At 45.8% G+C, this 58,312-nt stretch overlaps 2 pseudogenes; both read right to left on the reverse strand.

Annotated features, from left to right (window-relative positions):
• Window positions 1-2,126: 2,126 nt before the first annotated feature.
• On the reverse strand, window positions 2,127-29,026 carry LOC119310470 (annotated as a pseudogene).
• LOC119313361 lies at window positions 27,832-27,970 on the reverse strand (annotated as a pseudogene).
• Window positions 29,027-58,312: the final 29,286 nt, after the last annotated feature.

A 58,312-nucleotide genomic window follows, 5' to 3' on the forward strand; every position in this document is an offset into this window, starting at 1 on the left:
CCTCTTGCGGAAACAAAACCGTGCCTCTCGCGAAAGCACAACCGTGCCTCTTGCGGAAGCAAAACCGTGCCTCTCGCGAAAGAAAAAGAAATAGAAAACGCGTTTTTTTTCTTTCCAAAAGAGGCACGCCCATGCCTCTCGCGGAAGCACAACCGTGCCTCTCACGAAAGAAAAAAAACAGAAAATACGTTTTTTTTCGTTTTCAAGAGGCACGCCCATGCCTCTCGCGAAAGCACAACCGTGCCTCTTACGAAAACAAAACCGTGACTCTCGCGAAAAAAATGTGTTTTTTTCGCAAAAAAATTATTTTTTTTTCGAAAAAAAAATTTGGTCGAAAAGTTTGGGAAGACAGCTAGAAAACGAAAACGTAAAAAAAAACCCGGGAAAAAACCGTTTAAAAAGCCGAAAACGCGTGCGAAAAAATAAAAAAAAAACAAAATCCGGAGGGAGCGCCCAAAGCGCGACACATGGCAAATGGCTGAAAGCGTGCCAAGTAACGCTGATCGTTACGAGGCTGCCAAAGGAGTGCTCGTTAATTAATTGCTCCCGGTGCTAGCGGCCGATTCGTATGCCAAAAAATTGGCATGCCGATGGTTGGCAGGACCATGCTGGCTAGATCCAAGCGTACCCTAGGATACTACTATTCCTTATGCCTGCATCTTTACCGCTAGAACACCATGCCAAGATAGCTAAAACTAAAAGATATACTAATCTACCTACTACACACCAAAAGTCATCCTAGGTCTCTCTGTGTTGGATCAATTAACAATCATGTGACTTTTTTTGTGTCGGATCAATTAACAATCATGTGACTTTTTTTATACTAGTGGACCGGCCCAACAAGGTCATACACGGTTTGTTTTCTTTTCCTAAAAAATAAAATCTTTTTTTTGTTTTATTTAGTTTATCCTGGATTTTTTTGCGAAATAGTTATTCTTGATCTTAATTAATTGACAATTTCATTTTTTTATCATTTACTTTTCTTCAATGGCAATACATTAATTTTTCTAGAGGCCATGGACATTTCAGTGCACATGAACATTTATTATGAAAGTTATGGACGTTTAACTTTTCAGATACATGAAATCCTCAAGTAATATTAGTAAAAAAAAATTGCGTATTGAAAGATTTTGCTTTTTAATTTTATGTAACATTTATCAAGACAATTTTAGGTAACATTTCTCAAGACAAATGTAACCTTTTTTTTGCGGTGTGAAGTTTCACTTAATACATTTTTTAAGACAAGTTGCACTTAATACATAATATGGTTTACAAAGAAAACTGATTTTTTTCTCCAACTATAAAAAACTATTTGTGTATATAGTTTGAATTAAGATTTTATTTACTCCCTCCGTGTAAAAAATGCTCTGTACAGATATCACCGTCCTTAAAGGGGCTGAATCGTTTTCCTCCTGTCCCTGGCGCTGGAACCCTAGCCGCCGCCAGGAGACCAATCTTCCAGCACCGTCCTCCGGCGGCTCCCCTCCGCCGGCGACCTCGGTCATCAGTGGTGAGGGGGGCCGCCGGATCCACGCGTGTGGATCATTTTTACTTTCTCGTAGTTTAGATTTTTAGGCTGTTCATCGTATTTGTTTTGGCGGCAACGATGACAACGCTGAATAAAGATTCTTCGGATCCTTTCTTGACAAGGCCATCGGTCCTATGGTTGGGGATGGATTTGGAAACCAGTCTGTTCAAGCAAGGATGGCGTGGCGGCGGCGGCATCCTCGTGGTGGACATGTGTCCTCGGGCTCCGCCGTTGCGACGACGTTTGCTCCACCGTCGACGCGAAGCTTGGGAGGTAGTCCTGGAGTGGATCCAGATTGTGGTCTGCATCGACGACATCTGAAAGACGGAACATGTGCTGGGTTCGTGGTTCATGGATGACAGGTATGGTTTTCTTGTGCGACGTCTTAGTCACGGTGGGGTGCCAGATCTGGAGTTCGATGGCGTGGCCGGGGTGTTGCCCCGGTCTGATTCGTTCAACGGTAAGGGCTTCACTTTTGGTGAGCCACCTTGGAGGTCCGCAAAGCTGCATATCAGCGATGGAGCTGCATCGAGCTCGGGTGAGGAGGTGATCCATCATTCTTTTCTTCGGTGGCTGCTGTCATGGTGCCGGAGACCTGCTACAATCCAGAGAAGCCACATAACACAATCCAGAGACCTGCTACAAACCCCGTGACAATACCGAGGTATAATGACAATGCATCGCCCATGCCCTCATGCTCATCTTCAAGAGCCAGTGCAGTGGTTTCAGTTCGTGAACAGTTCCTTGAGACGGGTGGGCCACATAGACCTGGGTTACCAATGTAGATGGATGGCTGGTCGTCCAGAGTTCTTAACTGATTTCCAAATGGTATGGTTCATGTCAGATTGTTATATGACAGGTTCAAGTGTGCCAGTACTGTTAGATCCGCAAGACTTGTAGGGATTTCACGAGAGAGCTTATTATACGAGAGATCCAAAGATTCCACTGCCCATAGCTCACCAATCGTTTGAGGGATTATGCCGCTGAGATGATTCCAAGACAAGTTCAAGTTTTTCAATGCATCGAGCATGCCGATTTCATGAGGAATCTGCCCTGTTAAATTGTTGCAAGAGAAATCATGTTTACCATGTACATGATTCCTGTCGTGTATTCAAGCTGCTGGCCTTTTGTGACCACCCATAGACTATCGGTATAAGCATGCGGGTTCTTGTAGATGGAGACGGCCACAACAAAGTTGACAGTTTTGAAAAGTGCGCCTTGCTGATTGGGAGTATGAGCCATAGCTATGAGATTCCCAAGTGATAGTGGTATCTTTCCTAAGATGTTGTTGTTTGCAATGTCTAAATATTGAAGCCCCTTTATCTTGGTGAGTTCAACAGGGATGCCACCAGTGAGCATGCTTGACCGCAGCCTCAGAAATGCTAAGGATGGTATCTTTGACCAAATCCATGTTGGTAAACGCCCAGTAAATTTATTGCATGCGAGATCAAGGAATTTTAGCTCTTTAAACCTCCGAAGAAAGGTTGGCAATTCTCATGAAAGATTGTTGTTGTTCAAGTTAAGCATAGTAATGAAGGAAATATGCCCTAGAGGCAATAATAAGTTATTATTTATTTCCTTATTTCATGATAAATGTTTATTATTCATGCTAGAATTGTATTAACCGAAAACATAATACATGTGTGAATACATAGACAAACATAGATCACTAGTATGCCTCTACTTGACTAGCTCGTTAATCAAAGATGGTTAAGTTTTCTAACCATAGACATGAGTTGTCATTTGATTAACGGGATCACATCATTAGGAGAATGATGTGATTGACTTGACCCATTTCATTAACTTAGCACTTGATTGTTTAGTATGTTGCTATTGCTTTCTCCATGACTTATACATGTTCCTATGGCTATGAGATTATGCAACTCCCGTTTACCGGAGGAACACTTTGTGTACTACCAAACGTCACAACGTAACTGGGTGATTATAAAGGTGCTCTACAGGTGTCTCCGAAGGTACTTATTGAGTTGGCGTATTTTGAGATTAGGATTTGTCACTCCAATTGTCGGAGAGGTATCTCTGGGCCCTCTCGGTAATGCACATCACTATAAGCCTTGCAAGCAATGTTGCGGGATGATGCATTACATAACGAGTAAAGAGACTTGTCGATAACGAGATTGAACTAGGTATTGAGATACCGACGATCGAATCTCGGGCAAGTAACATACCGATGACAAAGGGAACAATGTATGTTGTTATGCGTTTTGACCGATAAAGATCTTCATAGAATATGTGGGAGCCAATATGAGCATCCAGGTTCCGCTATTGGTTATTGACCGGAGATGTGTCTCGATCATGTCTACATAGTTCTCGAACCTGTAGGGTCCACACGCTTAACGTTCGGTGACGATTTATATTATGAGTTATGTGTTTAGATATACCAAAGGTAGTTTGGAGTCCCGGATGATATCGGGGACATGACGAGGAGTCTCGAAATGGTCGAGACGTAAATATCGATATATTGGACGACTATATTCGGACATCGGAAAGGTTCCGAGTGATTCAGGTATTTATCAGAGTACCGGAGAGTTACGGGAATTCGCCGGGGAGTATATGGGCCTTATTGGGCTTTAGGGGAAAAAGAGAGGGGAGGTTGCGCGCCCCCCAAGGTCTAGTCCGAATTGGACTAGGGGGAGGGGCTGCGCCTCCTCCTTCCTTCTCTTCTCTTTTCCCTTTTCTTGACTCCTACTACTACTACTACTTGGAAGGGGGGGCGGGGGAGGGGGATCCTACTCCCGGTGGAAGTAGGACTCCTCTAGGGCGCGCCATAGGAGGGCCGGCCCTCCCCCCTCCTCCACTCCTTTATATACGGGGGCAGGGGGCACCTCTAGGCACACAAGTTGATCTGTTGATCTCTCCCAGCCGTGTACGGTGCCCCCCTCCACCATATTCCACCTCGGTCATATCGTAGTCGTGCTTAGGCGAAGCCCTGCGTTGGTAGCAACATCATCACCGTCATCATGCCGTCGTGCTGACGAAACTCTCCCGTGAAGCTCTGCTGGACCAGAGTTCGCGGGACGTCATCGAGCTGAACATGTGCTGAACTTGAAGGTGCCGTACGTTCGGTACTTGGATCGGTCGGATCGTGAAGACGTACAACTACATCAACCGCGTTGTGCTAACGCTTCCGCTTACGGTCTACGAGGGTATGTGGACAACAGTCCCCCCTCTCGTTGCTATTCATCATCATGATCTTCCGTGTGCGCAAGATTTTTTTTGAAATTACTACGTTCCCCAACAAGTAATACTTGAAAATTTGGGTGTAGGAGGGCAATTGGGCATTGTCCCATTTAGTAGGTTCTGGTCTAGAAATTTCATTCCTGCAACTCAAACATGGAGCATGGAATGGTCCCAGAAAAGGATTTTTTGAAAAGCATGAGTATTTGTAGCTTTGGAGTGCCAATATGCAATGGCACTGTGCCCAACAGATTGTTCCCTGACAGGTCCAAGTAGACTAGGTTCTTTGGTAGTGTTGGAATTGGTCTAGCAAGCTGATTAAAACTAATATCCAAAACAATTTATTTGGTTCCACGAAACCGAAAAAATGCGGGAAGCCAGCCGAAAATCCGATTTCTAGACAAATGCAACTGTTCAGCATGGTACATAGAGATCCAGAACTCATCAGGTATGGAATCATGTATACAGGTGTTTGAAATATCAAGATAGGTGATCGTTGGTTGGCTAATCCATGCAGGAAACTGGGGGCCTAGGATGCAAGAACTAAAACTCGCTGAAGTTAATTTCAATAAAGTGTTCCTTTTTCTGTCAACCACTATAGTTAACGGATCGTTGGAGATCCATAGAACTTTTATACTGGTCATGTTTATGAAATGGTCTGCAGTAATTGTATGTAGGTTGTTTGAGTCTAACCATAATTCCTCCAAATTTGTGAGTTCATGTATACCAACGGGTATCTCTTCGGGTAGTTTATTATTATCGAGTTGAAGTATGAGCAAGCTGCTAAATTGCTCTAGCCGATATGGAAGGCTCCCTCTCAGATTGTTACAGTCCATACAACTCTTGTAACTCATTTGTTGGCAATCTATGAAATAGGTCTTCTGTGTCCCCACTAATGAAGTTCTCTGATAATTGGAGCAGTTGTAGTTTCTTTAGTTTCTTGAAGGTCGATGGCACCATGCCGGAGAAGTTGTTTGTGCTAAGGCTCAATGATTGTATAGAGGTCAAGTTTCCCACTTCGCCAGGTATAGAACCCTGGATTCCACAGTTACTCAGATCAAGGCCTGTGAGCATAGGTAGATCCCAAACCAAGTAGTTGGCTCCAAAGGATGAGTTAAATGAGTTGGACTCGAGGTCGAGTGTATCTAGTGATGTGAGGTTGGAGTGCAACGGCAGTGGCATAATGTTTTGGAGCCCACAAGCAGCTAGTTCAAAGGGTTATCAGGGAGGGGAGCATGTTGACAACATGAGTCCAGTCAACGTTAGCGCTGAGGTCCACCTCAGACATGTCGAGATATTGTAGCTTCTGCAGGCGTGACAACCATCTGAGATCAGGTGAGCAAAAACCACGTAACTGAATTGAGAGGTCAAGGCTGACCAGATTGGATAGGTTCCCGAGGTGGGGAAGGATTCGCCCACCGAAAGATGAGCTGGTGAGGGCGAGATGTTTATGGCTCCTAAGACCCCCGATGAACTCCGGGATGGGACTACCACTGAAATTGTTGTACGAGAGGTCCAGGTGCTTGAGATGTCGTAGAGTGAGTAAGGAGGAGCTTATCTGACCTCCGATGGCTCCGGGCATGATTTCATCATACAAGTCGGTATCACTGTTGACATGGAGGCCGACAACGTAACCGATCCGGTAGCTGCACTCGACACCCGTCCACCAGCAGCAGTCCTCCTCGACTCGCCATGACGAAAGGTAGTTGTATGAGGAAGCGTAGAACCCTTTTGTTGGGAACGTAGTAATTTCAAAAAAAATTCCTACGCACACGCAAGATCATGGTGATGGCATAGCAACGAGAGGGGAGAGTGTTGTCCACATACCCTCGTAGACCGTAAGCGGAAGTGTTATGACAACGTGGTTGATGTAGTCGTACGTCTTCACGATCCGACCGATCCAAGTACCGAACGTACGGCACCTCCAAGTTCAGCACACGTTCAGCTCGAAGACGATCCCCGGACTCCGATCCAGCAAAGTGTCGGGGATGAGTTCCGTTAGCACGACGGCGTGGTGACGATGATGATGCTCTACCGACACAGGGCTTCGCCTAAACTCTGCGACGATATGACTGAGGTGGAATATGGTGGAGGGGGGCACCGCACACGGCTAAGGAACGATCCGTAGATCAACTTGTGTGTCTAGGGTGCCCCCTGCCCCCGTATATAAAGGAGCAAGGGGGTGCGGCCGGCCCTAGGAGGAGGTGCGCCGGAGGAGTCCTACTCCCACCGGGAGTAGGACTCCCCCCCTTCCCTAGTTGGACTAGGACTTAGGGGGAAGGAGGAGAGGGGGGAAAGGAAAGGGGGGGCGCCGCCCCCCTTCCTTGTCCTATTCGGACTTGGGGGGGGGAGGGGCGCGCGGCTGCCCCTTGTCCCCTTCTCCTCTTCCTCCACTAGGCCCACTAAGGCCCATTAGGTCACCGGGGGGTTTCGGTAACCTCCCGGTACTCCGGTAAAATGCCAATTTCACCCGGAACACTTCCGATGTGCAAACATAGGCTTCCAATCTATCAATCTTTATGTCTCGACCATATTGAGACTCCTCGTCATGTCCGTGATCACATCCGGGACTCCGAACAATCTTCAGTACATCAAAACTTATAAACTCATAATAAAACTATCATCGTAACTTTAAGCGTGCGGATCCTACGGGTTCGAGAACTATGTAGACATGACCTAGAACTATTCTCGGTCAATAACCAATAGCGGAACCTGGATGCTCATATTGGCTCCTACATATTCTACGAAGATCTTTATCGGTCAAACCGCATAACAACATACGTTGTTCCCTTTGTCATCGGTATGTTACTTGCCCGAGATTCGATCGTCGGTATCCAATACCTAGTTCAATCTCGTTACCGGCAAGTCTCTTTACTCGTTATGTAATGCATCATTCCGTAACTAACTCATTAGCTACATTGCTTGCAAGGCTTATAGTGATGTGCATTACCGAGAGGGCCCAGAGATACCTCTCCGACAATCGGAGTGACAAAACCTAATCTCGAAATATGCCAACCCAACATGTACCTTTGGAGACACCTATAGTACTCCTTTATAATCACCCAGTTACGTTGTGACGTTTGGTAGCACCCAAAGTGTTCCTCCAGTAAACGGGAGTTGCATAATCTCATAGTTACAGGAACATGTATAAGTCATGAAGAAAGCAATAGCAACATACTAAACGATCAATTGCTAGGCTAACGGAATGGGTCATGTCAATCAAATCATTCTCCTAATGATGTGATCCTATTAATCAAATGACAACACTTGTCTATGGTTAGGAAACATAACCATCTTTGATTAATGAGCTAGTCAAGTAGAGGCATACTAGTGACTATATGTTTGTCTATGTATTCACACATGTATCATGTTTCCGGTTAATACAATTCTAGCATGAATAATAAAAATTTATCATGATATAAGGAAATAAATAATAACTTTATTATTGCCTCTAGGGCATATTTCCTTCAGTCTCCCACTTGCACTAGAGTCAATAATCTAGTTCACATCGCCATGTGATTTAACACCAATATTCACATATGTATGTGATTAATACCCATAGTTCACATCATCATGTGATCAACACCCAAAGGGTTTGTTCACATCGCTATGTGATTAACACCCAAAGAGTACTAAGGTATGATCATGTTTTGCTTGTGAGAGAAGTTTAGTCAACGGGTCTGTCATATTCAGAGCCGTATGTATTTTGCAAATATTCTATGTCCACAATGCTCTGCACGGAGCTACTCTAGCTAATTGCTCCCACTTTCAATATGTATCCAGATTGAGACTTAGAGTCATCTGGATTGGTGTAAAAGCTTGCATCGTTGTAACTTTTTACGACGGGCTCTTTTATCACCTCCATAATCGAGAAACATCTCCTTAGTCCTCACTAAGGATATTCTTGACCGCTGTCCAGTGATCTACTCTTAGATCAAAATTGTATTCCTTTGTCAAACTCAGAGCAAGGTATACAATAGGTCTGGTTCACAGCATAGCATACTTTATAGAACCTATGACTGAGGCATAGGGAATGACTTTTCATTCTCTTTCTTATTTTCTGCCATGATCGGGTCTTGAGTCTTACTCAACTTCATAGCTTTGCATCAAAGGCAAGAACTCCTTCTTTGATTGTTCTATTTTGAACTATTTCAAAAATTTATCAAGGTATGTACTCATTGAAAAAAATCTTATCAAGCGTCTTGATCTATCTATATAGATCTTGATGCTCAATGTGTAAGCAGCTTCACCGAGGTCTTTCATTTAAAAACTTTTATTCAAGTATCCCTTTATGCTATCCAGAAATTCTATATCATTTCTGATCAACTATATGTCATCTACATATAGTATCAGAAATGCTATAGAGCTCCCACTCACTTTCTTGTAAATACAGGCTTCACCGCAAGTCTGTATAATACTATATGCTTTGATCAACTTATCAAAGCGTATATTCCAACTCTGAGATGCTTGCACCAGTCCATACATGGATCGCTGGAGCTTGCACATTTTGTTAGTACCTTTAGGATTGACAAAACCTTCTAGTTGCATCATATACAACTCTTCGTTAAGAAAACCATTAAGGAATGCAGTTTTGACATTCATTTGCCAGATTTCATAAAATGTGGCAATTGCTAACATGATTCGGACAGACTTAAGCATCGCTACAGTTGAGAAAATCTCATTGTAGTCAACACCTTGAACTTGTCGAAAACCCTTTTGCGACAAGTCAAGCTTTGTAGACAGTTACATTACCATCAGCGTCAGTCTTCTTCTTAAAGATCCATTTATTCTCAATGGCTTGCCGATCATCGGTCAAGTCAACCAAAGTCCATACTTTGTTTTCATACATGGATCCCATCTCAGATTTCATGGCCTCTAGCCATTTTGCAGAATCTTGGCTCATCATCGCTTCCTCATAGTTCGTAGGTTCATCATGGTCAAGAAACATGACTTCCAGAATATGATTACTGTACCACTCTGGTGCGGATCTTACTCTGGTAGACCTACGAGGTTCAGTATAAACTTGTTCTGAAGTTTCATGATCAATATCATTAGCTTCCTCACTAATTGGTGTAGGTGTCACAGAAACCAATTTCTGTGATGAACTACTTTCCAATAAGGGAGCAGGTATAGTTACCTCATCAAGTTCTACTTTCCTCCCATTCACTTCTTTCGAGAGAAACTCCTTCTCTAGAAAGGATCCATTCTTAGCAATGAATGTCTTGCCTTCGGATCTGTGATAGAAGGTGTACCCAACTGTCTCCTTTGGGTATCCTATGAAGACACATTTCTCCGATTTAGGTTCGAGCTTATCTGGTTGAAGTTTCTTCACATAAGCATCGCAGCCCCAAACTTTAAGAAATGACAACTTTGGTTTCTTGCCAAACCACAGTTCATAAGGCGTCGTCTCAACGGATTTTGATGGTGCCCTATTCAACGTGAATGCGGCCGTCTCTAAAGCATAACCCCAGAACGATAGCGGTAAATCAGTAAGAGACATCATAGATCGCACCATATCTAGTAAAGTACGATTACGATGTTCGGACACACCATTTCTTTGTGGTGTTCCAGGTGGCGTGAGTTGCGAAACTATTCCGCATTGTTTCAAATGTAAACCAAACTCGTAACTCAAATATTCTCCTCCACGATCATATCGTAGAAACTTTATTTTCTTGTTACGACGATTTTCCACTTCACTCTGAAATTACTTGAACTTTTCAAATGTTTCAGACTTGTGTTTCATTAAGTAGATATACCCATATCTGCTTAAATCATCTGTGAAGGTGGGAAAATAACGATATCCGCCACGAGCTTCAACATTCATCGGACCACATACATCTGTATGTATGATTTCCAACAAATCTGTTGCTCTCTCCATTGTACCGGAGAACGGTGTTTTAGTCATCTTGCCCATGAGGCACGGTTCGCAAGTACCAAGTGATTCATAATCAAGTGATTCCAAAAGTCCATCAGTATGGAGTTTCTTCATGCGCTTTACACCGATATGACCTAAACGGCAGTGCCACAAATAAGTTGCACTATCATTATCAACTCTGCATCTTTTGGCTTCGACATTATGAATATGTGTATCACTACTATCGAGTTTCAATAAAAATAGACCACTCTTCAAGGGTGCATGACCATAAAAGATATTATTCATATAAATAGAACAACCATTATTCTCTGATTTAAATGAATAACCGTCTCGCATCAAAGAAGATCCAGATATAATGTTCATGCTCAACGCTGGCACCTAATAACAATTATTCAGTTCTAAAACTAATCCCGAAGGTAGATGTAGAGGTAGCGTGCCGACCGCGATCACATCGATTTTGGAACCGTTTCCCACGCGCATCATCACCTCGTCCTTGGCCAGTGCTCGCTTATTCCGTAGTCCCTGTTTCGAGTTGCAAATATTAGCAACAGAACCAGTATCAAATACCCAGGTGCTACTGCGAGCTCTAGTAAGGTACACATCAATAACATGTATATCACATATACCTTTGTTCACCTTGCCATCCTTCTTATCCGCCAAATACTTGGGGCAGTTCCGCATCCAGTGTCCAGTCTGCTTGCAGTAGAAGCACTCAGTTTCAGGCTTAGGTCCAAACTTGGGTTTCTTCTCTTGAGCAGCAACTTGCTTGCTGTTCTTCTTGAAGTTCCCCTTCTTCTTCCCTTTGCCCTTTTTCTTGAAACTAGTGGTCTTGTTGACCATCAACACTTGATGCTCCTTCTTGATTTCTACCTCCGCAGCTTTTAGCATTGCGAAGAGCTTGGGAATTGTCTTGTTCATCCCTTGCATATTATAGTTCATCACGAAGCTCTTGTAGCTTGGTGGTAGTGATTGGAGAATTCTGTCAATGACGCTATCATCCGGAGATTAACTCCCAGTTGAATTAAGTGATTATTATACCCAGACATTTTGAGTATATGCTCACTGACAGAACTATTCTCCTCCATCTTGCAGCTGTAGAACTTATTGGAGACTTCATATCTCTCAATCCGGGCATTTGCTTGAAATATTAACTTCAACTCCTGGAACATCTCATATGCTCCATGACGTTCAAAACGTCGTTGAAGACCCGGTTCTAAGCCGTAAAGCATGGCACATTGAACTATCGAGTAGTCATCAGCTTTGCTCTGCCAGACGTTCTTAACGTCGTCAGTTGCATCAGCAGCAGGCCTGGCACCCAGCGGTGCTTCCAGGACGTAATTCTTCTGTGCAGCAATGAGGATAATCCTCAGGTTACGGACCCAGTCCGTGTAATTGCTACCATCATCTTTCAGCTTTGCTTTCTCAAGGAACGCATTAAAATTCAACGGAACAACAACACGAGCCATCTATCTACAACAAACATAGACAAGCAAAATACTATCAGGTACTAAGTTCATGATAAATTTAAGTTCAATTAATCATATTACTTTAGAACTCCCACTTAGACAGACATCTCTCGAGTCATCTAAGTGATCACGTGATCCAAATCAACTAAACAAGAACCGATCATCACGTGAGATGGAGTAGTTTTCAATGGTGAACATCACTATGTTGATCATATCTACTATATGATTCACGCTCGACCTTTCGGTCTCCGTGTTCCGAGGCCATATCTGCATATGCTAGGCTCGTCAAGTTTAACCTAAGTATTCTGCGTGTGCAAAACTGGCTTGCACCCGTTGTAGATGGACATAGAGCTTATCACACCCGATCATCACGTGGTGTCTGGGCACGACGAACTTTGGCAATGGTGCATACTCAGGGAGAACACTTCTTGATAATTTTTAGTGAGAGATCATCTTAAAATGCTACCGTCAATCAAAGAAAGATAAGATGCATAAAGGATAAACATCACATGGAATCAATATAAGTGATATGATATGGCCATCATCATCTTGTGCTTGTGATCTCCATCTCCGAAGCACCGTCGTGATCACCATCGTCACCGGCGCGACACCTTGATCTCCATCGTAGCATCGTTGTCGTTTATGCCATCTATTGCTTCTATGACTATCGCTACCGCTTAGTGATAAAGTAAAGCAATTACAGGGCATTTGCATTTCATACGATAAAGCGACAACCATATGGCTCCTGCCAGTTGCCGATAACTTCGGTTACAAAACATGATCATCTCATACAATAAAATATAGCATCACGTCTTGACCATATCACATCACAACATGCCCTGCAAAAACAAGTTACACGTCCTCTACTTTGTTGTTGCATGTTTTACGTGGCTGCTACGGGCTTAGCAAGAACCGTTCTTACCTACGCATCAAAACCACAACGATAGTTCGTCAAGTTAGTGCTGTTTTAACCTTCGCAAGGACCGGGCGTAGCCACACTCGATTCAGCTAAAGTGAGAGAGACAGACACCCGCCAGCCACCTTTAAGCACGAGTGCTTGTAACAGTGAAACCAGTCTCGCGTAAGCGTACGCGTAATGTCGGTCCGGGCCGCTTCATCTCACAATACCGCCGAACCAAAGTATGACATGCTGGTAAGCAGTATGACTTGTACCGCCCACAACTCACTTGTGTTCTACTCGTGCATATGACATCTACGCATAAACCTGGCTCGGATACCACTGTTGGGGAACGTAGTAATTTCAAAAAAAAAATCCTACGCACACGCAAGATCATGGTGATGGCATAGCAACAAGAGGGGAGAGTGTTGTCCACGTACCCTCGTAGACCGTAAGCGGAAGCGTTATGACAACGCGGTTGATGTAGTCGTACGTCTTCACAATCCGACTGATCCAAGTATCGAACGTACGGCACCTCCGAGTTCAGCACACGTTCAGCTCGATGACGATCCCCGGACTCCGATCCAGCAAAGTGTCGGGGATGAGTTCCGTCCGCACGACGGCGTGGTGACGATGATGATGCTCTACCGACGCAGGGCTTCCCCTAAACTCTGCGACGATATGACTAAGGTGGAATATGGTGGAGGGGGGCACCGCACACAGCTAAGGAACGATCCGTAGATCAACTTGTGTGTCTAGGGTGCCCCCATGCCCCCGTATATAAAGGAGCAAGGGGGGTGCGACCGACCCTAGGAGGAGGCGCGCCGGAGGAGTCCTACTCCCACTGGGAGTAGGACTCCACCCTTCCCTAGTTGGACTAGGACTTGGGGGGAAGGAGGAGAGGGGGGAAAGGAAAGGGGGGGCACCGCCCCCCTTCCTTGTCCTATTCGGACTTGGGGGGAGGGGCGCGCGGCTGCCCCTTGTCTGTTGGGGAACGTTGCAGAAAATTAAAAATTTTCCTACAGTTTCACCAAGATCCATCTATGAGTTCATCTAAGCAACGAGTCAAGGGAGTGAGTTTGCATCTACATACCACTTGTAGATCGCGTACGGAAGCGTTAGAGGGAGCGGTGATGATGGAGTCGTACTTGCCGTGATTCAGATCACCGGAGATCCTAGCGCTGACAGACGGCACCTCCGCGTTCAACACACGTATGGAGAGTGTGACGTCTCCTCCTTCTTGATCCAGCAAGGGGGAAGGAGAGGTTGATGATGATGGCTCCAGCAGCAGCACAACGGCGTGGTGGTGGTGGAACAGCAGCACTCCGGCAGGGCTTCGCCAAGCACGTGACGGAGGAGGAAGAGGTGTAGCAGGGGGAGGGGGCGCCAGGACTTCAGGGTGCGGCTTCCCCTCTCCCCCCTCCCTTTATATAGGCCCCCAGGGGGGGCGCCGGCCCTGGGAGATTCAATCTCCCAAGGGGGCGGCGGCCAAGGGGGGAGGAGTGCCCCCCAAGGCATGTGGTGCGCCCCCCCCCCCACCCTAGGGTTTCAACCCTAGGCACAGGGGGTGGGCCTAGGGGGGCACACCAGCCCACTATGGGCTGGCTCCCCTCCCACTTCAGCCCATGGGGCCCTCCGGGATGGGTGGCCCCACCTGGTGGACCCCGGGACCCTTCCGGTGGTCCCGGTACAATACCGGGTGACCCCAAAACTTTCCCGATGGCCGAAATACCACTTCCTATATATAATTCTTTACCTCCGGACCATTCCGAAACTCCTCGTGACGTCCGGGATCTCATCCGGGACTCCGAACAACATTCGGTATACTGCATACTCATATTCATACAACCCTAGCGTCACCGAATCTTAAGTGTGTAGATCCTACGGGTTCGGGAGACACGTAGTCATGACCGAGACGGCTCTCGGGCAATAACCAACAGCAGGATCTGGATACCCATGTTGGCTCCCACATGCTCCTCGATGATCTCATCGGATGAACCACGATGTCGAGGATTAGAACAACCCCGTATACAATTCCCTTTGTCATTCGGTACGTTACATGCCCGAGACTCGATCGTCGGTATCCCAATACCTCGTTCAGTCTCGTTATCGGCAAGTCACTTTACTCGTACCGTAATGCATGATCCCGTGACCAAACACTTGGTCACTTTGAGCTCATTGTGATGATGCATTACCGAGTGGGCCCAGAGATACCTCTCCGTCATACGGAGTGACAAATCCCAGTCTCGATCCGTGTCAACCCAACAGACACTTTCGGAGATACCTGTAGTGCACCTTTATAGTCACCCAGTTATGTTGTGACGTTTGGTACACCCAAAGCACTCTTACGGTATCCGGGAGTTACACGATCTCATGGTCTAAGGAAGAGATACTTGACATTGGAAAAGCTCTAGCAAAATGAACTATACGATCTTGTGCTATGCTTAGGATTGGGTCTCGTCCATCACATCATTCTCTTAATGATGTGATCCCGTTGTCAATGACATGTAATGTCCATAGTCAGAAACCATGACTATCTGTCGACCAACGAGCTAGTCAACTAGAGGCTCACTAGGGACATGTTATGGTCTATGTATTCACACGTGTATTACGATTTCCGGATAATACAGTTATAGCATGAATAAAAGACAATTATCATGAACAAGGAAATGTAATAATAACCCTTTTATTATTGCCTCTAGGGCATATTTCCAACAGTCTCCCACTTGCACTAGAGTCAATAATCTAGTTATATTGTGATGAATCGAACACCCATAGAGTTCTGGTGTTGATCATGTTTTGCTCGCGAGAGAGGTTTAGTCAACGGATCTGCGACATTCAGATCCGTATGTACTTTGAAAATATCTATGTCTCCATCTGGAACATTTTCTCAGATGGAGTTGAAACAACGCTTGATGTGCCTGGTCTTCTTGTGAAACCTGGGCTCCTTGGCAAGGGCAATAGCTCCAGTGTTGTCACAGAAGAGTTTGATCGGCCCCGACGCATTGGGTATGACTCCTAGGTCGGTGATGAACTCCTTCACCCAAATAGCTTCATGCGCTGCCTCCGAGGCTGCCATGTACTCCGCTTCACATGTAGATCCCGCCACGATGCTCTGCTTGCAGCTGCACCAGCTTACTGCTCCACCATTCAACATATACACGTATCCGGTTTGTGACTTAGAGTCATCCAGATCTGTGTCGAAGCTAGCGTCGACGTAACCCTTTACGACGAGCTCTTCGTCACCTCCATAAACGAGAAACATGTCCTTTGTCCTTTTCAGGTACTTCAGGATATTCTTGACCGCTGTCCAGTGTTCCTTGCCGGGATTACTTTGGTACCTTCCTACCAAACTTACGGCAAGGTTTACATCAGGTCTGGTACACAGCATGGCATACATAATAGATCCTATGGCTGAGGCATAGGGGATGACGCTCATCTCTTCTTTATCGTTTGCTGTGGTCGGGCATTAAGCCGAGCTCAATCTCACACCTTGCAGTACAGGCAAGAACCCTTTCTTGGACTGATCCATTTTGAACTTCTTCAAAATTTTATCAAGGTATGTGCTTTGTGAAAGACCTATGAGGCGTCTTGATCTATCCCTATAGATCTTGATGCCTAATATGTAAGCAGCTTCTCCAAGATCCTTCATTGAAAAACACATATTCAAGTAGGACTTAATACTGTCCAAGAATTCTATATTATTTCCCATCAAAAGTATGTCATCTACATATAATATGAGAAATGCTACAGAGCTCCCACTCACTTTCTTGTAAACACAGGCTTCTCCATAAGTCTGCATAAACCCAAACGCTTTGATCATCTCATCAAAGCGAATGTTCCAACTCCGAGATGCTTGCACCAGCCCATAAATGGATCGCTGGAGCTTGCATACTTTGTCAGCGTTCTTAGGATCGACAAAACCTTCCGGCTGCATCATATACAGTTCTTCCTTAAGATGCCCGTTAAGGAATGCCGTTTTGACGTCCATCTGCCATATCTCATAATCATAGTATGCGGCAATTGCTAACATGATTCGGACGGACTTAAGCTTCGCTACGGGAGAGAAAGTCTCATCATAGTCAATCCCTTGAACTTGCCGATAACCCTTACCGACAAGTCGAGCTTTATAGATGGTGACATTACCATCCGCGCCCATCTTCTTCTTAAAGATCCATTTGTTTTCTATCGCTCGCCGATCATCGGGCAAGTCAGTCAAAGTCCACACTTTGTTTTCATACATGGATTCTATCTCGGTTTTCATGGCTTCAAGCCATTTGTTGGAATCTGGGCCCGCTATCGCTTCTTCATAGTTCGAAGGTTCACCGTTGTCTAACAACATGATTTCCAGGACAGGGTTGCCGTACCACTCTGGTGCGGAACGTGTCCTTGTGGACCTACGAAGTTCAGTAGTAACTTGATCAGAAGTACCTTGATCATCATCATTATTTTCCTCTTCAGTTGGTGTAGGCATCACAGGAACATTTTCCTGAGCTGCACTACTATCCCGTTCAAGAGGTAGTACTTCATCGAGTTCTACTTTCCTCCCACTTACTTCTTTCGAGAGAAACTCTCTTTCCAGAAAGGATCCGTTCTTGGCAACAAAGATCTTGCCCTCGGATCTTAAGTAGAAGGTATACCCAATGGTTTCCTTAGGGTATCCTATGAAGACGCATTTTTCCGACTTGGGTTCGAGCTTTTCAGGTTGAAGTTTCTTGACATAAGCATCGCATCCCCAAACTTTTAGAAACGACAGCTTAGGTTTCTTTCCAAACCATAATTCATACGGTGTCGTCTCAACGGATTTAGACGGTGCCCTATTTAAAGTGAATATAGCTGTCTCTAGAGCATATCCCCAAAATGATAGCGGTAAATCGGTAAGAGACATCATAGACCGCACCATATCCAATAGAGTGCGATTACGACGTTCGGACACACCGTTACGCTGAGGTGTTCCAGGCGGCGTGAGTTGTGAAACGATTCCACATTTTCTTAAGTGTGTACCAAATTCGTGACTTAAATATTCTCCTCCATGATCCGATCGTAAGAATTTTATCTTTCGGTCATGTTGATTCTCTACCTCATTCTGAAATTCCTCGAACTTTTCAAAGGTCTCAGACGTGTGTTTCATCAAGTAGACATACCCATATCTACTCAAGTCATCAGTGAGAGTGAGAACATAACGATATCCTCCGCGAGCCTCAACGCTCATTAGACCGCACACATCGGTATGTATGATTTCCAACAAGTTGGTTGCTCGCTCCATTGTTCCGGAGAACGGAGTTTTGGTCATCTTGCCCAAGAGGCATGGTTCGCATGTGTCAAATGATTCATAATCGAGAGACTCCAAAAGTCCATCAGCATGGAGCTTCTTCATGCGCTTGACACCAATGTGACCAAGGCGGCAGTGCCACAAGTATGTGGGACTATCGTTATCAACTTTACATCTTTTGGTATTCACGCTATGAATATGTGTAACATTACGCTCGAGATTCATTAAGAATAAACCATTGACCATAGGGGCATGACCATAAAACATATCTCTTATATAAATAGAACAACCATTATTCTCGGATTTAAATGAGTAGCCATCTCGTATCAAACGAGATCCAGATACAATGTTCATGCTCAAACATGGCACCAAATAACAATTATTAAGGTTTATAACTAATCCCATAGGTAAGTGTAGAGGTAGCGTGCCGACGGCGATCACATCGACCTTGGAACCATTCCCGACGCGCATCGTCACCTCATCCTTCGCCAGTCTCCGCTTATTCCGCAGCTCCTGCTGTGAGTTACAAATATGAGCAATGGCACCGGTATCAAATACCCAAGAGTTACTACGAGTACTGGTAAGGTACACATAAATTACATGTACATCAAATATACCTTTAATGTTGCTGGCCTTCTTATCCGCTAAGTATTTGGGGCAGTTCCGCTTCCAGTGACCCTTCCCCTTGCAATAAAAGCACTCAGTCTCAGGCTTGGGTCCATTCTTTGACTTCTTCCCGGCAACTGGCTTACCGGGCGCGACAACATCTTTGTCGTCCTTCTTGAAGTTCTTCTTACCCTTGCCCTTCTTGAACTTAGTAGTCTTATTGACCATCAACACTTGATGTTCTTTCTTGATTTCAACCTCTGCCGACTTCAGCATTGAAAATACTTCAGGAATGGTCTTCACCATCCCCTGCATATTATAGTTCATCACAAAGCTCTTGTAGCTTGGTGGGAGCGACTGAAGGATTCTGTCAATGACCGCCTCATCCGAGAGGTTAATGTCCAGCTGGGACAGGCGGCTGTGCAACCCAGACATTTTGAGTATATGCTCACTGACAGAACTGTTTTCCTCCATCTTACAACTATAGAACTTGTCGGAGACTTCATATCTCTCGACCCGGGCATGATCTTGGAAAACTAGTTTTAGCTCCTCGAACATCTGATATGCTCCGTGTTGCTCAAAACGCTTTTGGAGCCCCGGTTCTAAGCTGTAAAGCATGCCGCACTGAACGAGGGAGTAATCATCAGCACGTGTCTGCCAAACGTTCAAATCGTCTTGTAGTGCTGGGAGAGCAGGTGGGTCACCTAACGGTGCTTCAAGGACATTTGCTTTCTTGGCAGCTATGAGGATGATCCTAAGGTTCCAGACCCAGTCCATATAGTTGTTGCCATCATCTTTCAGCTTGGTTTTCTCTAGGAATGCATTGAAGTTCATGTTGACACGAGCGTTGGCCATTTGATCTACAAGACATATTTTGCAAAGATTTTAGACTAAGTTCATGATAATTAAGTTCATCCAATCAAATTATTTAATGAACTCCCACTCAGATTTGACATCCCCTTAGTCATCTAGGTGTTACACGATCCGAGTTGACTAGGCCGTGTCCGATCATCACGTGAGACGGACTAGTCATCGTCGGTGAACATTCTCATGTTGATCGTATCTTCCATACGACTCGTGTTCGACCTTTCGGTCTCCGTGTTCCGAGGCCATGTCTGTATATGCTAGGCTCGTCAAGTTAACCCTAAGTGTTTTGCATGTGTAAAACTGTCTTACACCCGTTGTATGTGAACGTAAGGATCTATCACACCCGATCATCACGTGGTGCTTCGAAACGACGAACTTTAGCAATGGTGCACAGTTAGGGGAGAACACTTCTTGAAATTGTTGCAAGGGATCATATTATTTACTACCGTCATTCTAAGTAAACAAGATGCATAAAACATAATAAACATCACATGCAATTATATAAAGTGGTGACATGATATGGCCAATATAATATAGCTCCTTTGATCTTCATCTTCGGGGCTCCATGATCATCTTGTCACCGGCATGACACCATGATCTCCATCATCATGATCTCCATCATCGTGTCTTCATGAAGTTGTCACGCCAACGACTACTTCTACTTCTATGACTAATGCGTTTAGCAATAAAGTAAAGTAGTTTACATGCCGTTCTTCAATGACACGCAGGTCATACAAAAAATAAAGACAACTCCTATGGCTCCTGCCGGTTGTCATACTCATCGACATGCAAGTCGCGATTCCTATTACAAGAACATGATCTCATACATCACAATATATCATCCATCATTCATCACAACTTCTGGCCATATCACATCACATGACAATTGCTGCAAAAACAAGTTAGACGTCCTCTAATTGTTGTTGCATCTTTTACGTGGCTGCAATTGGGTTCTAGCAAGAACGTTTTCTTACCTACGAATAACCACAACGTGATTTTGTCAACTTCTATTTACCCTTCATAAGGACCCTTTTCATCGAATCCGCTCCAACTAAAGTGGGAGAGACAGACACCCGCCAGCCACCTTATGCAACTAGTGCATGTTATTCGGTGGAACCGGTCTCACGTAAGCGTACGTGTAAGGTTGGTCCGGGCCGCTTCATCCCACAATACCGCTGAAGCAAGATAAGACTAGTAGCGGCAAGAAAGTTGACAAGATCTACGCCCACAACAAAATTGTGTTCTACTCGTGCAATAGAGAACTACGCATAGACCTAGCTCATGATGCCACTGTTGGGGAACGTTGCAGAAAATTAAAAATTTTCCTACGGTTTCACCAAGATCCATCTATGAGTTCATCTAAGCAACGAGTCAAGGGAGTGAGTTTGCATCTACATACCACTTGTAGATCGCGTACGGAAGCGTTAGAGGGAGCGGTGATGATGGAGTCGTACTCGCCGTGATTCAGATCACCGGAGATCCTAGCGCCGAACGGACGGCACCTCCGCGTTCAACACACGTACGGAGCGTGTGACGTCTCCTCCTTCTTGATCCAGCAAGGGGGAAGGAGAGGTTGATGGTGATGGCTCCAGCAGCAGCACAACGGCGTGGTGGTGGTGGAACAGCAGCACTCCGGCAGGGCTTCGCCAAGAACGTGGCGGAGGAGGAAGAGGTGTAGCAGGGGGAGGGGGCACCAGGACTTCAGGGTGCGGCTGCCCCTCTCCCCCTCCCTTTATATAGGCCCCCAGGGGGGGCGCCGGCCCTGGGAGATTCAATCTCCCAAGGGGGCGGCGGCCAAGGGGGGAGGAGTGCCCCCCAAGGCATGTGGTGCGCCCCCCCCCACCCTAGGGTTTCAACCCTAGGCGCAGGGGGTGGGCCTAGGGGGGCGCACCAGCCCACTATGGGCTGGCTCCCCTCCCACTTCAGCCCATGGGGCCCTCCGAGATGGGTGGCCCCACCCGGTGGACCCCCGGGATCCTTCCGGTGGTCCCGGTACAATACCGGGTGACCCCGAAACTTTCCCGATGGCCGAAATACCACTTCCTATATATAATTCTTTACCTCCGGACCATTCCGAAACTCCTCATGACGTCCGGGATCTCATCCGGGACTCCGAACAACATTCGGTATACTGCATACTCATATTCATACAACCCTAGCGTCACCGAACCTTAAGTGTGTAGACCCTACGGGTTCGGGAGACACGTAGTCATGACCGAGACGGCTCTCGGGCAATAACCAACAGCGGGATCTGGATACCCATGTTGGCTCCCACATGCTCCTCGATGATCTCATCGGATGAACCACGATGTCAAGGATTAGAACAACCCCGTATACAATTCCCTTTGTCATTCGCGTACGTTACATGCCCGAGACTCGATCGTCGGTATCCCAATACATCGTTCAGTCTCGTTACCGGCAAGTCACTTTACTCGTACCGTAATGCATGATCCCGTGACCAAACACTTGGTCACTTTGAGCTCATTGTGATGATGCATTACCGAGTGGGCCCAGAGATACCTCTCCGTCATACGGAGTGACAAATCCCAGTCTCGATCCGTGCCAACCCAACAGACACTTTCGGAGATACCTGTAGTGCACCTTTATAGTCACCCAGTTACGTTGTGACGTTTGGTACACCCAAAGCACTCTTACGGTATCCAGGAGTTACACGATCTCATGGTCTAAGGAAGAGATACTTGACATTGGAAAAGCTCTAGCAAAATGAACTATACGATCTTGTGCTATGCTTAGGATTGGGTCTCGTCCATCACATCATTCTCCTAATGATGTGATCCCATTGTCAATGACATCTAATGTCCATAGTCAGAAACCATGACTATCTGTCGACCAACGAGCTAGTCAACTAGAGGCTCACTAGGGACATGTTATGGTCTATGTATTCACACGTGTATTACGATTTTCGGATAATACAGTTATAGCATGAATAAAAGACAATTATCATGAACAAGGAAATATAATAATAACCCTTTTATTATTGCCTCTAGGGCATATTTCCAACATTGTCCCCTTCTCCTCTTCCTCCACTAGGCCCACTAAGGCCCATTAGGTCACCGGGGGGTTCCGGTAACCTCCCGGTACTCCCGTAAAATGCCGATTTCACCCGGAACACTTCCGAGGTCCAAACATAGGCTTCCAAAATATCAATCTTTATGTCTCGACTATTTCGAGACTCCTCGTCATGTCCGTGATCACATCCGGGACTCCGAACAATCTTCGGTACATCAAAACTTATAAACTCATAATAAAATTGTCATCGTAACTTTAAGCGTGCGGACCCTACGGGTTCGAGAACTATGTAGACATGACCTAGAACTATTCTCGGTCAATAACCAATAGCGGAACCTGGATGCTCATATTGGCTCCTACATATTCTACAAAGATCTTTATCGGTCAAACCGCATAACAACATACGTTGTTCCCTTTGTCATCGGTATGTTACTTGCCCGAGATTCGATCGTCGGTATCCAATACCTAGTTCAATCTCGTTACCGGCAAGTCTCTTTACTCGTTATGTAATGCATCATTCCATAACTAACTCATTAGCTAAATTGCTTGCAAGGCTTATAGTGATGTGCATTACCGAGAGGGCCCAGAGATACCTCTCCGATAATCGGAGTGACAAAACCTAATCTCGAAATACGCCAACCCAACATGTACCTTTGGAGACACCTGTAGTACTCATTTATAATCACCCAGTTACGTTGTGACGTTTGGTAGCACCCAAAGTGTTCCTCCGGTAAACGGGAGTTGCATAATCTCATAGTTACAGGAACATGTATAAGTTATGAAGAAAGCAATAGCAACATACTAAACGATCAATTGCTAGGCTAATGGAATGGGTCATGTCAAACACATCATTCTCCTAATGATGTGATCCCATTAATCAAATGACAACACATGTCTATGGTTAGGAAACATAACCATCTTTGATTAATGAGCTAGTCAAGTAGAGGCATACTAGTGACTATATGTTTGTCTATGTATTCACACATGTATCATGTTTCCGGTTAATACAATTCTAGCATGAACAATAAACATTTATCATGATATAAGGAAATAAATAATAACTTTATTATTGCCTCTAGGGCATATTTCCTTCACCTTTGTCTCGGGCCGCAATGTATATATATGGTCGAAGCCTTGATGTACAAGTTTGAGAGAGAGAGAGAGAGAGAGAGATCGTGATCCTCTCGAGAGGTTACAGGAGATATGGGAGAGATGAAGAGATAGATAGGGATACAAGTTAAACCACTTTCCTATCCCTATACACTTTATATTCTAACGTCCCCCCACAATCTAAACCCTATTTGCCAAGGTTGAGATTGTACTTGAAATCATCTAACCTCCTCATTGCCAGAGGCTTTGTGAATCCATCAGCAAGTTGATCACCTGTTGGAATAAACCTTATATCAAGCAGTTTGCGTGTCACTCTTTCTCTGACAAAGTGAAAATCAACTTCAATATGTTTTGTCCGTGCATGAAAACCAGGATTAGCTGAAAGATAGGTTGCACCAATGTTATCACACCATAATCTTGCAGCCTGTGGAACTTTAATTCCAAGTTCATGTAGCAATGTCTGAATCCACATCACTTCAGCTGTTGCATTAGCCAAAACTTTATACTCAGCCTCAGTGCTTGACCGTGAGACTGTTGCATGTTTTCTTGCACTCCATGTCACAAGGTTTGTTCCCAGAAACACAGCAAAACCACCTGTTGACCTTCTATCATCAGCACACCCTGCCCAATCTGCATCAGAGTAAGCTGACACAAGCATAGATGAAGACTTGACAATCTGAAGACCAAGTCCCTCTGTAAACTTGAGATACCTCAATATCCTTTTGACTGCTATCCAATGAACAGTAGTAGGAGCATGCAAATATTGACATACTTTGTTAACAGATTATGAAATATCAGGACGTGTAAGAGTCAAGTACTGCAATGCACCTACAACACTTCTATAGTTTGTTGCATCATCTGACCCAAGTGCTTCTCCACTTTCAACAGTAAGTTTTTCTGAAGTAGAGATAGGTGTACTGACTGGCTTACACTTTTCCATACCTACCATTCTGAGAATGTCAGTGGTATATTTCTCTTGTGTAAGACGTATGCCATCCTTTACCTTCTTGACCTCAATTCCAAGAAAGTAATGTAGATCTCCCAAGTCTTTAAGAGCAAGCTCCAGCTTTAAATCCTTAAGCAGACAAGTTGTAGCATCTGAGCTGGAACTGGCAACAATTATATCATCAACATAAACAAGAACAAATATAGTAACATTGTTCTTATGATAAAAGAATAATGAGGTATCTGCCTTTGATGGTGTAAACCCAAGCTTTTGCAACTGTGTACTTAGCCTTGAGTACCAGGCTCTTGGGGCCTGTTTTAACCCATACAATGTTTTGTCCAACTTACAGACATAATGTGGTGTGTTCTTGTTTTCATATCCTGGTGGCTGCCGCATGAACACTTCTTCCTCAAGAACACCGTGAAGAAACGCGTTCTGAACGTCTAGCTGTCGTAGGCTCCAATCTCTGGAAATAGCAATAGACAATACAAGTCGAATAGTAGCTGATTTAATAACGGGACTAAAGGTATCCTCATAATCTATACCAAACCTTTGCTTAAAACCTTTTGCAACTAGTCTGGCTTTGTATCTGTCTATACTTCCATCAGCTCACATTAGCATCCCTCTTTGGTGGAACTAACCGCCAAGTTTTGTTTTGAATAAGTGCATCATATTCAACATCCATAGCCTTCTTCCAATCCTTGTGTGCAAGAGCATCATGCAAATTTGTTGGTTCACCGGTACTTGTGAGAAACGCACGCTTAAGTTTATCATACCTGATTGTACCATCCATATATTTCTTCTCCTTGACAATACCTGAATGAGATCGTGTATGACGGAGAGGAACTGAAGTTTCTGCAGAACTAGCCACAGAAGATCCGTTCGGCACAAAAAATCCATCTGGTACAGAGGCAGACACGCTCTCCCCCTTGCCAGTAGCATCAGGACTCGTGGCACGGGGCGAGGCGCTGCTGTGCGGGCTAGTGGGCTCCGCGCCTGGCGGGCTGTCGGCCACTGAACCAGAGGCGCTGGTTGGCTCCGCGCCTGGATGGCTGTCTGCCACCTGACCGGCCGTCACGGGAGACACGAGGCGATCCGCCTGGGATCCCGCACCCGTCAGACTGCGGCGCGGATCAGCCTCGGATCGCGTAGCTGCAGCGCCAGGTGAATCTTCCTGGGATCTGGCGCCTGATCCTGTTTTAGCTGCATCTACACACATAAAATCATGTCCTGTGGCTGCACAATCAACATTAGATTCAAAATTTTCCATGGAATTTTCCACATGATCAGTTCTAATTAATTCACCCCCGTGATCAAGAGAAGACAGAGGATCAGAAAGAAGTGAGATGTCAGCACACAAAAGAGCTCCCACATTAGGATGAAGTTTAGCAAATGGAAATAATGTTTCATCAAAAATGACATCACGAGAAATATAGATACGGCCTGATGAGATTTCTAGACATTTGTATCCTTTATGAAGATTACTATAGCCGAGAAACACTCATTGTGTGGACCGAAACTCAAGTTTATGGCTATTGTAGGGACGCAAATTTGGGTAGCAAGCACACCCAAAATTTTTGAGAGAGCTATAGTCTGGTTTTTGATGAAACAAACGTTCCAAAGGAGTAGTGTTGCCAATGACTCGACTAGGCAAACGATTGATAAGATAAGTAGCCGTGATAAAGGCCTCATCCCAATATTTAAGTGGCATTGATGCATGAGCTAAAAGAGACAAACCAACTTCCACAATATGATGGTGTTTGCGTTCGGCTGAACCGTTTTGTTGATGTGCATGAGGACAAGAGACATGATGATTAATGCCAACGCTACGGAAGAAAGAGTTGAGTTTCTCATATTCTCCTCCCTAGTCACTTTGGACTGCAAGGATCTTTCTGTCAAATTGTCTTTCAACAAGTTTTTGGAATTCTTGGAAAACAGAAAAGACTTCAGATTTGAACTTAAGCAAATATATCCATGTGAATTTGCTATAATCATCAATAAAACTGACATAGTATTTCTTTCGACCAAAAGAATCTCTTGCATGACCCCATACATCACTGAAAATAAGCTCTAAAGGAGCATGAGACACACTATTTGACAAGGGATAAGGAAGTTAGTGACTCTTTGCACATTGACAAGCTTCACAAACTGACTCACTTTTGGGACTACGTGATAATGAAAGATTGCCTTTATTGACTACTTGCTTGACTATATTTGGAGAAGGATGACCTAATCTTTGGTGCCATTTGGCTAAGGAGGGCTTGATGGCAGAATAAACTTGACGATGACACTTTCGATCAAAGACTCTTGATGTGATGGGATATAATCCTCCAATGCATCTACCGTGATGGATGAGCTCCTTCGTTGCCCGATCCTTTATGAAAAAATAGGTATGATGAGTTTCAAAGAAAACATTATTGTCGGAGGTTAAACGAGACATGGAAGCTAGATTTTTATCGGCTTGAGGAACATGAAGGACATCTTTAAGGATAATATCACGTTTAAGGCTAGGGGAATTAATAGAAGATTGACCAATGTGAGAGATGTCCATACCTCCACCGCTTGCGGTGTGAATTTGATCTTTGCCGTGATACCTCTCTCGGAGGGCAAGCTTCTCTAGCTCGTTCGTGACATGGTCCGTAGCTCCAGAATCAGCGTACCAGACCGTGTCACCATCAGCTCCGCCGTGCTCCCGCATGGCTGCAGCGACGTGCTTTGTATCAGGCACGAAGTCCTCATCATACCGGTGCCAGCAGTCAATGACTTCATGGCCCGGTTTCTTGCACAGCTGCATCTAGGCCGACGGTTGTTGTTGTTGTAGCCGCCGTTGTAGCCGCCGTTGTAGCTGTTGTTGCCGCGGTCACCACCACTGTTGTCGCGGTCACCAGGGCGAGCCTGGCCTTGGTTACCACTGCGCCCGCCGCCGCTGTTGTTTCCGCTTTTGCGCCACTGCTGTCCACGCCCACGACCACGTCCGCGGGAAGCGACGTTGACAGAGGACTGGCGCAGATTTCCTCCTTGAAGTATGCTGAGGCGGGCGTCGAAGCTCAGGAGCTGGCTATACAGCTCCTGAACCGTAACAGGTTCGACCCGCGCCGCCAAGGCCGAGATCACAGGGTTGTAGTCGATGTCGAGGCCGGCGATGACGTGGGAGATGATCTCGGCGTCTCCGAGCGGTGCACCGGCGCAGGCAACTTCATCTGTAAGGGTTTTAATTTTCCCAAGATATTCTGCCATGCTTAGATTACCTTTCTGCAGATTGGTGAGCGCCATCCTCGTGTTGATCATCTGGGCTTGTGTTTGCGCAGCAAACATGGCATGGATGGAGTTCCATACCTCGGCCGGCGTCTGGAGCATCGCTACTTGGGCAAGGACCTCTCAAGACAGAGACCCCATGAGGTACCCTTGTACCTGTTGCTGCTGCGCAAACCAGATCGATCTGGCGTAGTTGAAGACCTGCTCTTCCGTCCCATTGTTGTTGATGGTGATGGTGGCAGGGGGCGCCGGACTTGTGGCGTCGAGGAAGTGCTCCATCTGTGCTCCTTTGATCTGAGGTAGCACAACAGCCTTCCAGAGGAGAAAGTTCGTCCTCGTAAGCTTCTCTGATGGAGGCGGACCGAGAGAGGGCGAGCTGCTGGAGGTGGAAGATGAGGCAAAGGTGGAGGGTGTGGATAAAGTGGACAGAGCGCTCATGGTGGATGCGGGCATGGTGGCAGCAGCGGTGGACGGCGTGGTACCTGACATGGTTACCTCTTCTCGATCTCGGTTCCTCTCTTTTTCCGATCAACTAGATGGATTCCTTCTCGAGGGCTAGACGTACGAGAGGAAGGGCTCTAATGACCATATGAGGAAGCGTAGAACCCTTTGTCTCGGGCCGCAATGTATATATATGGCCGAAGCCTTGATGTACAAGTTTGAGAGAGAGAGATCGATCGTGATCCTCTCGAGAGGTTACAGGAGATACGGGAGAGATGAAGAGATAGATAGGGATACAAGTTAAACCACTTTCCTATCCCTATACAGTTTATATTCTAACAAGTTGCTCGGGTCGGTGAGGCCGGCCTTGAAGGCGAGAAGCGCATCCCGCTCGCGGGGGATGCATGTGATGTTCGTTGTGTGTGGTTGTGGTGGCGGCAGCGCAGGCACGACTATGGCCGACGAGCTCCGGATGAACCACGTCGCTAGGACTATTAGGGTCACCGTCGCTTGGATCAGCCGTTCTCTCCTGGCCATTTTGGGTGCCCTTGTGTGTATGGTTCCGTTGTCTAGTTGTGGCTCCTAGTTGCCCCGGAGACGTCCCATTTTAAGGACCTTCCATTCGTTCCACTCATCAAAGTCAAGTCAACAGGTGCTATATCCACTCAGCGTGTAGTGACAATGCCTGTTTCCCGTCAATAAAGTTTAGTGACCAATGTGTGTCTTTACTTCACTTTGATTAGTGGATCATGGGAGTGCACAACCACCAAATCTTAGTGCATGAAATTCCACAACAGAATGATAGCGAATCACCAAAATCGTAAAGCGACAGGAAGTTCACATCAGGACATCGACACGCTGTTGCTGCGCTGCATGTCACGCAGTAGATTTGGGTAAATCTCACGTCCATGTTGAACCGTAGAGCTCAGCTCCTCTAAGTTAGAAAGTACAACATGATGTTTTTATTGATTCACGATGTTGTCAGAACATACGGCTTTCGTGTCAGGGGATGAGCTTCAGTATTCAAGAGATGAAGCATGCTTAACCAGGCTCAAGAGACGAAGCAAAGCTTAACCAGCGACGAGCGTCAGTATTCAGTCTCCTTCCTTCATGGCTGATCCTCAAAAGCTCACATTCGATCCGTTTCGTTTTTTAAACGATTTTTTTACTGTTTTTACTACCCCTAGAAAGACTTTTACAGTACAGGTAATCCTGGCCATCCTAACCTGGCGGTCTAAAATTTCCTATGATAACATTCACCTTTTGAGTTTCAAGTGCAGTTGACATATAGACCTAGCAAAAGATGTCCCAACAGTGCATGTACATCAACTCACACCATACTCCAAATCTCAAAAAGATAAGTACTCCCTCCGTTCCCAAATAAGTCATTTTATATATTCCAACAAGTGACTACATACGGAGCAAAATGAATGAATCTACACTCTAAAATATGTCTACATACATCCGTATGTTGTAGTCCATTTAAAATATCTAAAATATGTCACATTGGTCGCGCTCAAACGTTTGTTGGCAGCGAATAATTTGTGCGAGGACTGGTGAAAGAGAGAATGGCAATTTGTGTATGGAAATAATCACTGATGGGTTGAGCACCCAAGAAACAATCGGCGAGACTCCTAAATATTCGCAAGAAATTTTCCGACAAGTACAAAGTAAACACATATTATTGTCTCTCATTTATTCAAAGCTCTTCCTTCATCATGAAAAAACACACATCCAGTACATTCTTCAAGCTAATGAGGAAATGCGGAGGAGGTGGTTGCTTCTGGAGGTGGGCAGTGGGCTTTGCAAATTTCCATAGTCGGATAGCACATATCATAGGGGCGGCAGCTATAGCACGTTGCAGAACCATAGCACCCGTGTTGGTAGTCAGGTTGCACGCCTATTCCTCGACCTGTGAAAATGCCAAGAAATATATACTGTTACCATATAACCATATGATTACACAGTATATTAGTCGTTGCGTCGCCAGGGTTCGGGTAATCAGACAACCTATAATTAAGAAAATAATCGAATTACATAAACAAGAAAAGGAGGCCGGTGTTGCGTCTGTGTAACTTACATTGTGCATGGATAGCAAAGCATACGAGAAGGAACAATATTTCCTGGACGCACATCATGCACTTCTCCATGATGCTAGGTAGCCGAGTACGGTTTCAGCGATTGTTGGCAGGCTGGATTTGGTTGAAACTAATGGGCCCTTAGATCCGCGCCCTGATCGGGGGCGCTCAACCCACTATGGTTGACGCCCCCCCCCCCCCCATCACCTTCGCCATATAAAGAGGTGGGGGCCGGCGGCACGCCTCACGAGGTTCGTCGTGTTATCGCACACCCCACCGACAAACCCTACCGGTCTAGGTCTCGCGCAGTGCTGACGGGAAGCTCCGCCACCACCTCTTCCTCTCTCTGCCACCGTAACCGCCACCACTCTCTCTCTCTCTCTCTCTCTCACACACACACACAAACACACACACACACACACACACCGCCGCCACCAACCTACCATGGCCTCCGGCTCCAGCTCGTCAGACCAGGCAGAAGGTAAGACCACTGATGATCTGACCTACCCGATCCGCAAGGTCTATCAGAACCACCCCCATTCACATGGGAGGCCAAATACTAACTTTGGAAAGTAATAAAGGGAAATCAATCCCATTTGCGGGTAGGGGCCAAATATGTACTAACTTTATAGCACTTAATAGCTCCTCCATATATGCGCACCAAGCTGTCGCTACATATATATCCAGCCATTAGTTTCAACCCCCATATGTTGGTTGTATGATATATATCATACAGCTTAATTGCCGATAGAATCATACAGCTACAACATATGTTTTTTTTCGAAACCAATTCCGTTCCTTTTGGGCCTCTTATGATCCCGGAATCATAGGCTTTCCCTTGAACACATGCCGGCTAAGTGTTCTTTAATTAAAGACATCAATTAGTTATGAGGCCTCAAAAATTAAGGAGCATAGTGTGTAGTATAGCAAAATTGAATGGGAAAGCTTTGAGAATTTGTTTACCGGTCAAAATTGGGTGGTTCAATCTCAATTGGAGACCTCAATTGGGCTCTTTAAAAGTAGGGAGTTTAGTGTTATAGAGGATAGATATAGATATACCTCACAAAAAAGAAGATAGATATAGATACATATAGATAAAGATAGATATAGATAGATAGATATAGAAGTATAGATAGATAGATAGATAGATATAGATATAGATATAGATAAAAAAAGTATAGATATAGATATAGATATAGATATAGAAGTATAGATTGCCACCGATTAGGGTTTGACCAAAAGCTCGTAGCTCGCGAACTTAATAAGCGCTCGATAGTTCGGCTCGTTAAGTTCATAGCTCGCTTCTTATGAACAGAGACAATCATTGATTTTTGCTCGTTAAACTTAACAAGCGAGGCTAACGAGTTTTACGAGTAGCTTCATCAGCTCGTTAGTAACAACCCAACACATATTTTAGTCTTACGTGACAAACTTTTTGTAGCACCTCAGCCAATCTATTCAATCTAATAGACATATGAGGCAACAGACTACATCATTTCTTTTTGTAGTCATCATATTTCATCTTGAAAACCACACCTACACATTCATCCTGTATATCGTAACACATTATAATCTGTTAACGCGAGCGCTCATGAGTTTAACGAGCTTCAAATGAGCCGAGCCGAGCAGGGTTTCCTGCTTGTTAATCTTAACGAGCACGAGCTTAACGAGCCGAGCTGCTCGTTAATCCACCCCTACCACCGACCTTCTCTTTAAGCAGCAGAAGCCGTGTAACAATTTTGCTGCTCCTAGTCATCGGTCTCTTTCATGTATGTTAATCCTCGGCTGCTAGCAGCATGTGGCTTCATGGCTCCTCCCTTTATAAAAGATTTGGAAAACTTAGAAATGCACAAATCTGAATCTGGTCGACCCAGCGGCGACAAATGCGGAGGACACGGGGAGGATTTCGGGAGCAGCAATGTCACCTCCAACCAGATCAGTTATCGCACGGGGTTAGCAATTCAGCGTGCTCGAACGTGCGGTGGCAGCGGAGAATTTGGGCAAGGAGCCAAGGATTGATGAAGAGGTTGGAGGGAGGATGGTAAGTTATACTGCATATGGAAATAATCACCGATGGGCTGAACTCCCAAGAAACGATCGACGAGATGTGCAAGAGTTCCCGAGAAATTTGCCCAGAACAGGTACCAAGTAAAAACATATACTCCTACTCTTATTCATTCATAGTTCTTTTGTCAACAGAAAACGCACACCCAATACAATCTTCAAGCTAGTGAGGAACTACAGAGGACGTGATCTCGGCTGCGGTTGGGTTGCAGTCTGCTTTGCAAATTTCCATCGTCCGATAGCACATATCAATGGAATTTGTACAGGTATAGCATCCTCCACCCCCGATGCACCTGTGGTGGAGTGGATGGTCCTCTATTCCTCTACCTGTGGAAATGCCAAGAAATATATACTATTATTACCATATAACCATATGATCACACATAAGCAGGGCCGGCCCTGAGGGGGTGGCAGGGGGGCGGCCGCCCGGGGCCCCCGAAATCTAGGGGCCCCCTCCAGGGTTCGCAAGGAGCCCATGGCCCAGACCATAAGGAGGCATCGACCTAGAGCGCACGAAAAAATCCCTGTTTTCCTTCTTCCCATCGCGAGTTCGCTGCTTCGCGACGATCCTATTCCCCCGAGGGCCCCGATCGCGAGTCGCGGTGCCGATGTAGATCGCTCTACGCCATGCGGCCGACTGGTCTTCCTCCAGGTCCCCGGTCCCGTTGTGTTATCCCCCGTTCGTGAGATGCCTCTCATGTGCAAGATGAAGCCACCCCACTTATAAGGTCATCCCTAACCTCCTCTTTCTAGTTGGTCACGTTCATATGGTGCAGCAGCAGTCAGATCTTAGAAGGTCTCACATATGATGCAGTACAAAATTTTAATTTCGTGTGCCCTTTGCTCTATTTGTCTGGACTTTGTCGACACAACACCAACCGCCTTATCTATTGAAAAAGTTGCCTGCTATTTGTTTGATTGTCGTTCTTTGCATTCTCTCTCCAAATCATCATGACTGCAAATTTAACTTAAAAATTGGAAGAAGGTCTCAGCTATACACACATAACTTCAATCTAAACATGGTTATATAATAAAGCCACTCAGACTCCCGTAGCCGTCGGGTAGGTAAATGATCTTTTATTGTTACAAATGAAGCTTTTAAACTTTAAATCTTTCATCTTGATGTTTGCCCACTATCAGGTATTCGATTTGTCTAATTAAGTAAAGGAATACACTATTTACAATTCTCGTTTTATTTTGGAACAATAGACAATGATAAGTTAGATAAAGGAATGAATCTAAAAATAAATGAGATTATTATTTTGATCTTTATAGTAGGGGCCCTGGGTTGTAATTTTGCCCTGGGCCCCCGAAATATCAGGACCGGCCCTGCACATAAGGATGGCAATGGGTAAGGTATGAGGCGGGTAAAGCAATAACATACCTATACTCGTGTAATCAATGGGTACAAAACTCTATTTATACCCGTACTCACGGGTATAAAACTTTACCGTACCCAAATTGACAATTACCGTACCCATACCCGTCAGGTACCCAACGGGTAGATCAAATAGTACACATGTTATACATAATTTTACATTCATCGATAACACATTGATAAAAGAAAAACAATTATCTCAACTCAATAACATATATTCGAGTATAGGACAATTATCTCAACTCAAATTGACAATTAATGACAACTTTAAAATAAATTCACAAGCTTACGAGAATGAATGTTGAACCTCCGCAGGTAAGGTATATAAACGAGCAGGGGTATGTGTATACCAGTACGAAGTTATACCCGTGCCCCACCCGTGACTTAACGGGTAGGGTACGGGTATTATCCATGGGTATAAACTTGTGCTCATACCCTATCCATACGAATACGGTACCCGTAAGTATCCATACCCGTGAGTAAAATTGCCATCCTTAATCACACAATATATTAATCGTTGCGTCACCAGGGTTCAGGTATTCAGACTACCTATAATTAGGAAAACAACCGAATTACAGAAACAAGAGAAGGTGCTGCGTCTGTGCCCCTTACATTGTGAATGGATAGCAAAGCATACGAGAAGGAACAATATTCCCTGGACGCGCATCATGCACTTCTCCATGATGCTAGCTAGGTAGACGAGTACGTTTCAGCGATTGTTGGCAGGCTGGTTTTGGTTGAAACTAATGGCCAGATGCTAGCATATATATAGCGACAGCTTGGTGCAGATATATGGAGGAGCTATTAAGTGCTATAAAGATTGATTGGATATTGGCAAGGATTAATCACCCTTCATTTCTTTCCAAAGTTAGTACATATTTGGCCCCTACGCGCGAATGGATTGATTGCCCTTTATTTCTTTCCAAATTTAGTACCTATTTGGCATTGGATATGAATAGGGGTGGTTATGGACTACTTGGACTGTACCATTTTTGTTATTTGTATATTATTATTATGTTGTATCTTTTTTTTGCCAAAATATACATGGCATTTTTTTGCATGGTAATACATATCTTATTCATATCATAAAGATACAAGTCATGTAAAAACCGACATGATAAAACTGAAAAGACAACAAAACGTCTCTGAGCTTGACACCAACGTTCGCCTCCGGCACCACCACAACAACCACCAAAAGAGAAAATAACGGATCACCTCCTCATCCGAGCTTGACGCGGCTCCATCATTGGTATGCAACTTTGAGGACCTCCAAGATGGCTCATCAAAGGTGAAGCCATTGCCGTTGAACGAATCAGACTGGGGCAACACTCCGGACACGCCATCAACTTCAGGTCTGGCACCCCACCACGACTAAGACGCCGAAGGGGAAAACCATATCTGTCATCCATCAACCACGAACCCAGCACATGTTCGGTCTTTCAAATGTCGTCGATGTAGATCACAATCTGCATCCGCTCCTGGTCTACCTCCCAAGCTCCACGCCGATGCTGGAGCGCATGCCATCGCAATGGCGGAGCCCAAACACAAGTCCACCACAAGGATGTCGACGCCGCCACAATATCCACGCTTGAACAGACTCGTTCCCGAATCCATCACCGATCATAGAGACGATTGCCTCACCGGAGAAGAATCGGGAGCTTCTTTATTTAGCATCGTTCATCGCTACCGCCGAAGCCAAGACATCAAACGATCCAAAAACCTAAGCTACTAGGATCCTAGAACCTAAAACTAAAACAATCCGCACACGCGGGATCCGGCAACTCCCCTCACGATCTGAATTTGGTTGACCTAGTGGCGACAAATGCATAGGACGTGCAGATGATTATTGGAGCCACGACACCACCTCCATCAGTTATCGCACGGGGCTCGTAATTTGTCATGCTTGACCGTGCATTGGCAGCGGAGAATTGACGAAGAGGTTGCAGAGGGGATGGTGAGTTATACTATATGGAAATAATCACCGATGGATTGAACTCCCGAGAAACAATCAATGAGACGTCCTACAAATCTCTCGCATCAGACTACCGGAAGGAAGGGTTCCCAAGAGAGTTGCTTACATCCCCTAAAAAAAAAGTTGCCTGCAACAATCACAAAGTATAAAAAAACATAATATTATTGTCTCTTATTCGTTCATAGTTCTTTTTTCAGCAACACATAACACATATCCAGTACATTCTTCAAGCTAATGAGGAACCACCAGCTGGGAGGTGACTGTGACCAGGAGGTCGTTTGCAGTGGGCTTTGCAGTCGGCCAATGTCGGATGGCACACCTCGAGGGGTAAACAGGTATAGCACGCTGTGTGTGTTTTACTCTTGTGGGTGCACCCTTGGTATCCATAATCTTGCACGCCTATTCCTCTACCTATGAAAATGTCAAGAAATTTCCTCAAAAACAAAAATGTCAAAAAAAACATGCTGTATATCACGTTCGTAATCAAGTTCAAGATTGGTTATAATTAAGCAATGAATCAAACAAAAACACGAGAAGAAGGTGTTGCGTCTGTGCCACTTACATTGTGCATGGATAGCACAGCATACAAGAAGGAACAGTATTGCCTGGACGCGCATCATGCACTTCTCCATGTATAGATAGATGAGTACGGCTTCAATACTTGTTGGCAGGCTGATTTTCGTTGAATTGAAACTAATGGCCGGATGCTAGCATATATATAGCGACAGCTTGGTGCACATATATGGAGAAGCTATTAAGTGCTATAGAGATTGATTGAATGATTGGCATGGATTAATACCCTTTATTTCTTTGCAACGTTAGTATTTGGCCCTCCGGGCGAATGGATTGATTACTCTTTATTTCTTTCCAAAGGTTGTGATTCACCCGAATGGATTGATCCCTTACTTTTATGGGAAACGCTTAGTGTTTCCCTACTTTTATTTCCAAAGGCAGTATTTGGCCCTGCGTGTGCATGGGTATGGTTATACTGGAAGAACATTGGCTGTGCCATACACAAATTCACATACACTGTACTCCCTCTGTAAATAAACTAATATAAGATCGTTTAGATCACTAAAGAAGTGATCTAAAAGATCTTATATTAGTCTACAGAGGGATTACCATTTTGTTAATTTTTATACATGTCATAACTTCATTTTTGCAAAAATATACATGGCATATACAGCCATATTTTCGCACCAAATTTTGTAAGCATACTTCTGTATTTAGCGGACATAAAAATGATCACTTTTTCATACCATTTTGAAGTGGTTCCAAATGAGAGAAAATATATCGTGTGAACCGAGTGCATAAAATCCACAATAATTGCTTTTATATATTTAGCTGTAATTACTTTTGGAAACGACCAAACTTTATTGACCATTTTCGCATATATGATATAACTGATAAAAAGACTGAAAAAAGTAGTATGGGTTAAGTGTTCCTGATAAAACAAAAAAATTAATAAGTATATACTGTTGGGGAACGTAGTAATTTCAAAAAATTTCCTACGCACACGCAAGATCATGGTGATGCATAGCAACGAGAGGAGAGAGTGTGTCCACGTACCCTCGTAGACCGAAAGCGGAAGCGTTAGAACAACGCGGTTGATGTAGTCGTACGTCTTCACGGCCCGACCGATCAAGCACCGAAAACACGGCACCTCTGAGTTCTAGCACATGTTCAGCTCGATGACGTCCCTCGAACTCCGATCCAGCCGAGCTTTGAGGGAGAGTTCCGTCAGCACGACGGCATGGTGACGATGATGATGTTCTACCGACGCAGGGCTTCGCCTAAGCACCGCTACGATATTATCGAGGTGGATTATGGTGGAGGGGGCACCGCACACGGCTAAGAGATCCAAGGGATCAATTGTTGTGTTCTCTAGGGTGCCCCTTGCCCCCGTATATAAAGGAGCAAGGGGGGGAGGTGCGGCCAGTCAGGAGGAGGCGCGCCAGGAGGAGTCCTACTCCCACCGGGAGTAGGACTCCCTCCCTTCCTTGTTGGATTAGGAGAAGGGGGAAAGAGGAGGGAGAGAGAGGAAGGAAAGGGGGGGCGCCGCCCCCCTCTCCTTGTCCTATTCGGACTAGGGGGAGGGGCGCGTGGCCCTGCCCTAGCCGCCTCTCCTCTTCTCCACTAAGGCCCACTATGGCCCATTAAGCCCCCGGGGGGTTCCGGTAACCCCTCGGTACTCCGGTAAAATCCCGATTTCACCCGGAACACTTCCGATATCGAAATATAGGCTTCCAATATATCAATCTTCATGTCTCGACCATTTCGAGACTCCTCGCCGTGTCCGTGATCACATCCGGGACTCCAAACAACCTTCGTTACATCGAAACTCATAAACTCATAATATAACCGTCATCGAAACTTTAAGCATGCGGACCCTACGGGTTTGAGAACTATGTAGACATGACCAAGACACGTCTCCGGTCAATAACCAATAGCGGAACCTGGATGCTCATATTGGCTCCTACATATTCTACGAAGATCTTTATCGGTCAAACCGCATAACAACATACGTTGTTTCCTTTGTCATCGGTATGTTACTTGCCCGAGATTCGATCGTCGGTATCTCAATACCTAGTTCAATCTCGTTACCGGCAAGTCTCTTTACTCGTTACGTAATGCATCATCCCGCAACTAACTCATTAGTCACATTGCTTGCAAGGCTTATAGTGATGTGCAATACCGAGAGGGCCCAGAGATACCTCTCCGACAATCGGAGTGACAAATCCTAATCTCGAAATACGCCAACTCAACAAGTACCTTCGGAGACACCTGTAGAGCTCCTTTATAATCACCCAGTTACATTGTGACGCTTGGTAGAAGACAAAGTGTTCCTCTGGTAAACGGGAGTTCCATAATCTCATAGTCATAGGAACATGTATAAGTCATGAAGAAAGCAATAACAACATACTAAATGATCAAGTGCTAAGCTAACGGAATGGGTCAAGTCAATCACATCATTCTGATGGGAAACGTAGTAATTTCAAAAGTTTTCCTACGCACACGCAAGATCATGGTGATGCATAGCAACGAGAGGGGAGAGTGTGTCCACGTACCCTCGTAGACCGTAAGCGGAAGCGTTATGACAACGCAGTTGATGTAGTCGTACGTCTTCATGATCCGACCGATCCAAGCACCGAACGTACGGCACCTCCGAGTTCAGCACACGTTTAGCTCGATGACGATCCCCGGACTCCGGTCCAGCAAAGTGTCGGGGATGAGTTCCGTCAGCACGACGGCGTGGTGACGATGATGATGTTCTACCGGCGCAGGGGTTCGCCTAAACTCCGCGACGATATGACCGAGGTGGAATATGGTGGAGGGCGGCACCGCACATGGCTAAGGAACGATCCGTAGATCAACTTGTGTGTCATGGGGTGTCCCCCTGCCCCCGTATATAAAGGAGCAAGGGGGGAGGAGGCCGGCCCTAGGAGGGGGCGCGCCAAGTGTGGAGTCCTACTAGGACTCCCTAGTCCTAGTAGGATTCCACCTCCCTTGTTGGAGTAGGACAAGGGGAAAGAGGGGGAGAGGAAGAAGGAAAGGGGGGCTGCGCCCCTTGTCCAATTCGGACCAGAGGGGGGGGCGCAGGCCTCCTTCCTTTTGGCCTCTCTCCTCTATTCCCGTATGGCCCAATAAGGCCCATATACTCCCCGGCGAATTCCCGTAACTCTCCGGTACTCCGAAAAATACCCGAATCACTCGGAACCTTTCCGAACTCCGAATATAGTCGTCCAATATATTGATCTTTACGTCTCGACCATTTTGAGACTCCTCGTCATGTCCCCGATCTCATACGGGACTCCGAACTCCTTCGGTACATCAAAACTCATAAACTCATAATATAACTGTCATCGAAACCTTAAGCGTGCGGACCCTACGGGTTCGAGAACTATGTAGACATGACCTAGAACTATTCTTGGTCAATAACCAATAGAGGAACCTGGATGCCCATATTGGCTCCTACATATTCTACAAAGATCTTTATCGGTCAAACCGCATAACAACATACTTTGTTCCCTTTGTCATCGGTATGTTACTTGCCCGAGATTCGATCGTCGGTATCCAATACCTAGTTCAATCTCGTTACCGGCAAGTCTCTTTACTCGTTACATAATGCATCATCCCGCAACTAACTCATTAGTCACATTGCTTGCAAGGCTTATAGTGATGTGCATCACCGAGAGGGCCCAGAGATACCTCTCCGACAATCGGAATGACAAAACCTAATCTCGAAATACGCCAACCCAACATGTACCTTTGGAGACACCTGTAGTACTCCTTTATAATCACCCAGTTACGTTGTGACGTTTGGTAGCACCCAAAGTGTTCCTCCGGTAAACGGGAGTTGCATAATCTCATAGTTACAGGAACATGTATAAGTCATGAAGAAAGCAATAGCAACATACTAAACGATCAAGTGCTAGGCTAACGGAATGGGTCATGTCAATCACATCATTCTTATAATGATGTGATCCCATTAATCAAATGACAACACATGTCTATGGTTAGGAAACATAACCATCTTTGATTAATGAGCTAGTTAAGTAGAGGCATACTAGTGACTATATGTTTGTCTATGTATTCACACATGTATTATGTTTTCGGTTAATACAATTCTAGCATGAATAATAAACATCTATCATGATATAAGGAAATAAATAATAACTTTATTATTGCCTCTAGGGCATATTTCCTTCAGTCTCCCACTTGCACTAGAGTTAATAATCTAGTTCACATTGCCATGTGATTTAACATCAATATTCATATCTATATATGATTAACACCCATAGTTCATATCGTCATGTGACCAACACCCAAAGGGTTTACTAGAGTCAATAATCTAGTTCACATCGCTATGTGATTAACACCCAAAGAGTACTAAGGTATGATCATGTTTTGCTTGTGAGAGAAGTTTAGTCAACGGATCTGTCATATTCAGAGCCGTATGTATTTTGCAAAATATTCTATGTCCACAATGCTCTGCATGGAGCTACTCTAGCTAATTGCTCCCACTTTCAATATGTATCTAGATTGAGACTTAGAGTCATCTGGATTGGTGTAAAAGCTTGCACCAATGTAACTCTTTACGACGGGCTCTTTTATCACCTCCATAATCGAGAAATATTTCCTTAGTCCTCACTAAGGATATTCTTGACCGCTGTCTAGTGATCTACTCTTAGATCAAAATTGTATTCCTTTGCCAAACTCAGAGCAAGGTATACAATAGGTCTAGTACACATCATAGCATACTTTATAGAACCTATGACTGAGGCATAGGGAATGACTGTTCATTCTTTTCTATTTTCTGCCATGGTCGGGTTTTTAGTCTTACTCAACTTCATACCTTTGCATCACAGGCAAGAACTCCTTCTTTGACTGTTCCATTTTGAACTATTTCAAAAATTTATCAAGGTATGTACTCATTGAAAAATCTTATCAAGTGTCTTGATCTATCTATATAGATCTTTACGCTCAATGTGTAAGCAGCTTCACCGAGGTCTTGCTTTGAAAAACTCTTATTCAAGTATCCTTTCATGCTATCCAGAATTTTCATATCATTTCCAATTAACAATATGTCATCCACATATAATATTAGAAATGTTACAGAGCTCCCACTCACTTTCTTGTCAATACATGCTTCTTCAAAAGTCTGTATAAAACCATATGCTTTGATCAACTCATCAAAGCGTATATTCCAACTCCGAGATGCTTGCACCAGTCCATAGATGGATCGCTGGAGCTTGCACAATTTGTTAGCACCTTTAGGATTGACAAAACCTTCTGGTTGCATCATATACAACTCTTCTTTAAGAAAACCATTAAGGAATGCAGTTTTGTTTATCCATTTGCCAGATTTCATAAAATGCGGCAATTGCTAACATGATTCAGACAGACTTAAGCATAGATACGAGTGAAAAACTCTCATCGTAGTCAACACCTTGAATTTGTCGAAAACCTTTTGCGGCAATTCTAGCTTTGTAGATAGTAATACTCTCAGCGTCCATCTTCCTCTTGAAGATCCATTTAATCTCAATGTCTCGCCGATCATTGGGCAAGTCAATCAAAGTCCATACTTTGTTTTCATACATGGATCTTATCTCAGATATCATGGCCTCAAGCCATTTTGCGGAATCTGGGCTCACCGTCGCTTCTTCATAGTTCGTAGGTTCGTCATGGTCTAGTAACACAACTTCCAGAACAAGATTACCGTACCACTCTGATGCGGATCTTACTCTGGAAGACCTACGAGGTTCTGTAGTAACTTAATCTGAAGTTTCATGATCATCATCATTAACTTCCTCACTAATTGGTGTAGTAGTCACAGGAACAGATTTCTGTGATGAACTACTTTCAAATAAGGGAGCAGGTACAGTTACCTCATCAAGTTCTACTTTCCTCCCACTCACTTCTTTCGAGAGAAGCTCCTTCTCTAGAAAGGATCCATTCTTAGCAACGAATATTTTTGCCTTTGGATTTGTGATAGGAGTACCCAATAGTTTCCTTTGGGTATTCTATGAAGACACACTTCTCCAATTTGGGTTCGAGCTTATCAGGTTGAAAACCTTTTTCATATAAGCATCGCAACTCCGAACTTTAAGAAACGACAGCTTAGGTTTACTGCTAAACCATAGTTTATACGATGTCGTCTCAACGGATTTAGATGGTGCCCTTTTAACGTGAATGCGGCTGTCTCTAATGCATAACCCCAAAACAATAGTGGTAAAACCGATAAGAGACATCATAGATCGCACCATATCCAATAAAGTGCGGTTACGACGTTCGGACACACCATAACGTTGTGGTGTTCGAGGTGGCGTGAGCTGTGAAACTATTCCACATTGTTTTAATTAAGGACCAAACTCGTAACTCAAATATTCATCTCCGCGATCAGATCGCAGAAACTTTATTTTCTTGTTACGATGATTTTTCCACTTCACTCTAAAATTCTTTGAACCTTTTAACTATTTCAGACTTATGTTTCATCAAGTAGATATACCCATATCTGCTCAAATCATCTTGTGAAGGTCAGAAAATAACGATACTTGCCACGAGCATCAACACTCATTGGATCGCATACATCGGTATGTATTATTTCCAATAAGTCAGTAGCTTGTTCCATTGTTCCAGAGAACGGAGTTTTAGTCATCTTGCCCAAAAGGCACGGTTCGCAAGCATCAAATGATTCATAACCAAGTGATTCCGAAAATCCATCTTTATGGAGTTTCTTCATGCGCTTTACACCGATATGACCCAAACGGCAGTGCCACAAATAGGTTGCACTATCATTATTAACTTTGCATCTTTTGGCATCAATATTATGAATATGTGTATCACTACGATCGAGATCCAACAAACTATTTTCATTGGGTGTATGACCATCAAAGGTTTTATTCATTTAAACAGAACAACAATTATTCTCTGATTTTAAATGAATAACCATATTGCAATAAACATGATCAAATCATATTCATGCTCAACGCAAACACCAAATAACATTTATTTAGGTTCAACACTAATCCCGAAAGTATAGGGAGTGTGCGATGATGATCATATCAATCTTGGAACAACTTCCAACACACATCGTCACTTCACCCTCAACTAGTTTCTGTTTATTCTATAACTCCTGTTTCGAGTTACTAATCTTAGCAACCGAACAAGTATCAAATACTCAGGGGTTACTATAAACACTAGTAAGGTACACATCAATAACATGTATATCAAATATACCCTTGTTCACTTTGCCATCCTTCTTATCCACCAAATATTCAAGGCATTTCCGCTTCTAGTGACCATTTCCTTTGCAGTATAATCACTCAGTTTCAGGCTTTGGTCCAGCTTTGGGCTTCTTCACGGGAGTGACAACTTGCTTGCCATTCTGCTTGAAGTTCCCTTTCTTTCCCTTTGCCCTTTTCTTGAAACTAGTGGTCTTGTCAATCATCAACACTTGATGCTCTTTCTTGATTTCTACCTTCGTCGATTTCAGCATCGCGAAGAGCTCGGGAATCATTTTCGTCATCCCTTGCATTATAGTTCATCACGAAGTTCTACTAACTTGGTGGTGGTGACTAGAGAATTCTGTCAATCACTATCTTATCTGGAAGATTAACTCCCACTTGATTCAAGCGATTGTAGTACCCAGACAATCTGAGCACATGCTCGCTAGTTGAGCGATTCTCCTCCATCTTTTAGCTATAGAACTTGTTGGAGACTTCATATCTCTTAACTCGGGTATTTGCTTGAAATATTAACTTCAACTCCTGGAACATCTCATATGGTCCATGACGTTCAAAACGTTATTGAAGTCCCGATTCTAAGCCATAAAGCATGGTGCACAAAACTATCAAGTAGTCATCATATTGAGCTAGCCAAACGTTCATAACGTCTGCATCTGCTCCTGCAATAGGTTTGTCACCTAGTGGTGCATTAAGGACATAATTCTTCTATGCAGCAATGAGGATAAACCTCAGATCACGGATCCAATCCGCATCATTGCTACTAACATTTTTCAACATAGTTTTTCTCTAGGAACATATCAAAATAAACACAGGGAAGCAACAACGCGAGCTATTGATCTATAACATAATTTGCAAAATACTATCAGGACTAAGTTCATGATAAATTAAAGTTTATAAATCATATTACTTTAAGAACTCCCACTTAGATAGACATCCCTCTAATCATCTAAGTGATCACGTGATCCAAATCTACTAAACCATGTCCGATCATCACGTGAGATGGAGTAGTTTTCAATGGTGAACATCACTATGTTGATCATATCTACTATATGATTCACGCTCGACCTTTCGGTCTCAGTGTTCCGAGGCCATATCTGTATATGCTAGGCTCGTCAAGTTTAACCTGAGTATTCCGCGTGTGCAACTATTTTGCACCCGTTGTATTTGAACGTAGAGCCTATCACACCCGATCATCACATGGTGTCTCAGCACGAAGAACTTTCGCAACGGTGCATACTCAGGGAGAACACTTATAGCTTGAAATTTAGTGAGAGATCATCTTATAATGCTACCGTCAATCAAAGCAAAATAAGATGCATAAAGGATAAACATCACATGCAATCAATATAAGTGATATGATATGGCCATCATCATCTTGTGCTTGTGATCCCCATCTCCGAAGCACCGTCATGATCACCATCGTCACCGGCGCGACACCTTGATCTTCATCGTAGCATCGTTGTCATTTTGCCACCTATTGCTTCTACGACTATCGCTACCGCTTAGTGATAAAGTAAAGCAATTACAGGGCGATTGCATTGCATGCAACAAAGCGACAACAATATGGCTCCCACCAGTTGCCGATAACTCGGTTACAAAACATGATCATCTCATACAATAAAATATAGCATCACGTTTTGACCATATCACAGCACAACATGCCCTGTAAAAACAAGTTAGACGTTGTCGGTGTCAAAACCGGCGGATCCCGGGTAGGGGGTCCCGAACTGTGTGTCTAAGCGGATGGTAACAGGAGACAAGGGACACGATGTTTTACCCAGGTTAGGCCCCTCTTGATGGAGGTAAAACCCTACGTCCTGCTTGATTGATATTGATGATGTGGGTATTACAAGAGTAGATCTACCACGAGATCAAGGAGGCTAAACCCTAGAAGCTAGCCTATGGTATGATTGTTGTTATTGTTGTTGTGTCCTACGGACTAAAACCATCCGGTTTATATAGACACCGGAGAGGGCTAGGGTTACACAGAGTCGGTTACAATGGTAGGAGATCTACATATCCGTATCGCCAAGCTTGCCTTCCACGCCAAGGAAAGTCCCATCCGGACACGGGACGAAGTCTTCAATCTTGTATCTTCATAGTCTTGGAGTCCGCCGATGATGATAGTTCGGCTATCCGGACACCCCCTAGTCCAGGACTCCCTCAGTAGCCCCTGAACCAGGCTTCAATGACGATGAGTCCGGCGCGCATATTTTCTTCGGCATTGCAAGGCGGGTTCCTCCTCCGAATAATTTGTAGAAGATTGTGAACACCAGGATAGTGTCCGGCTCTGCAAAATAAATTCCACATTCCACCGTAGAGAGAATAATATTTACACAAGTTCAATCTGCTGACGTATTTCGTGGCGTGACGTCACACCACAACCAAGCCTTTACTTGAATCGTTTTTATTATACCACCTCAGCGCGTTTAGCGAAGCGGTTTCCTTGGCACGTCTTGTCGAAGCAGAGATCGTGTTCCCCTTATTCCAGGATTCTCATCAATACGGATGTGGGTAACCCAACCGCGCCATTGATTGCGGTGCTTGGGAGAAAAGCGAGTTTTACCAGGCCGGTGGGGACGCATAGTTTCGTCCGCCCATATATAAGGGGATAAGGATCCACCTTTTTACCTACGCCTTCTTCCTCCTTTGCTTATCCATCTCCGCGCACTCGAGCTCCAGCGCCCAAGTTCGCACATCTCATCTCAACCTCCTCCAACTATGTCTGGAGCGGGGGGCAAGTGGATGGCCTCCTCCGTTACGGAGGGGCACATCAAGAAGCTGCGCGGCGCCGGATATCTGTCCAGCGACATCGCGCACCGGCTCCCCGACGAGGGGCAGCCCATCCCCACCCCCAGGCCCCATGAGAGGGTAGTATTCCTTACCCATTTCCTCCACGGACTAGGCTTCCCACTTCACCCCTTTGTCCGGGGGCTCATGTTCTACTACGGCCTGGATTTCCATGATCTGGCCCCGAATTTTATCCTCAACATCTCGGTGTTTATCCTCGTGTGCGAGGCCTTCCTCTGCATCCAGCCCCACTTCGGCTTGTGGCTCAAGACCTTCAATGTCAAGCCGAAGGTTGTAAAGGGGAGTCAAGCGGAGTGCGGAGGCGCCATGGTGGGCAGGATACCCAACGTCACTTGGCTCGAGGGCGCCTTCATGGAAACCATCAAGGGATGGCAATCGGGGTGGTTCTACATCACCGAGCCGCGTGACCCTAAATGGGCAGCGGCCCCCGAATTCAGATCTGGCATCCCCACACGGCTCACCTCTTGGAAAGAGCGTGGCCTGACTTGGGGCGATTCGGAGGAGCTGACCGGACTCCAAGCCTGCATCCAGAAGCTGGTGGACAAGAATCTCAAGCTTGTCAACATAGTCCAGGTCATGCTCATCCGCCGGATCCTCCCGTGCCAACAACGGGCCTTTAAATTGTGGGAGTTCGATCCGGCTCAGCATCGAACCTTGAGCGGGCTCTTCGACACTAGGTACGAAGATGCCTAGAAGGTGCTGTTTAAGGGCACCGAAGCTCCCACATCCGCTACCGAAGATCGCGGATTCCGCTCGCAGCGCCAGGCTAGCGAGGTAAGCGATTCTACCCTTTACGGGACACCTGTTTTTAATAGTTTGACTCCATGCGGGATCTAAACTCCCTCCCCTTTGACAGGACTGGCTGGAGAAGGCCAAGCAGACTAACTGTCCGGCCCCCTTGCCAGAAGACCCAGTGGATGCCCGTTTAGCGGGGCTGCTGGTTCCGGCACCCCATGTGGTGCCGGAGAAGAAGGCCAAGAAGGAGGCCACGGGTACTCGAAAGAGTTCCCGTTTTCAGGTGTCCGATGACTCCGAGGCGGACTCCTCCCCCGAGGACGAGGAGGAGAAGAAAAAGGCCTCTCCCCCAGTGGGGGGAGGGAAGAAAAGGAAGGCCTCCCCAGCGAGGGAGGCCGAAGGGTCCAAGAAGGGAAGGACTCTTCCCCCGGACTATTCTGCCAACGCCGGTAACGATGACGAGGATTGGCCTCCAAGGGCCAAGCCCCTGGCGAGATCGTAAGTATCCGGACTCCCGAATGACTTCATGATTTTTCTTTTTGCCACTTGGTGTCTTTCTAACGCCGCATACAAACCTGCAGTCCGCCCAAGGACGATCTTCCCGCTTCGTCGAGCGGGTCCTTGGGCTCGTCGGATGTGAACAGTACTTCACTTCCAACCGCCTCCTCTCCTCGTGACGCTGAAGACACTGAGGTGGGATCCCAGAGAGGGACCCACCCGGAGAAGGAGGACCCGGAGGTGCCATAGGGCGACCTCCCGGACTTTGTGCCGGACTCTGCACCGGAACCTGCAGTGGTTCCGGAGTCCGGCGGGCGGCCCCTTTGTAAGAAGGGCAAGACCGTGGCGCCGGCGGCCTCCGTCCAACCGGCGGCGCCAGATAACTTGCTGGAGGCGCTCAACGGCGCTTCCATCAAGGAGGAGCACCGCACTGTCATGAGTGCGGTGATTCAGAAGGTCCAGCTCGCCAAAAGCGGGCTGACCGAAGCCTGCAGCAGCCTTCTATCAGGCTTTGAGGTAAGAATATTAATATATGTAAAATAGTACCGCATAGACAGTAGCCCCTGATGCTCGGTTCGGTGTTCGGAAAGAAAAGCAGGACTGAGGATCTAAAAAGATATACGCAGGAGTCTTAATAAATATGTCAATATGGGATTGCAGGCTGCACTGCTGACCTCTGCCGCACTGACTGCGGAGGTCAATGCTTTGAAGCAAAGCCTCGAGCGGTCCGAGAACGAGCTCGGCCGTGCCAAGAAGCAGCTCGAGGACAAGGAAGGTGAGTAACACCTTATTAAAGTTGTACCTTACAGAAAAGGATTTGGTTGCAATATAAATGACAAGGATAACGTGGGTACTTCAGGGGCTACGAACGAGGTGGCGACCTTGAAGGAGGTGGTGTCCACGGCCGAACGTAATGCGGTCGTGGAGCGTGCTGGGCGAGAGAAGCATGAGGCGCGGGTGGCGGAGGTACAGCAAGATCTCCAGGCTCTCATGGAAAAGCATGAGGGTTTGGAGCGCGACTCGAAGACTCGAGAGTCCGAGCTTGCATCGACTCTTGAGAATGCCAAAGCCGCTAAGGCCGAAGCCCACAAGGCCCTTCAGGAGATCGAGGCGTTGAAGAAAACAGCGGCGGGTAAGGCATTTGTCATGCAAAGCAAGCATGTGAATGTGAATTACCTGTTACTTACCCGAATTCGGAGCTCTCCAGGAGCGTTCGCAGATCTGCCCCGCAGCGTGTCCGATGCTGCCGCTTTCTACAGGGCCAAGGAGGGGAGCTCGACGGAGAAGGTCTTCTGGTCTCAGTATGCTGAGGCCGGACATCCGGTGCCCCTTAGCGACCAGCTGAAGCAGCTGGTCAAGCTCCACAAGGTGGCCGAACAGGCCATGAAGGGCCTCATAGTTCGGCTTTGGCCCGATGAGGCCATGCCTAGGAGCTACTTCGGCCTGGTGCGGCGGCTGGTGGATGCTTGTCCATGGGTTTGGGTCATCAAGCGATCCGCCTGTATTGAAGGTGCCCGTCGAGCCCTTTCCTGTGCTAAGGTGCACTGGGGCAAGATGGATGCTGAGAAGCTTGTGACGGACGCGCCACCGCCGGGCAAGGAGTATCGCATGCCCGAGATGTATTACAAAAGTGTCCTGAAGGGTGCCCGCACTATTGCGGGTGAGTGTTCCAATAATGTAATATTTGAGTAGACTCGCATTTTGTTATCCTGTGCGCTAAAAACTTTGTTCATATGCGCTAAGCAACGCTTGTTGATTTAAAATATTACCTTCTGTGCGGCTGTTTATCAAATCTGAGAGATGGCACGTCGTCGGCTTCAGCCCCCATGCCGTGAGTGCTGGGGTGTTTGGGATAAATTTGAGCACTCTTGTTCCCATATTTGGGTCCATCTAGGGAGGCGCTCAACACAACGAACTAGGCAACCAGACTTATAATGCTTGAACACTCTCACTTAGCCATAGAATTCTATAATTTTAAATTTCGGTGAAGCCCCTAGTGATCGGAAGGCCGAGTTCGGGGCGCTATCCACGCCTAGGCCGGACAAAGCCGGTTCCTCGCTCTAAGCGGCATAAGTCTTTAGGGACTCGAAAAAACCTCTCGAACAACGACCGGCTCTCGCCTCATCATGTCGGTCAGTTTTAGCTTTCTTCACTGAGGCGTTCGCCCAGCTCAACCGGGGCGCAATCGCAGTGGTTCTCCAAGTGCTACCTTAGCCGATAGAACAGAACGTAAGGTACCAAAACATGGGAGCCGGGCAAACCCGACTATTGACCCAAGACATGATTCGGAGCCGATGCATATAATGCTATAAGTTCGGGGTGCCGCACTTGTGAAAGTGTTCGGACTTATCACACCATAATGTGGGGAACTTAAGCCCCTGGTGTATTTAGCCGTACCAAAGTGTACGGATGCGGCATGTCATAAATGAACATATGTATAAGAAAGAAACACAATTAAAAGCAAAAAGGTGCTGCATTGTTTATTCAAGAAATACTGCCATGAATGCAGGACAATACAAATAGTGCGATAAGCAAGGCATGGGACTATTAAACGTGTCTCGCTCCAGGGGTAGGCGGCGGAATGGTGTATAAAATAGATTTAGTGCTCATAATGGAGACCACCTGGATATTCGTCCTAGCCTTTCTCCTTCCCTGGCTGTTGCATCGTGAGTTCGGTCGGTCTACCGCCGGACAGGGCCTCTGGTGAACGGAGTCCTATGGGTGAGAAAGAAAAAAGAAAAAAAAGAAATGACACACTTGGGAGCCCCTGATGTGGTTGAGCCGCATTTTGGGCCTGTCATGGTCGTGCCCCTTCCCCTATGCCCATGGTATCTCCAGAGCGTAATGATGTACGCGAAGGACCAGTCTTGCGGTCTTGCAAGGGCTGGGGTTGGGATCGCATTGCTACGCTCGCTCGGAACGTGCCAGGTGGTCTTGTTGTAGGTTACTCCGAGCGCGTTTAGCCATGTCCGGTCACTTAACGGCCGGACTCGAGAATTGCCTTAAGAGGCTGCATTGTACTTCTACCGCGAGAGCCGCTGTATGTTCCTCCGTTCGGAGGGAGCGTTCGGTGTTTCCGTTGACCGTGATGACTCCTCGAGGGCCTGGCATCTTGAGCTTGAGGTATGCGTAGTGCGGCACCGCGTTGAACTTTGCAAACGCGGTTCGTCCGAGCAGAGCATGATAGCCGCTGCGGAACGGAACTATGTCGAAGATTAACTCCTCCCTTCGGAAGTTATCCGGGGATCCGAAGACCACTTCCAGTGTGACTGAGCCCGTACAATTGGCCTCTACACCTGGTATGACGCCTTTGAAGGTCGTCTTTGTGGGTTTAATCCTTGAGGGATCTATGCCCATCTTGCGCACTGTGTCCTGATAAAGCAGGTTCAGGCTGTTGCCGCCGTCCATCAGGACTGGTGAGGTGAAATCCATCGACGATTGGGTCTAAAACCAATGCGGCGAATCCGCCGTGGCGGATGCTGGTGGGGTGGTCCCTTCGATCAAAAGTGATCGGGCAGGAGGACCATGGGTTGAACTTCGGGGCGACTGGCTCCATCGCATATACGTCCCTGAGTGCACGCTTCCTCTCCCTCTTGGGTATGTGGGTTGCGTATATCATATTCACCGTCCGCACTTGTGGGGGAAAACCCTTCTGTCCTCTATTGTTCGGCGGTCGGATCTCTTCTTCGTCATCGCTATGCAGCCCCTTGCCATTATTTTTGGCAATTAGCTTTCCTGCCTGCTTGAATACCCAGCAGTCCCTATTGGTGTGGTTGGCTGGCTTTTCGGGGGTGCCGTGTATCTGGCACGAGCGATCGAGTATTCGGTCCAAATTGGACGGACCCGTAGTAGTTCTTTTGAATGGCTTCTTCCGCTGACCGGGTTTGGAGCCTCTGAATCCGGCGTTGACTGTCGTATCCTCATTATTGTCGTTGTTAATGCGGCGTTTGTTCTTGTTGCGACGCGACCTGCCATTGTGGTCCTTGGTATCCGTACTGCCAGAATTTTTGCTGAGGTTGTTGCTGCGGGCTAGCCAGCTGTCCTCTCCCGTGCAGAAGCGGGTCATGAGTGATGTGAGGGCTGCCATGGATTTCGGCTTTTTCTGTCCCAGGTGCCGGGCAAGCCACTCGTCGCGGATGTTATGTTTGAAGGCCGCGAGGGCCTCCGCATCCGGACAGTCGACGATTTGATTTTTCTTGGTTAAGAACCATGTCCAGAATTGTCTGGCCGATTCGTCTGGCTGCTGAATTATGTGGCTTAGGCCGTCAGCGTCTGGTGGTCGCACATACATGCCTTGGAAGTTATCAAGGAATGCGGCTTCCAGGTCCTCCCAACATCCAATTGATTCTGCTGGCAAGTTGTTAAGCCAATGCCGAGCTGGTCCTTTAAGCTTGAGTGGGAGGTATTTGATGGCGTGAAGATCGTCACCGCGGGCCATGTGGATATGAAGGAGATAGTCTTCGATCCAAACCGCAGGGTCTGTTGTGCCATCATAGGATTCAATATTCACGGGTTTAAACCCTTCGGGGATTTGATGATCCATTACTTCATCTGTGAAGCATAGTGGGTGTGCGGCGCCTCTGTATTGGGCTATATCGCGACGAAGCTCCAACGAGCTTTGTCTATTGTGCTCGGCCCGGCCGGACTTACTGTGTCCGGCGCGACGGTTGTCGTCACGTATCATGGGGCGCCCACACGATCCGTAGATCGATCTTGATTGTCTTGCCTTATCCTCTAATATATCTCGCAAGTCCGGAGCATTCCCCTGTGGCCTTGTGCTTTTCGAGCGATGCCGGGGTACGGTTCTAGTGGAGGGCCTAGAGGCCTCTCTCTCGCGGCCACGAGGTGGCCGGTCAGCCGTATTGTGCTCTAGTGATGCAGGTTCATATGCCTCCTCCTCTAATCGGGGGAGCAACTTGCGTTTGGGGTAGCTTTTGGAGGGGCGTTCGAGCTCATGCTCTTCGGCCGCAAGGACTTCATTCCATCTGTCGGCTAGAAGATCCTGATCAGCTCTAAGTTGTTGCTGCTTTTTCTTGAGGCTGTTTGCCGTGGCCATAAGCCTGCGTTTAAAACGCTCTTGTTCGACGGGATCCTCAGGCACGACAAATTCGTCGTCGTCGAGGCTTTCCTCGTCTCCGGAGGGAGGCATGTAATTATCTTCCTCTACCTCTTCGTCTGCCGCTCTCTCGTGAGGGTTGGCATCTCCGTCCTCCTGCGCTGAATCTTGCTGGAGGGGGTTGTCTTCGGCACTGTCCGAGGTATTATTGTCTCCGGTGCCGGAATCGCCATTCTTGATGTGGCCGGATTTAGAGCGGCGTCGCTGACGCCGGCGCTTGGGCTGTTTCTTGGAGGGGTCTTCCTCCGCTGTTCCTTCGCCGTTCCCATCCTTTGGGATATCCACCATGTATATGTCGTATGACGAGGTGGCTTTCCAGTGCCCGGTAGGCGCTGGTTCTTGGTCGTCTCCGGCATCGTCATCCATACCGTCCATGTCTTCGGAGTCGAAGTCTAGCATATCGGTTAGATCATCGACAGCGACTACTAAGTGGGTGGTGGGTGGGTCTTGAATTTCTTCATCGTCCGCATCCCAACCGTCCTGACCACAGTCCGGTCAGGGCTCTCCTGATAACGAGAGATACTTTAGCGAACTCAAGATGTCGCCGAAAGGTGAGTGCTGAAAGATGTCCGCAGCGGTGAACTCCATAATCGGCGCCCAATCGGGTTCGATTGGAGGGGGCGTGGGAGGTTCGGAGTCCGGCAAGGAGTCCGGCACCTTGGAATCACGAGCTTCAGAAGGGACAAAGTCGGTATTCGGCTCTATCGCCGTAGAGGTTGCAGCCCCCGAGGCGGTGTTTAACCACCCGTCCTCGATCTGCACAGCCGGCTCTGAATCGAGGGTCGGAGCGGACTCGTGCGCGGCCTCCAGGGCACTGTCCGGCAGCAGAGCTAAATCATGCCCATCGTGACAGTGCGGCACGCTCGGCTGTGGCTCGAATCCATTGAAGATCAAGTCTCCGCGGATGTCAGCCGTGAAGTTAAGACTTCCAAATCTGACCTGACGGCCAGGGGCATAGCTTTCGATCTGCTCCAGATGGCCAAATGAATTGGCCCATAGTGCGAAGCCGCCGAATACGAAGATCTGTCCGGGGAGAAAAGTCTCACCCTGGACCGCGTCATTGTTGATGATCGAAGGAGCCATCGAGCCTATAGGTGACAACACAGAGGAACTCTCAATGAAAGCACCAATGTCGGTGTCAAAACCGGCGGATCTCGGGTAGGGGGTCCCGATCTGTGCGTCTAGGCGGATGGTAACAGGAGACAAGGGACACGATATTTTACCCAGGTTCGGGCCCTCTTGATGGAGGTAAAACCCTACGTCCTGCTTGATTGATATTGATGATGTGGGTATTACAAGAGTAGATCTACCACGAGATCAAGGAGGCTAAACCCTAGAAGCTAGCCTATGGTATGATTGTTGTTATTGTTGTTGTGTCCTATGGACTAAAACCATCCGGTTTATATAGACACCGGAGAGGGCTAGGGTTACACAGAGTCGGTTACAATGGTAGGAGATCTACATATCTGTATCACCAAGCTTGCCTTCCACGCCAAGGAAAGTCCCATCCGGACACGGGACGAAGTCTTCAATCTTGTATCTTCATAGTCTTGGAGTCCGGCCGATGATGATAGTTCGGCTATCCGGACACCCCCTAGTCCAGGACTCCCTCAGACGTCCTCTACTTTGTTGTTGCAAGTTTTACATGACTTCTACGGGCTGAGCAAGAACCGTTCTTACCTACGCATCAAAACCACAATGATAGTTCATCAAGTTAGTGCTGTTTTAACCTTCTCAAGGACCGGGCATAGCCACACTCGGTTCAACTAAAGTTGGAGAAACTGACACCCGACAGCCACCTGTGTGCAAAGCACGTCGGTAAGCGTACGCGTAATGTCGATCCGGGCCGCTTTATCCAACAATACCACCGAACCAAAGTATAACAAGCTGGTAAGCAGTATGACTTGTATCGCCCACAACTCACTTGTGTTCTACTCGTGCATATAACATCTACGCATAAAACCAGGTTCGGATGCCATTGTTGGGGAACGTAGTAATTTCAAAAAGTTTCCTACGTGCACGCAAGATCATGGTGATGCATAGCAACGAGAGGTGAGAGTGTCGTCCACGTACCCTCGTAGACCGAAAATGGAAGCGTTAGAACAACGCGGTTGATGTAGTCGTACGTCTTCACGGCCCGACCGATCAAGCACCAAAAACACGGCACCTCTGAGTTCTAGCACACGTTCAGCTCGATGACGTCCCTCGAACTCCGATCCAGCCGAGCTTTGAGGGAGAGTTCCATCAGCACGACGGTGTGGTGACGATGATGATGTTCTACCGACGCAGGGCTTCGCCTAAGCACCACTACGATATTATCGAGGTGGATTATGGTGGAGGGGGGCACCGCACACAGCTAAGAGATCCAAGGGATCAATTGTTGTGTTCTCTAGGGTGCCCCCTGCCCCCGTATATAAAGGAGCAAGGGGGGAGGTGCGGCCGTCCAGGAGGAGGCGCGCCAGGAGGAGTCCAACTCCCACCGGGAGTAGGACTCCCTCCCTTCCTTGTTGGATTAGGAGAAGGGGGAAAGAGGAGGGAGAGAGAGGAAGGAAAGGGGGGGCGCCGCCCCCCTCTCCTTGTCCTATTCAGACTAGGGGGGAGGGGCACGTGGCCCTGCCCTAGCCGCCTCTCCTCTTCTCCCCTAAGGCCCACTATGGCCCATTAAGCCCCCGGGGGGTTCTGGTAACCCCTTGGTACTCCGATAAAATCCCGATTTCACCCGGAACACTTCCGATATCCAAATATAGGCTTCCAATATATCAATCTTCATGTCTCGACCATTTCGAGACTCCTCGTCATGTCCGTGATCACATCCGGGACTCCGAACAACCTTCGGTACATCAAAACTCATAAACTCATAATATAACCGTCATTGAAACTTTAAGCGTGCGGACCCTATGGGTTCGAGAACTATGTAGACATGACTGAGACACGTCTCCGGTCAATAACCAATAGCGGAACCTGGATGCTCATATTTGCTCCTACATATTCTACGAAGATCTTTATCGGTCAAACCGCATAACAACATACGTTGTTCCCTTTGTCATCGGTATGTTACTTGCCCAAGATTCGATCGTCGGTATCTCAATACCTAGTTCAATCTCGTTACCGGCAAGTCTCTTTACTCGTTATGTAATGCATCATCCCGTAACTAACTCATTAGTCACATTGCTTGCAAGGCTTATAGTGATGTGCATTACCGAGAGGGCCTAGAGATACCTCTCCGACAATCGGAGTGACAAATCCTAATCTCGAAATACGCCAACTCAACAAGTACCTTCGGAGACACCTGTAGAGCTTCTTTATAATCACCCAGTTATGTTGTAACGTTTGGTAGCACACAAAGTGTTCCTCCGGTAAACGGGAGTTGCATAATCTCATAGTCATAGGAACATGTATAAGTCATGAAGAAAGCAATAGCAACATACTAATCGATCAAGTGCTAAGCTAACAGAATGGGTCAAGTCAATCACATCATTCTCCTAATGATGTGATCCCGTTAATCAATGACAACTCATGTCTATGGCTAGGAAACTTAACCATCTTTTATTCATGAGCTAGTCAAGTAGAGGCATACTAGTGACAGTATGTTTGTCTATGTATTCACACATGTATTGTGTTTCCGATTAATACAATTCTAGCATGAATAATAAACATTTATCATGAAATAAGGAAATAAATAATAACTTTATTATTGCCTCTAGGGCATATTTCCTTCATATACTACTTCAAAAATTCTCTTACATAGTTTTGTTCTGTGAATCTTAGTGCTCTTGGATGCCTCCCATGAAGAAACGATTGAACACAAATGTTGCAATAATCTCAAAGCTTTCAAAGAGCCAAGTGGGTCGTCTAGTGCAACATGCTAAAAGTTAAGCGAACTGTTGCATTGGATAAAAAATAGCACCTTCCCCCCTAAAAAGGGATAAAAATTAGCACCTACTGTACATTAAAAGCAGTCAATCCACCATAAATCATTACTATTTTCTCCCCATGTTGATAGCGGCAAGCCCACATGAGCTAATTGTTGCGAAAAAAAGTTGTGGCCTGCCTAGCCCATAGCAAATGATGTGAAGGGAGGGGGTTGAAGTACACTGGGCCATGAGTGCAAAACTATTTGTCTTTCCCTTCTACTTGGACAAACGTAGGGCACCTTTATTCTATACTCTGACATCTATACCACCAAAACTCAGTGCCAAATACACACACAGATGTGCTTAATATACTTATCTACACTGAAAGTCCCCTTCTACTCAGTAAATTCCAAAAAAATTAATTTTTTTGGTGCAAACTTTGACACATGTTCTCAGTGCATAAAAAATTTCATCCCGAAATAACACTCGCGGAAGTCATGGCAAAAATAATCAGTACTCCAAAATATTTTTGAAATAGCATTTTGGGAGCACCGCTTTTGTTTTTTATTTTTACCACAACTTCTAGGAATATCATTTTATGATAAATTTTTGCAAGCACACAAAACATTTGTCAAACTTTGCATAAAAAAAGTTCAGCGTTTTTTGAATGTTCTTGCTATTATTTTTTATTTTGTTGTTCATTAGAGAGCATTTGAGCTCGGGAGTAGAGACTCCACGTCCTATCTACACACCGTATGTGAGGTCTCTCTGTGCTGGATAGGTTAACATTTGCAGACGTGGCAGAAACTGGAAAACCCTATTTGTCACCCATTTTGGCAAATGAGGGAGCCAATGTGCACCTTTTTGTACTGGTGGGCTAGCCTAAAAAATATTAAAGATTTATAGTGATACCTAACAAAAACTATTTAAAAGGTAAAATATAACCTATTGTATACTAAAAGTACTATACAGACAACAATGCTGAAAAATCCACTTCATTTGGAAAGAGGATGGGTCAATTAACTATATCTAGCAAATGGTTTGTTTTTTTTCGTAACGAATCAACACTGGATAGATTGCTTGAAACTATATAGTATGGTTGACCATGTATCCTTCTAGAAGCTATTCATCTTTAATATTTATACTTATCAAGTTTCTATGTATGTTTACGTGCTACTTTCGTTGTCCTTATTTTTGTCCATAGACAAAAGATGACTCCTAATTGTTGTAGCCGTTCATCCATTAGAAAGCTGCTCTACCTGATGCTGAAGTTTTTGCTCTATTTCTCCAACAGCGGGCAGCAACACAGATTGTGCTAGGCACAGTGGAAAGCGCGATGCATGGAGACACTCGTCCAGATGGAGTAAGAGAGCAACATGATGGTAGCTAGATGGGGAATATGAATTATTGACATAAAAAAGCTACATGCCAAAACAAGGTGAGATCGAGTGAAGTGGCGGAGAAGAGAGATATTGGAAGAGCGACACAGATAGTTACTAGTTTTTCTAATTGCCAATTTGTAATGACTTACATAAATGCAATGGTACGTGTTTGGAATTTGAAGTGTGG

Source organism: Triticum dicoccoides, chromosome 5B (genome assembly GCF_002162155.2).
Source record: "Triticum dicoccoides isolate Atlit2015 ecotype Zavitan chromosome 5B, WEW_v2.0, whole genome shotgun sequence".
Classification (NCBI taxonomy): domain Eukaryota; kingdom Viridiplantae; phylum Streptophyta; class Magnoliopsida; order Poales; family Poaceae; genus Triticum; species Triticum dicoccoides.